Source organism: Papaver somniferum, chromosome 5 (assembly GCF_003573695.1).
Source record: "Papaver somniferum cultivar HN1 chromosome 5, ASM357369v1, whole genome shotgun sequence".
Taxonomy (NCBI): Eukaryota; Viridiplantae; Streptophyta; class Magnoliopsida; order Ranunculales; family Papaveraceae; genus Papaver; species Papaver somniferum.
This window is the reverse complement of record NC_039362.1, coordinates 131,041,392-131,113,480: the sequence shown is the minus strand read 5'-3', so window position 1 is coordinate 131,113,480 and position 72,089 is coordinate 131,041,392. Positions and strand designations below refer to the sequence as shown.

Genomic DNA, 72,089 nt, shown 5'->3' with positions numbered 1-72,089 from the left:
ATCAACTATGATGATCAATCAATCATGAAAGATAATCAAATGAATCTAATTATGTCTCACATAGAGTTGCTCAATTGTTCACTATCTCATAAAAATATATATGAACTAATTGAAACAAAATCGGATTGATTCGTAAGAATCGATTTCTGAACATTAAGCCACGGTTTGCAAAGATTGCATTCCTTAATTCATAAATATATTTGTTCATGAATATGGAAATCATACTTAACCGATTTTAGAACTTTAGCCACTAAGTTTGCAAACATGTACGCAAACTATAGCTTCCGGACTTTGGTCTTGTCCAGCCGTTCGCAAACGGGTATGCAAACAACAGTTACGGACCAAACTCAGGTAGAACCGTTCTCATACTGGTATGCAAACACGGTTCCCGGACTTTAACAGTTAAAACCGTTCGCATACTAGTTATGCAAACAAGTTTCCCAGACCTGAATCATACCAAAACGGTTTGCATATTAGGTACACATACTGTGATGTATCCAGACAAAGGTTTTTGTTCTAAACTCTCATTTCAATCATTGAAACATCCTTAGAAGACGACAATAGATGTCTCACACAAACTATTAGCTTAAAGTAATTTTCAAGTGATCGAATGATCAATACGAAACATTTCGATTCGACATCAAATGATTGTCTCAAACAAATCATATAAGATGTTTAAGGCAATTTCCACATGATCATCTTTTGACTTAATATTTAGTTTCCAACAAATAAATTGTTTCCAACTAAACTCGTCAAGAATATGATGAACGTAGCTAAAACAAAAAGCTTCCAACACATATTTCGAGAAATAGATAGGCGAGATAAACTCGGCTCGAAATATCAAATGTGTATAATATAAAAGTATATATAGCTATATGACTTAGTCCCATTAAAAGATAAAATATAATAGACTTCTGAGTGATAGATAAGTAGATCTATCGATGAACGCCGTGAAGTCTAAAGCTCAACTACGCATTTTATCCTAATCCGACACATACCTATAAGTAGACTAGAAATCAAGACTATAGTTTTGTTGACGAAGTTCCTCCAAGCTCTCCTCAGTAGATCTCCGTCTTCAATCGATGAACGCCGTGAAGTCTAAAGCTCAACTACGCATTTTATCCTAATCCGACACATAGCTATAAGTAGACTAGAAATCAAAACTATAGTTTTGATCAACTAAACTTGACAAACAAATTTGAGATAGCAACACTTGCGAATTCGGCTGAGCAATGCTCTGACAGTTATAACGTGGATTGATATAATCCGGGAAAGAACTTTAAAACTAGAATTTTGAAGAATACAAAATAAGCAAAAATGAACGAGGGGATTTCGTAAGAGATAAAATGCCGGAAACGTTGTATATCAATACAGTATCTACCCATATCGGGAATTATTCCCAAGAATTTTCCGAGAAGCAGCCTTGCGGACCCCACCCATGGAAGTATTGGGGTTTGGAACCCACGACTCGAGTTTGTTTCACTCTGTGAAAAACCTATGTGGGATTCTCCACGAACCACGATAGTGTAGCATTTTTGTAAGGAAGTAAATCCCACGTAGTACTTCTTTTCTAGGGTCTAATGATCCAGCCATGAAAGCTGGCTAGATCCACGTATAATTAGGAAACCGGATATGGCACTACCGTTCTTCTTTTTTTTTCTAGGAGAAAACACTGTATTAAAATGAGAAATGCTTATAAATGTTATGGAAAGAAATTGGGTAGGACTTTCCACCACTCATTACAAATATTGTCTTTTACAACGTTTAACTGTTTTATCAGCGGATGAATTAAAATCTCTACTGAGATAAGTAGTTAACTAGTTTAATAAACGTAAAAGAATTTTACAACACACAATAATCATCTACGATGAAACTACTAAACCAACATAAATTGTTATTTTTATTCTTTTTTTGTAAGATAGAAACCTCAAAGGGAGACCCATTTGTATTTAGACAGCCCTTACTATTATGATAATGGGCAAAGTGAGGCCAGTTGCTTCCGTCGTCGTGGGAATTTGCACTAGAAAATCCATCGGTTACTCGTAAGGCTAGCATTTTCACTTTTTTTTAATGGTGAAAACTCATTTTTTTTTATGGTGAAAAGTTCATACTAATGAGCATGCATATGTGCAGTTGGACTCAAACTAGTCAAGGTTAGAATCTTTTGAAAAAACGCATTTTTACCCGAACTGTTACAAAGCTGGTTTTCTTTGTGTGTGAAAAAACTGTTACGGTAAGTGTAATTTCGGTGTAAAAACAGATAAAAACTAAAGTATGTATCTCAGCGAAGGGACGAGTCCTCGTCTCCAGTCTACAAGGTTTTCGAAAGTTCCCCCTCCGTCTTCCATCTGAGATAGACAGTTTCAGGTTCGAATCTTCTCTTCCTTAAACACCTGTTTTATTATTTACTTTGAGCTTTCAATTTCATTTACTTGGTATATTTGATTAATTCAGACACCTTGAATCTGTTATTTGGTTTAGATTTTAAACAAAAATCTGTTCCAAATATTAGGGTTACAGGTCTAAAATCAGAGTTTCTGCAATAAGATGGGTTTTGAGGAAGTTTTGGTTAGATTTGGAATCATGGGTCTTTGTTAATTTTATGAATTAGATTGATTAGTTGGGTATTTTGAAATTTAGTTCTCAATCAAAACCCTAAAATTCATTTTCGCTTTACTTATTGAATTTGACTTCTCTTGAGCCTAAGTTCCTGGTTCCATTTGAAATTGAATGGGTATGGGATGGGATGATTTTTTTTTCTTTAGCTTTGAATTTTTATACAGAATGAAATCCTACTTCATCTGAAAATTTAAGTACCTGATGGTTTGCCTTCATTGCTTACAACTTCACTGATAGTTTTTTTTCAAAAAATTTGCAGGTTTAGGGTTTTAGGTATTTCTCTTTTAGTTCTTCTTATCACTCAAGATGGCATCAACAGTTGAGATAGAGGAAGATGATGATTATGAAGAATATATACCTGTGAAGAAAAGGAGATTAATGGAAGCTCAGAAAATTCTTCAAAGGAAAGGTGGTAAAACGGCAGTACTCGGAGAGGGAGAGATTGAGGAATCAAAGCTTGCGGAAAATAAGCCAAGTCTTTTAGTTAAGGCATCTCAGCTGAAACGAGATCTTCCAGAGATAACCCCTATTGAACAGAAAGTTCAAGAAGAGAAAGAAATGATTGAACACCTCTCTGATCGTAAAACACTGATGTCAGTTCGGGAATTAGCTAAGGGGATTACATATACGGAGCCGTTGGAGACCGGGTGGAAACCGCCGTTAACCATAAGAAGAATGTCACCAAAAGACTGTGATTTGATTCGAAAGCAGTGGCACATACTTGTTGATGGTGATCAAGTGCCTCCACCACTTAAAACTTTTAAGGACATGAGATTTCCAGAACCTGTTCTAAAGAAATTGAAAGAAAAAGGGATTGTACAACCAACTCCAATTCAGGTTCAAGGGCTTCCTGTTATCTTATCTGGAAGGGATATGATAGGAATTGCTTTTACAGGGTCTGGGAAGACATTAGTTTTTGTGCTTCCGTTGATTATGATTGCTATACAAGAAGAAATCATGATGCCAATTGTACCTGGAGAAGGCCCATTTTGTTTGGTAATTTGCCCCTCAAGAGAACTTGCTAGGCAGACTTTTGACGTGGTGGAAGAGTTTCTAGTCCCATTGAAGGAGCAAGGGTACCCTGAAATAAGGCCGTTGTTGTGTATTGGTGGCATTGATATGAGATCACAGTTGGAGGTGGTAAAAAAGGGAGTGCATATTGTGGTTGCCACTCCTGGGAGATTGAAGGACATGCTGGCAAAGAAGAAAATGAATCTTGACAATTGCAGGTATGGACTTTGAACTTAGACAACCTTTTTTTTTTCTTGAATTATTTTGTTGAACTATATACTTTTTGGCCTGTCCTTTACAACTTTGACGATCTTAATGACTGAATTGGTCAGTAGCTATTTACATATGTTATCGTCTTGTTTATGAGTCATATGGAGAAAAAGGATGGTTTATGGGTAATATTTGTGTGATCAATTTGAAAATTTTGCCATCATTTCTAAGAGGACGGTGCTAAAGTTTAGTGTATTGGACGTTGATTGTAGGATTGGACAAAGGATACTTGGATCTACTTCCTCTGTGTTTTTCATATCAAAGTTAATTGGTAGTCTTATAAGATGGTTTTTAATAACGAGTCTTTGATCAGTTAATCTATAACAATGGGGACAATCTTCTGTCTACTAGGAGCTAACAAGAGTGATAGTTTTCCTTTCTTCCTTGAGCCACCTTAAATTATTTTATTTTTTTTAAATCTGGTCCACTGTCACAGTTTGGTAGAAAGAGGAACTGTATTTGGCATCAGCAAGTTTTCTTACATTATGAACGATAATAACTCCATTTTTCTTATCCTGTGAGTCAAACCCTAGAAGGGCTAAAATGCTGATCACTTGATCAGTCTCTTGGGGAAGATTTTTCATAGTCGAAACCCTCAGTTTATGCGCGAAAATTGTTGAGTTGTTTGAAGGACAATGTTTACATGTTAATGCTTGTTTTTGTAATATTGCCATTCTATGCTAGTTTTTATTTTTGGTCTGATCAATGAATTTAATCTGATCCAGTTTGAAGATGTTTGTGTATATGGTATACCATGTTTATTTATATGTTTTTTTCTTTTTCCTTAGGTACTTGACGTTAGATGAAGCCGATCGATTGGTAGATTTGGGATTCGAAGATGACATAAGAGAAGTGTTTGACCACTTTAAATCACAGAGGCAAACTCTTCTTTTTTCTGCCACCATGCCCACAAAGATCCAGAACTTTGCTAGAAGTGCTCTTGTTAAACCAGTGACAATTAATGTTGGACGAGCTGGAGCTGCAAATCTGGATGTCATACAAGAAGTAGAATATGTGAAGCAGGAGGCTAAGATTGTTTACCTTCTTGAGTGCCTTCAAAAGACCCCACCTCCTGTACTGATTTTCTGTGAGAACAAAGCCGATGTGGATGATATCCACGAATATCTTCTTTTGAAAGGAGTTGAGGCAGTAGCCATTCATGGAGGGAAGGATCAAGAGGAGAGAGAATATGCAATTTCTTCTTTTAAAGCAAGCAAAAAAGATGTGCTGGTGGCTACTGATGTTGCTTCCAAAGGGTTGGACTTTCCTGATATTCAACATGTCATCAACTATGACATGCCTGCGGAAATTGAGAATTATGTCCATAGGATTGGACGTACTGGACGGTGTGGGAAAACAGGTATTGCTACGACTTTCATAAACAAGAACCAAAGTGAAACTACTCTTCTTGATCTGAAGCATCTCTTGCAAGAAGCGAAGCAGAGGATTCCTCCAGTTCTTGCAGAACTTGACGATCCAATGGACAATGGGCCTGACATTACTGATTTAAGCGGAGTTAAGGGTTGTGCTTACTGTGGTGGTCTAGGGCATCGCATCAGTGATTGTCCCAAGTTAGAGCATCAGAAGAGTCAGTCGATTGCAAATTCTAGAAGAGACTACTTTGGCTCTGGCGGCTACCGCGGGGAAGTCTGAAACTTCTGTCATGTTTTTCCACCCCTTTTTTTTACTTAAAAAAGAAGGCAGACCTTGTATCTGGATCGCATTTGGGAATATTCCATGTTCTCAGTTTTATTCAGCTGTTACAGAAATATGTAGTGTTTTACTTTGTTTTAACTTCTAAATGTATAATTTCAAGTATTTTGTCAGAATATCAGCCTATTTACCAGAAACACTGATTAGGAATAACGAGAGTAAATTTTAGGGAAATGTAAGAAATGATCCTACAATTAAGACCCGATCTACAAAAGCATCACACTGCTACAAACCATTTACAAAATGGTCATAAAACCGTTTGGGTCAGAGTTAAGTCGGACTGGGTCCACCACTCAGAGTTAAATGTTTCTGTAAGTTACGTATTTATCCTCGAACTTGGGTTAACTGACGAGATGAAATCTAACAATACCTGGTTCGCCTCTTCCATCTCTTGAACTTATTTTCACCGCCGCACTTCTTTCTCTTTCACTCTTATTAACCTTATTATTTTCTCTGCAACTGGTTGAAGATGGAGATTTAGTGTTCTAATGAAGATGAAAAGTTAGAGATGATGTTGTTATAAGTATTTGTTTCTGTATTCTGAAAAGCGTAAAGGGCAAGCTGGTTGTTAAACTGATGATTGAGACGCAAAAAATCGCATACAATTTCAACAGGTAATGTTCTTTCACCCTTTCTAGCAGTTCGAATCGCTTTTAATTTGGTTTTTAGTTTGGGTATTTTTTCCGAAACCGTAATTAGAATTTGGAGATTTCTTGGAAACCCTAATTTCAGTATTTAATCTCCAATGAAATGTAATTGCATGATACTGATAGTTTTAGTTTGTGTAAAATGGTGTCGAGCATGATAGTCAGGTCTTCTGTTAATGTTTTTTTTTTTTTTTGATACATGAACCTCATGATTTACAGTGTTAAAACTTAAAATGGTTTTTCCCCATAATTGAGTATTAAATCCTTCCATTTTGATCCATGATTTTGCATATGTTTGTTTGTGTTAAAACTTAAGATGGTTAGGAATTGAGTGATTTCTCAATTAAAACTCTGAATTTTCCATGGAGCTAGCATGTATGATAGAATGTCTCACCGAACATTTATAATCACAGCGCGGACAGCCCTTTTAGAGGCTAGTTTCGGTGTGTATTGGTGGGGTTTTATCTAATGGTTTCTTTTCGAGAAATGTTTGTTGTGGTGTCCTCTATAACTTCTCCAAAGGGCATGTCGTTTGGATCTGTAGTTTAGAAGTTACAGCCTAAAATGCACAGGCAGTCGCAACTGATTTCCTTGAAGGACAGCAGGTGGCAGAGTTTTGTTGATTAGTTTTGGAGTAGTTAAACTCTGAACTAGTCCTGAGAGTCTTCTAAGGAGTTGTAGAGGGACATCTCTAGTTTCCGACTAGATATAATTTGCTTATTTTCATTGAAAAATGAAGCTTGTCGAGAATTTTTAATATATGCAGTCAAAGCTGAAAATCCTAAAATGGCAGGTTGTGTCATGGTCTGTTGGTGACTGTTTAAGCGACCATTTGAGTTATTTATCTGTCTATAGTTTTTATGTGATATAATGCATGGTGTGGTTTGTATTGAGATGATTTATGCTTTCATTCGAACTTTGTTGAAGTCTATAAGAATTGTTGAATGTAGGTAGTCAAGAACACCGACTTGAATTACCGTATTGCCCATTTGGTTGATGATGAATTGATGACTTAACGTATATGGTATGGATGTATGAAATCTGTAGCTTCTAGCTTACACTTATAGTGGTCTATATGTTGATTGTGACTACTTGTCAGATAGGTGGTTCTATGAATTCACTTGACATAAAAATGTTTTGAGTGTTAAAGTAAGGATTCGATTGTTAAGTGCTTGATTATAACAAGACTGGAAGGTATGATTTGTGGGTTTATACAAGACTGTATGCAGAACCTCTTTCGTTGTGCCATGATGATTACTAGTGCTTAAATATAGTTTGTTTCCGGGGAATTTTGAGTTATGCTCTATGATGGTTGTCGTGTGGAAATGTATTCTAGGATGATTAGTTTCATTTGAAGAATAGTTGTCCTCGGAAAGATGGTATTTATATAGCCAGTTAGTTTGAAAAACCCTCAACTGCTACTGTATGCGAGTGAGTACTCTAGTCTTCGAGTTTATTAGTGAGTTGTATCACTCCATTTTGTTTTACTGTTGTTGCTGATGGTGGTGACGGAAAGTTATATGGGTTGATGATGGTTAAAATAGCATCTGCTTGTAAGATTTTTGGCTTTTCTTCCTTCTGTTTGCTGATTTAATGTGATGGTTTTGAAGATGTTGATAGAGGTGGTAATGGACCTCCGCTGCTACGGTGGTTTTGGAGATGTTGATGGAGGTGGTAATGGACTGCTGCTGCCGCTGCTTTGGTGGTTTTGAAGATGGGGTGGGAATTGCTGTTGCTGTACTGGTCCACATTCAGCACATGACTGACCATGGCTCCTAAAGGCTCACCATTCCACATCCAGGGGTCTAAATGGTGCCCATCTATCTGATTAACTATGGTTAAGTTACTTGGGTTATAAGTGAAGGGTATATAAGTAAAAAATTGGGACCGTTTTTTTCAAAATTGTTAGATCGGATGGTAGATGACCATTTTGTAAATCAAATTCAAAAGTGTGATCATTTTGTAAACCAAATTACAAAAGTATGACTAATTTGTAATTGGCCCTAAATTTTAGATGATCTTGCTATTTCAAGTGTTTAAAGTGTATTCAATTTATCCGATTTAGTGGTTGGGCACTGAATTGCCTTGATGATTAATTGATTATCCAATTTTCAGCTGCATTCTCTGGTAGATTCCTACGTTGTGCATCAGTGTTACAATTTTCTAGATTGTAGAGACAGAGCATCGCTGACTGAGTGTCCATTTTGGACATAAAACCCAAAGCAAAGAGGACCCTGACTAAGCATTTGCGCCACCCACCTTCATTCATTTGTTGGCTATAATATGCATATCTATCAATTTTACTAAGAGGATACTATTACTCAATCCACCTACCCAACAGGATAGCAGATTAATCGCAAATAAAGCAGGTTATGCGCACACACTAGTCTATGCTCTCTGAAAATCATCTGTAACCTCCTCACCTTCTCAACAAAATAGAGAAAGAAAACAACTAAAAAAATTGAAGTTCAGTCAATCGGACATCTTTGAAAAACGTTTGATTTTGCAGTTCAAGTCGGAAGATTGATCTACCTTGTACCCTCCTCGAGAGAAACAAAAATAAAAAACTTCACACTACGAAGGCAAATAAGATCATGACTACTGAGATATGAGACACCCTGGAAAATTGACGTCTGTTTGAGGATATATGCTGCCACCAGTGACTGCCCTGTCGAAACGACAATCAAACCCCACTAACTGAACACCAGCCTGAATATGGCCATGAGATCTAGAACTAAAATCATGTCAGGTGTGGTATGGTAAGTCCATTACAGGAGAGCTTAATAACACATACATGCCAGAACCCACAATCAGAATCAAATCTAAGGTATTTGTGTCTGTTATGAAGAACAGATCCATTACTTTGTCATATGGTGTGGTAGAACCTTCACACTACTCCATATTGTAAGTTTTGAGTTCACATAACTCTTCAATAACATCTGCAAACAGACCCCAAAAATCAATTACAAGTTCGCAACTATGCAACTATGTACGCAGCAGCATCCGTGCCATAGCTTAAGGCATAAACTGCTTTGCACAAAAATGTAAAACCTTAAGTGCAAAGAAATGAGAAAATACATCCTATATTAACCAGTTTGATCTGTCACAACACTTCAGTGCTAGTAGGCTTTTGAATAGCAGGAATATTGGCTTTACGAACTCTGGTAACAAGAGATGGATTTGTAGCTTGGAGTAGAACTTGCGGCAAACCAGTGGCAGTGCTTTCATCCTGTTCACATAGTAATCAACATAAAAATTCCGATTTGAAGTGAAAGATTAAAAGTGAAGAAAAAAAAAAACGCCAAACTAAGCATGTCAAGGAACCCAACCCCAATAAATACCTCACTGAAGCTGGTGAGTGAACCCGGCAACGATTTCTCATCGGTTGTTTGATGATCCCTTATACGTTGTTGAATAACTTGGAACAATCGATACACCTCACTCACCAATTCACTTCTTTCTTCCACACCGGCAAAAAATGCTTTTCTCATATTATAGTTATCCTCTTCAAGTATTTCCAACAGCTTTTCGATCTCGCAAAATTGAAATCCTAACTTTTGACACTTCCTAGAATCACCATTACTAGTACTCTTAAATTCTGAACTTCCCTCAGACATAACGCCCAAGTCTTCCCCAGATGAGCTTGAGCTGTTTATGGGGTTACTCAACTCTAAAGAAGAGTAAACACTAGTTCTAGCTGCAACCCTCTCATTTTTCTCAAAATTAGCACTAATCCCTTTGATCTTACTGTACAAATCATATGGTCCTAGGATTAAACCCTCTGAAAATCTATCTATTACTCCATAAATCTCTTTATTATCGCACTCTAATCTTAACAAATTATGTTTATAAGAATGGGTTTCAAATTCAAGTTCCATAGTTTTCACTACAAGAAATTTCTTCAACTACTTCTTGAAGAAGACGGAATACATTTCCTAGTCAATTTGTGGTTGTTGTAGTATCCAGCAGCCTCCATTAACAAGCCTACATACAAACTATTCCGAACTAAGGAGGTTGAGGAGTTGAGGCGGTACAATACAGAGAATTAGGGCTTAAACTAGTCAAAATTAGTGATGTGTGGATTGACAGTCCAGAAGAGACAGAGGTGTTAGTTTAGACTGGGAGAGAGGCAGGTCTCAAGGAGTCGGCCATAAATGTGAGCGCCGAGGTGAAGTTTTTGTTGTTATTCTCTGATCTAAGGGAAAACAAGGTTTTGCGGCTGTTATGTCCAACAAAAATCTTCGTTAAACCCCTAAGAAACCATGTCCCACGTATCTTTTAAGGCCTAACCTATATTCGGAAATGGTGGAGCAACTCCAGTGGAGAACCACAAATCTGCACATTTGTTGTACCAGGTGGATGGACAAACTGATTTTTGTGCGGTGGGAAATATGTTTCTAGCTGATCATAGCAAAATGGGACGCTCGGCCCACATTTAGACAAGGCGACAGTCGAATTACAACGGCTATTTTCCCCCCTAAATAATCAATCCTTTCGAACATTCAAATCACACTAAAATTCAATTTTTTCTTGAATTTTTTCCACCAATAATTTTTTTCTTGAAATGTTTCATAAGGCTAATTCTCTTTTTGGTGAAGCCAAACTTGAGACCGTTGTAAATAAGATATGTGGTAATTTTTAAAATAAAATAAAAATGGGAATAAAGGAAAGGGATGTGCAAGTTTTAGAAGTTAATCCAGGACAATGTTCTACTAAAAGGCAAAGAACAGTTCCAGTTCTGAAAGTTGACAACTAAGGTTTCTAAAACAAAGGAAAAACAGTTCACGAGCGCGTTAAATGGAAAATAAGATACGCCAAATGAAGATAATCAGGAGGCCAAAGATTGTACTAGATTTTTATTCAACTCATTATTTAGGTTCTTATTGTTGTCTAAGTTCATATCTTGTAAATATTGTGGCAATAATATTAATTAATGAAAATATTTAGACCTTAAATTAGACCTCCATGTTATATTAAGTGATATTTATTATATTTAGACTTCCATATAAAGTAACTTGATTTCATAACGACAACAATAACATCAAACTATATCAAATTTTGATGTTGAGTTCTCGACAGTAGTTTTCTGAGGTCGGGTTCTCACACGAGATAGAATAGGTCAGAAAGAGACTTGACTTTGTGAATTTGTTGTTAGAGAATAAAGTAGTGATCTCTTGGTACATATTCACATGACACTAAAATTACTTCGTCAGGTGTTGATGCAATTATTTTCAGTATGCTACATTAGATGAATGTTAAGGCAGTATACTTAAATGGTTAGTCAAAGGTGGACAAACCTTAAGGGTTCGTTTAGCGCTAGGGATAATGGTAGAACTGATTACACATATATATACTTGACTTGAACCAAGCAGTTTCGTTTATGAAAATCTACATGCTATGAGAGAGCTTCAAGAAAAGAATATATCAAGCAAACTCAAAATTAAGCTGAACTTACTTTCTTTAAAACTTATAGAGATACCTAACCAATTCTGCCTCACAAGAACAATTTAAAAAAATCAAACCGGGAGTGATTTAGATATCTATCTTGTGGTCTCACAAAGTCTGAGACGAAAAGTACTTTGTGATATCTATATATCACTAATTAAAGTTTCGAAAACTTAAAATATCAATAAAAACAAAACTGGATAACAAGAAGTATCAGATAAAAGATAGTCTGACTGGACTTCACTAATCCCTTAGTGAAGTCTTTCAAAGTCGTAACCTAATATAATTTCTCATAGAGAACCTGTTTTTAGAGGACGACTTTAGTTTTCAACTAGGACACATAAGTGTCAGAATTGAGTTTCTAGTGTGCGGGGAGTCCTATGTTTATACTGATGAACAACCTTGATAGCTTACAAACAAAGCTAAGTTTGTAAACTATTGTCTTGTATGGAACTGCCAAGTAAGCGATTTTTTTAATATAGATTGTGCATGAAAGCATCCGAGAAGTTTGCTTTGAATTACAAAGAAGATGTGCAATATTAATGCACCAAGTGATTTTCCAGAGATCCATAGCTAAATGGTTCTGGAACCGTCAATCATAAGTAGAGTGATTATCACAAGATTGAATCAGTTAGTGAGCTGTCAAAACAATTTGTGAACTAAAGATCGTCTCGTAACTCGAGAACCTTTTGATTTGAGCAATTTCGTGAACTGTCAAAACAATTTGTGTACTCGGAAACAAAAGGTGTACATGAAACATTCAAAATCAGCTAGTTCGTGAATGTCAAAACAGTTCGTGTACCTTTGAATTAAATAGCGTCAAGTACCATCTCAAATCGACTAGTTCGTGAACTGATCAGTTCAACTCGTGTACGCGAGTTAATTGAGATAAAATATCAAGTTTTTATATCTAAATGTTCAAGTATGTGAACTGGTAAAACCATTGGTGAACTATAAGAACTTAACTCGACTTACTCCTTGGATTGTATTTTTCTTTGCAAATGTCCATCATTATGCTAAAGTCATACAACATGTCTCAGTAGATAGAATGGTAGAAAATATGAGTAAATAGTATACTCAGTCTTCTGAAAAGGAAAAGGTACCAAGTACACTACCAACCTTTTTCGATCCGCAACCTGTATATAAGCAAAACCTAATATGCATAATGTAGTTGCAGGAAATCCTACACTATACCCCTCACAAGATTGCATTAACATTCAACTCATTTTTGGATTAACAATCTTAATTTTATTGATGAATCTTTGAAAAATCTTACAAGAAAAGATAAAGGAATCAAGAATAACCACTGCTCTATATTTTCTCTCTCCTATTTACTTGCTTCTCATTCAAAAAAGATCTCTCCCTTTCCTTTACAACCGATTGACTATTTATAGGGAAATACATAGTGGATGAAAGCTAATCTGTCCTTTATTTTCGGATATGGCTTGCGACATTCTCGCAACCTCACAAATTTTAATCTCGCAAACTCCCTAATTTTCGCAGGACCATCATATTTTTCTCATGATTTAGCTGACGTCGTTTATTATGTCATTTCTGAAGCTGTTCTGCGACATTGTCGTGTTGTGTTGTTAATAATTTCGCTGAAGCATTATTGCTGCGAGATTCCGATCATACATCTTTCCTCTTCTCATATCTTCTCTGCGAAGTAGATAATGATGTGAGAAATGCCGCAGTTATCCATCACTTCATATTCTGCATTTATCACACGTATCTTTTTTCCCATCTGTTTCTTAACACGTCTTTTGTAACTGCTCTTTTTAACCGCTCACTTCTTTTCGCATTAATCGTGTTTATCTTCTCGAGAAAAAATTTCCTCTATATATACTCTTTCTTACTCTCTTTTTCTCTCTTTTTATTTTCTCTGCAACTTCATCGTTCTTCTGCAAATTCCGCTATTGTAAGTTTTTCTTCTTTCTTCTTCTTTCAATCTTTTTAATTTCTTCTTAATCTTCATACTGTTCCCTCTGTAGATCTTCATCATTCGTAATTTTCTTCTTTTTTAATTTTTACGAATTAATCTTCCTGTTGGTATTTTCCATGGATTCATCGAGGTTAGTTTTCTTTTTTCTTTCTTATGGGTTTTGCTGACATTGATCTTCTTTACTTCCTTATTTGATGTTGTTTATGTGATTCCCATATTGTTGTTATTTCAGCAAAAACGCCTCTAACACCAAATTTACGGTTCAGAACCCTAATATTTCCAAATCGCAGCATAAGGTTGTTGTAAACAAAAGAAAGTCTGCGGATCAGAAGGTGGTAAGAAACATTATTCTTTTTTAATAACAATATTGTTGCCTCTGTTTCTTATCTGGATTGTGATTCGCAGGGTGATAAGGATGCCAATAAACCTCTCAAGAAATCTCGCCACTTCAAAACCGTTGAAACCTCTGTTCTATTTCACTTACTTATCCCTTCAAAATCTCCTGCGACATCTTCACAAGTTAAACCATTATCTCCAATTCGCGAAAAGGTTGTCTCAGATTTCATCCCTTCAACTGACCTTTCAATGATTGAAACCCCCCTTATTAATCCTTCTGTGAATGAAACTTCTTCTCCTTATATTGATAATGTTTCCCAATCCTCTATCATTGCCAGTTTTTTGCATGAGCCTCTTCCTTTAAATATTGCTTTCAAAGTTTTGCCTGAGGTTCTTGATGATGTTAAGAAGTCTCCCATTGATCCTGTCAAGTCTGGTGTTTGCGAAATTCTGAGTAACTATTTTGGTTCTGACAGAGCTGCTTCGCAAATAGATTTTGAAAAAGAGATTGAAACCTTGAATAAGAATCTCCAAATGATGACTTTAGAGTGTAATGCTCTTCGTCTCGAAAATCAAAAGCTCCAGAATGTTTCGCTGGATCGCGACAATCTTTGCAAGAAGAATGATGAACTGAGAGGTATGATTTCCTTACTTGTGTCTTCCATTTGCCTTTCTGATGATTTTATCCTTTCCATATTTAATTATCCTTGAAATCCCTTTTTCGCATGTTAAGCCTTAAACCATAAACGAATAATGGAGAGATATCAATTTGAATCTGCTGTTGAAGAAGCCCGTGTTGATAAAGAGATTTTGACGGATCAATATAACCAATTAGATAACCTCTATTCATATTTTGTTGATCATATAAATAATCTTACCAATGAAAATACCCAATTAGTTCAGAGGCAAAATTTATTAAGTAATGAAATATCTCGCCTCTCTTATTCTTTAACTAAAGCTAATCTGGGATGGAAACTTTATCATATGAGAATAAAATTCTATCTCAAGAGAAGCGAACTTGTTTAAACAAGATGGTGATATCTTCCCAACAACTTAGCATCCTTCAGAAAGTATGTGATGACCAAGAACAATCTCTTTGCTCTTTGAGAAATGAACTTAAAGGAGTAACAGAGTTATCCATCGTTGAAAGAGATACACTCATTCAAGGTAGAATAGTTTTAAGTGTAAAGGCGAACCAACTTAAAGAATAATATTCCAAATTAGAAGAATCTTATTCTTCACTTGCGAAGAAAAATGCCTTTCTTATTTCTAAAGACAAAAATCTTCGATCCCGACTTAAAGGTTTAGTTGTTGATAAATTTGATGATGCGATGAGCCGTTGGGAGAATAGTTGTCTGACCTTGATTCAACATCTTATTTCGCAAAAGGAAGGTAGTCATAACAGTTTGACTGCCTTAGATATCTTTTCTTTGTCATACCTTTTTGAGTTCTTCATCTTACTGAAATTTTGTATTCTACTTTTCGCAGAGTCTGGGAAAAATATTCATTCCTCCATTTCTGTTTTGGAGGCTAAATATGCCAAAATTCGCAAAGAAAATGCACTACTCGTCTCTGTCCTTACTGGTTCTCGCGACCGAGCAGAAAGAAGACTTGATTATCTTGCTTACTTTAAGGATATTAAAGATAGGAATCATCCGAGAGCACTTCTTCGTCAAGTTCATCTATGGGATGAAGTTCTTGTGAATGATATGTTATTCTCCAGATCTCTTCCTCCTACATCAATCTAACCTTTGGAAGTAGATGATGATGAAATTCCTCGTCCTGCTGACAGTGATTATGATTATGAAAGTGGTGAAGAGAATAATCTTTTGGAAGATGAAGAAGAGATCCCTTCTAAGGAAACAACTGTTGTTGCTAATCAAGATGGAAGCGAAAAAGAAATCCCGTCTAAAGAAGTAATTGCTGGCGATAATCAAGATGGCGGCGAAAAAGAAGTCCCTCTCAAAGAAATTATTGTTGGCGATAATGAGAACATTGGCGAAGAGTTTCTTATCTAGTTATATCTTCTTGAACTGTTTCATCTTTATTATTTCTTGCGAATAATATTCTTCAACCAAATTTGGAATTAATTTTCTCTTTTAATATTTTGCTGGCGAGAAAGATAATGCCTCTTGTTTACTGATTCCCGTACTTGCCTCTCATTATCTTTCTTGCGAGAAATGATCTGTTATGAATATTTATAAATATCTTGTTTTGTCATGTGGTCTTATTTTTCCTTCCTAATTAAAGGTCTTATTATGTCACCTCTTGTTATTGCGACAAAATCGCAGGACGTCCTTGCATTTTCATGTAAAAACCCATTGATCTTGCCTTAACTTTTTTATTTTGTATTATTGCCTCTTCAGGATTGTTGCGACAATATGACAGGCCTAAATATTCTTGCAAAAATAAAGCCCCATGACATTGTCGTCGTGCGACAAAATCGCAGGACGTCTTCGCACTTTCATGCGAAAACCCATTGTTCTCGTCTTATCTTTCTCTTTAGTATTATTTCCTCTTCAGGATTGTCGCACAAATATGAAAAGCCTTTATACCCTTGCGAGTAAAAATCCTCATGACATTTACGTCTTAAGACACTTATCAGCTCCCTAATGGAGGGTGCCGCCCTTATCTTCCCCCTGGTTGCCCCTTCAAGGAGGCGTACCTCTACCATACAAGGTTGGCTCCTCCCATCCGGTCTTAACAACAAGCAGTTGTTTTTGCAGCCTCTTATCCCTTTTACCTATAGGGATTATGGTTACGAGACTGCACCCTAAGTGGGGTTTTTTCTTCGGTATGAGTGCAGTATAAGCCAAGACTTGTCAAAAATGGCAAGGTACGCTCCAGACGCCCCTGGCACTCTTGACTCAACCGTGTACCTCGGCGCCTTGGTCAGATTCTGCACTCCTTGGGAGAGTCCTTATTACCTTAGTCGCCCAACCTAAGTCATATGCTTAAGTTGAGAATCCAAGGTGCCTCTCCCGGATGGGCTTTATTGACCCCAAATCTCCATGACTCAGGTTCCGGGGGCGGTGTAGCCTTTCCCTGAGCCATGCAACAGGTACCCCCTTATATGACGTACTTTAGGTCTTACATTTGCCTCTTGCGAAATTGTATTCGCGAACTAGGGTGTACGCCATAAAGGTTCGCCCCTTTCTCTTTTGTCATTGTTCTCTAATTATCGCTGCGAAAGTTTCGCATATCATGATCTTGTTTTGATATGAATAATCTCGCAACTAGTCTTTTGTTGAATGTTTTATTCGCAATCATTTTGTTGCGTCATACATAACTTCTCAAAGCTTCTTATGGATAATACCTCTTTAAGTACAATCTGTTCCATGGTCTGACAAGTCTATGACCAACATCTCTACCTTCTGGATCCATTAATTTATAAGCTCCTGTCCCAACTATCTCCTTAATTATGTAAGGTCCATCCCATTTTTTCGCTAACTTTCCACCATTTTCTCGCTGATATATTGGTGTCTCTCGCAGAACTAAATCTCCTGGTTGAAATTCGCGTACTTTGACACGTTTATTATATTCTCGGGCTAATCTTCGCTGATAATTCTCCATATGTTGTAAATCTCTTTCACTTTTTTCTTCTAACACATCAAGTTTGCTTAAGATCAAACCCGCACTAAGATTTTTCTCCCAAGCTTCTCTCTTTGTCGTCGGAATAACAACTTCTGTTGGTAACACCGCTTCAACTCCGTATGTTAAACAAAAAGGTGACATTCCAGTAGCTTCTCTCCTAGTTGTGTTATAAGCCCATACTGCATTATGTACTTGTTCACACCATGCTCTATGATGTCCTTCTAATTTCTTCTTTAATATATCTGCAATTGTTTTGTTTGTTGCCTCTGCCTTCCCATTAGCTTGTGGATACAGAGGAGTAGACTTTCCATATTTTATCTTAAATGCATTAAGTAACATTTCTATGTTCTGTCCTTCAAACTGTTTCCCATTATCAGATACCAACTGCGCGGGAATTCCGAATCTGCAAATGATATTTTCAATATGAATGTAAAGATATCTTTGTCGCGAATATGATGTACTGCCTTTACTTCTGTCCATTTTGTGAAATAATCTGTTGCGACTATTAAGTATCTTCTTTGTCCATATCCTGGTAAAAATGGCCCCACAATATCTAAGCCCCACTTTCCAAAAGGCCATACACTGGTTGAAGATGACAATGGTGCTCCAGGTGCATGTATTTTCTTTCCGTGTCGCTGACAATCTTCGCAACGTCTTGATATTTGTTTTGCATCTTCGTGCATGTATGGCCATTAATAGCCTTGAATTTTTGCTCTATGTGCCAAAGATCTTCCCCCGCTATGATTGCCAGCATCTCCAGTGTGTAACATTTTTAGCACCTTTTCTCCTTCTTCTCGTGTCAAACATCTGAGTGATGGCCCATTAAAGGATTTTCGGTATGGCAGCCCATCTCTTAATTCATAATTTGTTGCGCGGCTTTTTACCTTGTGTGCTTCCAATCTGTTTCTTGGTGTTTCTTCTTTCGCCAAATATGCATGAAGTTCTGTTCTTCAATCTGCGATATTGTTCGTTTGTTCTTCTTCTCCACATTCTATCATCATTACGTTCTCTTCTTCTTCTTCTTTATTGGTTGATGGTGACAGAAGTGTCTGTATTTTTATGCATCTCGCAGTTGGATCTGTCATCATGCTTGAGATGAAAGCAAAAGCGTCTGCGAGTCTGTTATCCTTCCTTGAAATGTGCCTCCATTTTATCTTTGGGATTTTCGCTGACAATTCTTCAACGAGCTTCTTGTATTTCTTCAAGGATGGTTCATTTGTAGTATACTCTCCCTTTATTTGGCGAATAACTAGCTGCGAATCACTAGTGATCCTGGCATTTTCTAGTTTCATTTCTATTGCGAACTTTAAGGCATGTACCACAGCTTCATATTCCGTTTCGTTATTAGTGGATGTGAATTCCAATATGAATGAAAAAGCCATCTTAGTACCTTCTAGCGAAATTAAAACAATTCCAACTCCATTGCCTTCCCCATTTGATGATCCATCTACCAATATCTCCCATCTATTTGGTTTTGTTAATAAGTCTTTTGGATCTCCGTGTTCTTCTTCTATATCCATCATCTCCTCCACCGCTTCATCATCTTCTAAAGGAAATTCTGCTAAGAAATTTGCGACAACTTGTGATTTTGGTGAATATAATATTTTATACTTGATTTCGAAATGTCCTACTTGTGCATTCCATCTCTCCACCCTACCTGATCTTTTTGAATTCTTCATCACTGAATCAATTGGTACTTTTGTTAGCACCCTTATCTTGTGTGCTTGAAAATATATGCGAAGCTTAAATGCAGCGTATACTAATGCTAAAATTAGCTTTTCAATTTTTGAATAATTCCTCTCTGCAGCATTAAACGTTTTTTTGATGTAATAAATGGGATTTTCCACTCCTGCATCCGTTCGCAATAACACAACACTTAAAGCATGTGATGTTGTCGCAAGATAGATCAATAGTTCTTCTCCTTGTTCTGCCTTTTGTAAAATTGATGTATTCATAAGGTGTTCTTTGATCCCTTGAAAAGCTTTTTCACATTCATCAGTCCATTTGAATTTCACCCCTTTCTTGAGTATATTGAAAAATGTTTACATTTGTCTGATGATCGCGAAATGAATCTTCCTAGTGAAGCTAAAAGTCCATTAATTTTTGTACATCCTTTATCGTTGCTGGTGTTGGCATGTCACGAACTGCTTGTAACTTTTCTAGATCAACTTGTATTCCTTCTTTTGATACAATGTAGCCTAAAATTTTTCCCGATGCAACCCCAAAAATGCATTTTTCAGGGTTCAATTTAATGTTATGATGCCGCATCTGTTCAAAAATCTCCCTCAAATCTTGTACATGATCTTTGTATTCTTTACTCTTCACCAACATGTCATCCACGTACACCTCTAATGTTTTGTGTATCCATTTCGCGAACACCTTCTCTACCATTCTTTGATATGTTGCTCCTGCATTTCGCAGACCAAACGACATTTTTGTATAACAGTATAAACCTCTTGGAGCGAAAAAAGCAGTATGTTATTGATCTTCTTCAGCGAGAGGGATTTGGTTATAACCTTTGTATCCATCTAAAGAAGACACTCTATCATTTCCCGCTGCTGATTCAACCATTTGAGGAATATCCGACAATGGAAAACTATCTTTAGGGCAAGCCTTGTTTAAATCAGTGAAATCTATGCAAATTCTTATTCCTTTATTCTTCTTTGGAACAACAACCATGTTTGCTATCCACTCTGGGTATTTAGCTTCTCTTATAATTCCCGCCTCATGCATTTTATGTAATTCTTCTTCTATTTGAGGATGGTAGGTCGTTGCGATTTTTCTTATTCTCTGTTTAAATGGTCTCACATTCTTGTTAATCTCCAACTTATGACATGCAATTGACGGATCTATTCCAGGTATCTCATACATGTTTCCCGCGTAAATACCTTTATATTCCCGCAAAAGATTGACAGTTCACTCTTCCTCCGAAATTTCACTGGGTATTCCTTTACCTTCTTTTGCCCTTATCATGTACACTCTAAATTCTTCTTCTTTCTTTTCCTCCTTTGCTATTTTTCTGCGAAATTGTCGCTTTTTTGCTCGTCCTTCATAATGCTTTACTTCAATTTGATAACATAATTTCGCATTGTCAATATCTCCTCTAATTTCACCTACTCCATTTGGCATGGGGAATCTGATGCATTGATGCAACGTTGATGCTACAGCTTTAATTGCGTGTATCCATGGCCTCCCCAACAACATGTTATATGGTGATTCCCTATCCACTACGCATAGTGTCACTTGTGTTTCGATCTCTCCTAGTGGAATTCGCACCACTATTTCTCCTTTAGGTTTTGTTGTGGATTTTCCAAACCATGAACAAGATAAGTTCAACAAGACATTTCTTCATCTTTTAATCCCATTCCTTTGAACGCATGATAGAATATTATATCCACTGAACTTCCTGTATCAACTAAAGTTCTATTCAATATCCATTCTTTCATGGATTTTGTTGTTGTCCCCTTCTCTTTTCGCGTAATAGGTACTATAATAACCAATGGAGATGTGTGGCTCAAATTTTCTTTTGGTATTTCTGCTGCCATGAATGTGATTTTTTGCTTTTCCCAATCTTTCAAGGGTGATGTTTTTTCTACCGCCATAACCTTTCTTCCTTCAAAATCTTGTTTATGTATCCTTCCTTTGATGTTTTCATGGAATTCATTAACCATTGTTTTTCTTATCATATTACACTCCAATATTTTGTCAACTTCATTGACTCTAATCATTTTTCTTTTAACTGGTTCACTGATTTATTTAATCGCTTTCTTGATTTGAACAATCTCAACAACAATCTTCAACTTTCAATCTTCAGTTCCCTGTTTCTAGCGCCATTATGTAATTGCAGGAAATCCTACACTACACCCCTCACAAGATTTCATTAACATTCAACTCATTTTTGGATTAACAATCTTAATTTTATTGATGAATCTTTGAACAATCTTACAAGAAAAGATAAAGGAATCAAGAGTAACCACTGCTCTAGATTTTCTCTCTCCTATTTACTTGCTTCTCATTCAAAAAAGATCTCTCCCTTTCCTTTACAACCTAATGACTTTTTATAGGGAAATACATAGTGGATGATAGCTAATCTGTCCTTTATTTTCGGATATGGCTTGCGACATTCTCGCAACCTTACAAATGTTAATCTCACAAACTCCCTAATTTTCGCAGGACCATCATATTTTTCTCATGATTTAGCTGACATCGTTTATTATGTCATTTCTGAAGCTGTTCTGCGACATTGTCGTGTTGTGTTATTAATAATTTCGCTGAAGCATTATTGCTGCGAGATTCTGATCCTACACATAAGTAGGTCAAATCAAATACCCTTGAATAAGATTGTATATAGAGTTTTTCTCTTTCTCATTCCCTTGAATAAGTATGTCAAATCAATATGTATAGACCAAAGGTCAGTGTACCTAATTGTGTAAAAGATTTCTTGGACGATCTCAAAAATCAATATCCAAGACCAATCTAGTCATATCTGAATTAAGAGGAAACGAATTCTAACAAGTATGAAACTTGCAATCTATCTTTCGAGATATGAAATCAACAAGAACAAGTCTTGTTTTTTATCTCAAATAATAAGATTTTAAATTGTATATATTAATTTATGTACTACTTGTGATGTTCCTACTATAAATACAAATAATTATCTGCGGAAAATGAAAAACACAAAATACCAGAAATTTTGTTAACGACGAAAAATGCACCTGTAGAAAAACCTCTGGACCTATTTCATCTTTAAACACCATACTGTATTAAACCGCTACAGACGCTAGCCTACTATCATACTTCGGATTGGAATGTAGTTGTGACCGAATTAACCCTCCAAGCAATGCAGTTTCATTGTTCCTTGTTTCTCTTTCATCTTGCAAGATTTTAAACACTTGATTGCCTTAACTGATATTCTTTACATCCTAAAAGTTGTTTCGACCTCAGTGAAGACTTTTTGATGCCTATCTGAATCTAACATAAAATCCTATTTGATATGTTTTAATTTAGGTTTGGAATTCTGTTTGTTGTAGAAAAAGTCCATCAAACCTCACGAATCTGGAACACTTACATTCTGTTAACATAGAAGCCTGGATTACTAGCCACTTCTCAAGAAAAATCCAAAAAAATAAAAGAAGTGTTTAGATATCTAACTTATGGAATCTTAAGTTCTAAGAAGCAGAAAAATTTGTGATTACTCTCTATCTTTTTACTGATCTAAAGTCTGTGAACTTTGATAATCAGTAGAACAAGATCTGCATATAAGATCTATCAGGTAAAAGATAGTCTGACCGGGCTTCACGAATCCCTAAGTGAGGTATTCAAAGTCGTAACATAGAATACAGTTATATAAACTAAAGGACGACTCTAGCTTTGCAACTAGGACACAAGAGTCTCAGGGTTTGGAAAATCATGTTGCAGTAGTCTTTCTACTTATATATTTTCAAGGCTTCAGGTAACTTTGAATTCAAGGTAGGTTTGCTTGGAATTCAAGCAAAAACTTTCAGGTTTAGATGAAATTCTTATTAGGAATTCATGTAAGCATGTGATATGTTTTCCTTGAAATTACACAACGAATATACACTATGGTCCAGAATTCTTGAACCATGCACAATAATAGTTCATAGGGGCCAATATGCCTTTGGTCTTACAAGCACCAGAGATATTCAATAACACTCAGGACTAAATAATAATACACAATCCCAAAGTAATTTTATGAATAAAGTTGTCTTAGAAGTGTTTACGAGAGCTTTAACAAAAGATAACATAGTCATATATATAGTTCGTGACCTTCTGCTGATACTGAACCTGTATAGGTTTGAAATCGGGTTTGCAAACCCTTGGAAGTTCGCGAAGTTATGCCATAATGGTTTGCAAACCGGATGTGTAGACCTTGGAAGTTCAGGAAGTCATATTTAAAGGGTTCGAACACCACTACAGTCTGTGATATTAAGTCTGACTTAGATAATACATACAACTATGTGTACGTTACGGCAAGCCGTTTTAAATTTTTCATAATTCAATTTGAAGCATTCCCAATAGCTATAGGAAGTATGCATTGTTACTTGGGAAATTTCCAAATGATCAACTTGAAACAATAATAGTTTGTGAACAATAAATTTTTCTAACTAAGATTGCTAAGAATCTACGAACATCCATTTCTTGAATCGTATTTCGAGAGTTTAACCAAGACATGCTTGGACTCAAATATTCTTCTTTGGAATATTCTACCGAAATCATATGACATAGTCTCATAAGATAAAATGGTATATGTCATGAGTAAATAGGATATGTCAGTCTTCAAATACCTCTTCGCTGATGAAGTCTCGCAAAAGTCTTCGTTTTGTTCTTCAGTATTCAACCTTAATAAGAATTCATTGATTTATGATACTCAACTACCATGCTTTAATCCTAGTCCGAGACTTTACTTTAGTAGACCAAAAATAAAGATATAGTTTTGAACATCTAACATTGACAACAAGCTTGAGATAACAAAACTTGCGAGTTCGACCATCCAATGCTCTAATAATCTCCTCATTTGTCAATTTTAGTGACAAAACTGTCAATACATATGGATTCAATAAAATAAACCTTTCAGCTCAATTTTTATAATGTTTGATTTCTTGAATTTTCAACATCTGTTTAAATTCTTCGTACTTCAAGTTTTCCCATGATTCTGCATATGCTCGTGTCGGCACCTTTGTTGTTGAAGATCCATATAGAATAAGAACTTGTTAGAATACTCAATTGGAACTTTTCTAGAATGACAAGTCAATCTACTCAATAGTTGTTACGCCGGTGTGTAGTATTTTACCTACCTCTTTGTCAAAACTTTGAAGTAATACTACAATGATATGTTCTCCCCCTTACATGATTGCTCTGATAAGCCATATGTTATAGTATGATACTTAATAATTCTCTCATTTTTTGTCAAAAAAATGGCAAAGGTGCAAGAAAAAGAAACTTAATGAACTACACAAAAGAGTTATCGATAAAAAAAATAACATACCAACTTTTAAGACAATTTCATTACGTTTTGCAGCTTAGCATCCTCATCAAGGAGAGATAAAAGTTCAATTGGACTCTCCCACATTTGATGTCATTCACAAGAAAAAACACATGAGCGACCTTTCTCTAACTACAAAAGAATGATTTCTTAGACACTAATAAATTTACAAGTGAATTTGTATCTCAAAATATTGATTTCTCTTCATGCTAGTTACGAAAAAAATAAGTTAAGTATAATGGTCTTAATGTTAGAGGCATCAAGAAACATCATTTCGTAAAAAAGTATTATCGACAAAAATTATGGCCAGTTACGAGCAAAAAGTATAATTTAAGCGATATGACTCACATAACAACTATCTTCCCTAGCCATGTATAGACGTAGATATTAGAGTTCTCGAACTTATTCCCTGCCATTTATGGACTCAGAGAGGTAAGAAGACAACTAAGATAATATTATGGAATCCCTGCAATCTATTCACAAAGTAATCGTGGGAAGACCAACATGCACAAGATTACGTCTTAACATGTCCTATCAGTAGGCTTAACCAAAGAATTGGACTGTGCCAGCTTAGTTCCTTCCTCTGCTACCGTATAGGTATCCCTCTCTTCGAAACTGGTACTTTATGTTCAAGTTGCAACAGTGAGATCGATGTCTTCGATGATCATGCTTTACACTGTGCCAACGACGTGGGCCTTAAATTTTGACATGATCTTGTTCGTGATACTTTAGTGGATGTTTGTTTTATATCAGGGGTCCCATCCAGAAAAGATATTGCCTTAGGTCTCTTTGCTGATAACGGTACTGAACTGAGTCCCCCTGACATCCTTATTTAAAATTGGGAGAATGGCAATGATACTTGTTTCAACGTTACTGAAAAGACGAGGGTACCCAAATACACCACAATCTTTGGAAAAAAGAAGAGGGTGATTTTGTCAAGGACGAGTTTTTCTAGATCAGCTATATATGTTAATGGAGCTCTTTACTGGAGGGTACTTACTAGAGATGAGTTCAGAAGAAGAATTGGTGACAACGAAAAAGAGGATCAGGAGACGGAAATGCTGCTATGTTTTGGCATTCACCATGAACAATTTCAACTCATTTCTCTTCCTCTTAACCTATAAGTCCTCTACCGAATGTGATCGTCTATGGACAGAGTCAAGACAATACAACAAATTCGGTTCACACTTTGTGTGATCGTCTATGGATAAGAGATCGAGACAATACAACAACAAGGTCACTTGTGTTATTGACTATGGATACAAGATAGAGACGATACGACAAAAAAGTGTGCACTTGATAATAACCGAAACTCTATAAGATCACTATCAAGTGTTACAAAATTAACGTACAAGTTCAATTTACTTTAAATTATATAAATCAAATATAATTGTGGAATAATAAAGTAAATGGCACAACAAGATTTTGTTAACGAGGAAACTGCAAATGCAGAAAAACCCCGGGACCTTGTCCAGTTATGAATACTCTCATAATTAAGCCACTATACAAAATATAATACCAACTTCATATAGTTGAGACCAAGCAGACTACCCCTAACTACTTAGTTTCGTTAGTATCCCTGCGCCTTATATTTCTAGAGTCACGCACGTGAATAACAAGTCCTTTGGATCATATTCCAAACAGCAATGGAAGAATCTGTTTGGTACCCACTCTAATCAATATTGCTAAAAGATGTTAATGAGTTGTTGACCAATGCTCTTATGTTTAATCTAATAAACTCCTTTGTCTGGTTAGATCAATCTAAATGTTGATTACCAAAATAATCAGTTTCTAGATTCGCAATCGATCAATATAGATCTCAAAGAAAAACTATAAAGTGATGGTGATCTCACGCAACAAATCAATCAAGTCTATCAATGATAAACCATTCTAATTGGATCCCAGCTGATCAAGGTTTGTGCACTAAATCCACAAGATACAAAAACTAATAAGAATTCTTCTTTGTATTCAAATCTTTTATTGCCTTCAATAACCTGCACAACAACACTTGAAACCTCTTGTAATCAATCACGCACAGAATGAAATCTGTTAACAATGGATTATCACAAGATGTCTTTAGATCCGAAGATGGTTCTAAATATCCCGTCAATACTTTGATCTAGTTTGAGTGAGCCTTATATCATAAGAGAAGGTTCTCAAGAATAAATAAACTAGGTGCAATCAAAGTTTCAACAACCATTAGTCAATCAAATCAATAATCGAAAACTAATAACACTGCAATTATCTAGTTTCCCACCAACGGTACTCGTAGAGCTTCTTGATCCCACAAAAATCTTTAAATGAGCAGTCGTAAGAGATTTCTCCTAATTAGGGTACTTTCCTCTCCGGATTGGCGGCTCCACCAGAAACAACAAGAAATGAAGTTTGCATGGCTCTTAGGATAGTTTGCAATAAATGCAAACTCAAGTATTTATAGACCAAGGTTGTTTGGACAACAAGGAAACTCCAAAACCGAAAATATTCTCAAGATATGCATTAAAGTACCTAAATTCGGTTTTCCTAATTAGTGTTAACCATTATTTCCGAAAACCTTAATAAAAAACTTCTATTATTGGTCTAGCACATTAACTTATAATATTTTCCAGAGGATATGCTTTAATTGCTGGTAATTAAAACATATATGATGAAAATCATAATTAAATGCTTTTCACTTTTTCGGACCAGGGATCACTGCGAGTATCAAGGAATATCTTTGAAAAATAAATGATAAGAGTTATGTACATGTTCAAATATGTCCACATCTGGAAGCTTCTCATCTTGACAAACCCAAAACCCTAATTCACACACGCCGTGAAGAAATATGTGAACCATTGATATTGGTTTTGTACATGGAACCGATTAAACCATCACTCCAAAGTATGTTGTGAATGATTATAACATGATTCCTAATATAGGATGTAATCGTTACACCTTGTTCCATAAAGTAGCTTGTTACCGTTTACACCTTGACTCCCAAGTTAGCTTGTGATCGTTTACACCTTGCTTCCCAAAGGTAGCTTGTGATAAACTAACTTCCAAATTCATCTTGTGACCGATTATACCTTGGTTCCCAAAGTAACTTGTTACCGGTTATAACTTGTATTCCAATATAGCTTGTGATCGGTTACACCTTGATTTACAATGTAGCTCATGAACGATTACAACTAGATATATTATATAGGCAATGACCGGTTATACCTCAAGTCTCAACAAAGTTAAGATAGGATCCAGCATAGTCATCTTCCATTGGTCATCCAAAAGATATTCAATGAATATAAGGACCAATCATGATTTCCCTTTCGATTATGAAAACAAGTTCATGCATTTACTTCCTTAAACTAATGTAAAGACACATAGTTTTCTTGGATGAAATCATACCTAAATAATGCAAACATAATCAAATAACTATATACAATAAATTATGTTGATGTCGTATTTACGAAGTTCCAAAAGATAAGCGTTTATACTTCGTAATATGTTTTCCTTGATACTTTGATCATATTGTTATGACCAAGTCTCATCACTAAAGTACTATATACAATATGTACAGCTTCACATGTTGTGTTTTCAATATAGCACGACTTGAAAGATACGTTATGAATGGAAACAAGATCAAGTCAATATTACTAACCTCAAGTGGAAGGATGATGTCGTCGTTGTAGTCGTTACTTATTTACATTCTTCGGGTATTCGGAGTAATACTTGTACGTCTCAACATTCCTAGACTTTCTACTCTAACCTAAACGAAGTTGACTCTAGTACTTAATCAAGCGACTCTAGATGAGTTTTGATACTAAAATATGAAAACCAAACTTGACATACCAACGTTTGGTAGTTCAACCGAGCTATGCTCTAACAGTTACTGGTGTCTCACCTTTCACTGGTTCGATTTTTCCAACCAGGCCATGCCATCTCCAACGCGGTATCTCGTAAGTGTAACAAATACCTGAAAAAATGCAACAATTATTGTTACCGTTTCAACATCTTAGATTTCTCTACCCTCAGTGAACTCAGACACGATATGGTGGCCTTTTTGAAAAGATTAAAGAACTGCATCACCGTCCATGATTTCAATATACAATTGGCAACTATTTATTCCATAGGATAGGCCTTGTCATTCAGAAAGGCGTTGGGGCCCATCTTGTTGCTAGGCTCCCAACTAACTCATTGTAAACCTTTTATTAGTTATCAATAATAATAATAAAAAAACAATACAAGTAAAAAAAAAATCTCAAAATAGTTTACTCCTCCTTTAGCCAATTACAAACAAAAAAGTTAAGAGCTTAGCCTATGGGAACATATGAGATATTCGTTCTGGTCACCAGAAATATGGTAGAAAAAAATAAATCTGACAAAATAAGCAATACACAAAATAATCGATAAAGATTAGTATTGGAATCATCTGCAAAATAAAACTTAACTAAATAAACCTCAATAATTGATATATGATAATATTTGAAGTATCTAATGTAGAACACATAAATAAACTACTTCAATAGCTAGTTTTTTCTCCTTAAGACAATACGAATAAATTCATTTAAGGAGTTTACTATAAACAAAGAAGGAGATATCGAAGGACTTAAGCATCATTTTGACTTTCAGAGTCATCCCATATAGTCTGAATCTTTTTTATATATTCCTTGATCTCAGGAAATTTTGTTGCAAGAAAGCCCAATTGTTGTTGCACACACGTTGTTGTCTACCTTTTGAACACTCTTGAGAATTTTATGAAATAAACTCAAAGAGGTAGGATCAGAGGCGAAGCAAAGTTTTTTGCTATGGGTGCAAAATAAAAATAAAATAGGGGGTGCAAAGAAGCAAAAATAGGCTTAGTATATAGAAAAAGATTTCTTATTGGGCCTAATATAGGCTTTGGAGCTAGCTGGGCAGGGGGTGCAAGTGCACGCCCTTGCAATGGGCTGGGGACGCCCCTAGGTAGGATCACAAGAACTGATAGATGAAGGGGAATGACTTCTCTTTCGTCGAAATGTAAACTTTAAAATAGGAGTGAGAGCAAAGTAGTCGAAATCGTTCCTCGGTCCTACTCGGTTGGGGAGCTTGGAGCGAGGAGCAATAAGTTCGGACTTGGAAATCGCCAAAACTCGGTCTAATACTCGGAAACTATTTGTAAGAGAATTATATCTTGCTGCTCATAAGTCATGATTCGTACCTAATTGAAATTAAAATTTTAACACTATCATGTAAATAAGTATGTAATATTGTTATATTGAACGTATTTATCATGTATCTAGAGGTTTTTCTATTTGATAACTCACACCTGAGGAGTAAAAAAAATCTTTTCTTATTTTAGTGCATACAAGGCCAACTCAGAAAAATCGTTACCTCGTTTCGTTCAAAAATCGGTCCAAATCGGCCGCCTTAATCACTAAAAATCGGAGATGGCTTGGAATCGGAAATCGTCTCGGTCATATAGCCTGTAGCGATTACTCGGCGAGTAATCGGCCTTGGAGAGCGATTTTTACTACACTGAGTGAGAGTACCAATTTGAGCAATTTTGAACGTTCTACAAATTCTCCCAGTTAAATTTGAAGAATAATGAAACCCCGAGTATTCAAATCGAGATAATAAATCAATTTTGCGAAGTCTCGCCTCCAACAAAAATTTGTCATAGTAGAAGGACAAATATTTAGAATTCAAATTTTCAAAAAAAAACCCATCAAGGACAGGTATATTTTTCGGTTTGAAATTTTTATCCTTCCATCGAAAGCTTCGCCCAACCAATTTCAAGGAGATGGTTTCACAAGGTGGTCTATCTCCTTTTGGTCTAGAAAGAGAGAAGTTTCCCATAGGCTGATTTGTAAGACTAGCCAACCATTCCCTATTAACTTCTATAACTTTCTCCATAATTTTGGTTTAAAATCTTAGTTATTCAAGATTGCATCATGGATGTTGGCATAAAATACCTTTATAATAACATCAACATGATATTTCACCACCATCCACATACTCCCTCGCAAATTTCTTCTATTTAATAAAACCTCTAAGAAGAATTTTGTCATAAATCATAGAGAATTCCTCATTAATAAAAGCAATCTTACAAGATGTTTGATTACTTGATTCTACTTTTTCCTTAATTTCCTTTTGTGAAGAAACCTCATCCGTTCTTAGGTTTCTCATGATCCCCTTTGATTCTAACCATACTTTACCAAAAATAGTTAGTTGAGAAGGAGATCTATGAAGAACTTACTTGAATCAAGCCTTTTAAAGAGTAATCGCCTCAATTGATACAATCCTTGTTGAATAGTTCTGACTTCGATCAAAACGGAACCGAGATTATATAAGATAGACTCCAAAATCATGAGAAATACATTCGATTCCAGAACCTAGGGTATTTCCTTATCACGATACGTGAATTGTTGAGGAATAAGAAGGTTAAGGATATTCACGAGTCCGTGAAGCTTGTAAAGGACTTAACGAGCCTAGCTGGTTGAACGAGCCTAGCTGGTTACGATACAATAACTATTTTGAAGAAAATAACTATTTCATCTAATAATTTCAAAAAAGTCCTTCTTATGGGATCTTTTCTAGAAATTTTATTGATGAGAATTTTTTTAGATGTTATGACTGAGACTTACAGAAAAGTCTTAACTGATAAGCGAGAAATCAACAAAATTACGATATAAAATTGGTTAATTGATTGCATGATACCTCCACATAATGTATTACACCAAAATGAACAATGTTTCTTAAAATATTTTTGATATTCCACAGAGATAACATTAAGGTGGTTGGTTTTCTTTTAAACATAAACCTAAGTTTAAATATCAGCGTGACGATTAGATAAAATAGCTAAATGCATGTTTAATCTTAGATAGTTAACAAAAATTCATATGAGTCGTGTTCTCCTCTCTTGCAGGAGTCAAATAAGCAGGGATTTCTTTTTTTATTAAGAGGATAAGACCTGTCGATACCCACATCGAATCATTATGTTTTAGACTCACTATTAGCGATGTGGTAGCATCCAAGCCAAAATTAACTTTCTAAAGTAGATACAAGTGCGTAGGAGACATCCATGACACCTCATACGGATTTATTTTGTACAATCATGTCTTTATGGAGCAAGGCTCAACATGAAAATAAGGATATTTCAACGTCTTCACTACTTGAAATTTTTTAGACTCGGATCCCACCAGAAATACCTGATAAAACATAAACGAGGATTGATCACAACAAACCAAAAATAAGCAGAAAGATAAATAAGAACTACGTATATGTTACTTTCCCCATCTTAAGATATATACATGATGGGGTGGGCCAAACTCTTGTGACCAAAAAGTTGGGTGATCATGAAGATGCTCACGAACCATATCAGAATGGTAATCTTTGTTTGTAGCTAGCATGATCAATTGGGTGAGATATCTTGACGAGGCTTGATATTCTCTGCTAAGTCACCCTTTGTTGGATATGTGATCAAACGATTGAGTTTCATATCTTATCGGAGTAGTCGTCATCTTTGTAGTTTTGTTATCAGGGATTGTGCAAGAAATCCCATTATGTCCAAATGACAACATAATTTATCAGTGTCGGTTTTGCAAGGAATTCGCGTTGCAAGAATTCAAGAGTACTGTTAATGGAATTGAAGATATCTTCATATGTTGACCATCCTTTACCACATTCCTTATGTAGATTTGTGACGACCCTTTGAGACAAAAAAGCCTAATACTCTTGACTTTTTCCCCCTTTTAAGAGAACTTTTCTTTTTCCTCCTTTAGATTCTTTTTCATCAACTATTAGATCACAAACCTTAGTTGAGTTGAGATCATCTACAATGACTAAACAATCATTTGGTCTCCTAGATAAAAGACTCTGAAGAATCCTTAAGGAATTTTGTGTAACGTTACAGGTGAAAAAAACAAGCCTCCAGTTACTGTTACCCATCAGGATAGTACTTTTAGAAACAATACAAGCACAAACTTATTAGGTCTAACGGTGTTTGTCGGCTCTGATACCAATTGAAAATGAGAGGGTACCAACTACCAAGTACATCAAATTTTTCGTTCGGCATGTATGGACAAAATCTAATACAATCACAGGTAGGTCAAGTCAAAGTTCCTTATATAAGATTATATATAAAGTTTTCTATTTCTTTTCTAAAATCAATCAATATATATAGCCCAAAGGTCTGTATAACTGATTGTGTATAAAAGTTCTTGGAAGACCTCAAAAATCATAATGGTATGGGGACCTTGGCAGTTTGCGAAGTCAGATTCAAGGGTTTTGCAAACCCTAACTCTATTTCAGAATTCAGATGTAAAAGGTTCACAAACCAGGTTCGCAGATGTCTGCGGAATTTTAGACTGAATTAGGTAATACATACAAGTATGTGAACCATGCGCCAAGCAGTTCTCAGTCTCTCATAATTAGTTTGAAATATTCTCAATAGTCATAAACAATATGCACTATTACTTGGAAATTTCCAATGATCAAGTTAAAACAAAAATAGTTTGTGACCAATATATTTTTCTAACTAAGATTGTTAAGGATATATGAACATCCATTGCTTGAATCATATTTCGAGAGTTTAACCAAGACCAACTTAAACTCGAAATTTCTTCTTCTTTGCAATATTAAATCTACTAAAATAGTATGACATAGTCTCATAAGGTAAAATGGTATATTCCATGAGTAAATAAGATATATAGGTCAGTTTTCACATACATCTTTATTGATGAATTTCTCGCAGATGTCTTCATTTGTTCGTCGGTATTCAATCTTCGAGGGTTATTCAGTGTGTCTGATACTCATCTACCATACTCTAATTTTAGTACGATACTTAACTATAATAGACTATAAATCAATATATATATTTGTACATCTAACATCAACGACAAACTTGAGATAACAAAACCTGTGAGTTCAAAAATACCTTCACGTAACTTTGTTAATGAAGTTCTCGTTGAAGCCGTCTTCAATCTTCAATCTTAAAGATCGATTGGTAAATTCTAATACTCAACAACCATGCTTTAATCCTAGTCTGAGACTGACTTAAGTAAATTGTAAATAAAGACACAGTCTTGACCAACTAAAATTGACAACAAATTTGACATACCATATCTTGCGGGTTTCATCGAGCAATGCTCTAACAGTTATCACCACAAAATAAGTTGACATCGGAAGTGAATGAACAAATCTCAACATATCCCACTAGGGATCGTAATACTCCTTTATATCTAAAAATCGAAATTAATAACTGTAAGTGTTTTACTTTCTTTGGCTGCAATTCGTGGATGAAACTTAGATGAACTTGATGTAAGTAATGATTTTATTTGAGGAGATTCGAAGAAGAGGTAGACATGAAACTTCCACCAGAATTTCAAAGTAAAAATGACACACAAGTATATATATATATATTGTTTAAAAAAGGCATCCCGATAATTGTTTGCATATTTTCATTTGTACATATCAGTGAAGGTTTTCACCAATCTAAGTCAGATTAGTCACTCTTTATCTATAATCGTGGATCCACACCCACACACACACCCACACCCACACACACACACAAACATATAAATATATATATTTATTACGGGTAATGACGAAACCTATATATCAAAATTCAACGCGCCTCTAAAATAACGTTATTCCACTTAAAATTCTGGGACACCTAAAATATTTTTTGAGGATTAAAGTTTCTCGTTCAACTCAAGGTATATTTCAATGTGAAAGAAATATATCTTGATCTCTTGAAAGATACGGGCTAATCGTATACAAATTGGTTTCTTTTTCCATCGAGCAAAATCTTCGCCTCAAACCTACATATGGTTAACCTTTATATAATCCTACATCATATTGTAGACTTATTAGTCGGTTGTTGTATTTAACGGTTACTCAATCAAACATCACCCATGTATTGAATACTACAAGTCAATTTATGCAAAATCCTAGAACTGCTCGTCATGATGCAACTTTATATGCTTTCCGTTATCTCAAGGGAATTATATTGGACATGGAATTCTTTTGCCTACCGAAAGTTTCTTCATATACGGGGTTATAATGATTCAGACCGGGCTGGTTTTCCAAACAATCGCCACTCAGCCATGGTTAGTTCACCATGTTGGGAGATAGTTTGATTTATGAAACTTTAAAAAACAATTGTTTCTCAATCTTCCGCCGAAGCCGAATATAGGACCATGGATAATTTAATTGTAGCATTACAATGGTTAAAATGTCTTTCAGGACATACATATTCCAATTTAAAAATATTAATTTCACATTTCACTGTGATAGTCAATTCATATCGTTGAAAATTCAGTATTTCATGAGCGAACCAAACATATCGGAATGGATTGACATTTCATTCGTTCTTCAGGGTAATCTCCGCACTCCACATTATATCAAATCAGCTAACATGGAGATTCAGGGTAATCTCATTACTCCACATTATATCAAATCAACAACCAAATCGCTGAATATTATCCAAACCTGTAGGTGCTAAGTTATAAACTCGGTTAACTAGTAAATAGGGTCTAGTCGATATTTCTCTTCTATCTCCGACTTGAGGGAGATTTTAAACGTTGGCAGACGTCTTTATTGGGCCCAGTATCGAGACTTGCACTTAAAGATTAGAAGAGAATAATAAAGATCATTTGCTCACCAAAATTAGAAGATATCCAAAATGTGCACACCAAAATTACAAGATATCGCAATATATTTTGTGCTTAGCAAATCTCGTTGTATTTTGGTTAATTCTTGAAGAATAATTATTCTCTTTTATACAAATATAAATATATCCTTGTAATCCAATAATGTAATTCTATATATACACGTAAATACAATCCAAATGTAACCAAGTTGGTAAAACAAACAAAAGATACATCAATAATCTAGACTAGATTTTGTGCCCGTGCTACGCACCGGGTGGATCTGAAAACCAACCATCATTTTTTTTAGAGTTATTTTGTAAAAGGGTCGTATCTTTTTGCTTATATTAGGGTCTAGGTCGTAGAACATGCCGTTGATGCGTTTGGGTTGTTGACTAACCAAAGACCGTTAGAAAACCGTTAGCTGACTTTTTCAATTTTTACAAACGCCTTGACCATTAGTTGACTATGCTGACCGGTAAAGGGGTTTTGTATTACCCCCGAAATCATCACCAGCTGACTTTCCCATCAAACTGCTCATCTCATTTCCAATCATCAAAATCATCCCAGCTGGAAAACATCTTGAAAGAACTGGATTATTAGTGGGCATGAACTACACCTACTTGAATACGCAGCAAGCTGCCCCTTTTGCTGACCCAACGAGCCTTATTCCCCACACAAACATAAAACATCTTATCTAAGAACTAAAACCAAATACATTATGTGCATCTGTGAAGCTTTTATCAATTTTCAAAAATTTGGACATCTCCCTTATCAATTTATCAGTTTCCTAACAAGATTAGATCAACCTGAACCGAATCTTTTCAAATTACAGATATAGAAGTAAAAATCAAAAGTAGAAATCAACTGCCTAACAAAATTACAAAGTATCACAAATTCATTATCCATCTAATTCCAAAAGTATCACAAATTCATTCATATCAACTGCAAGCAACAGACAAGAAAGTTCTTACCCACTTTTTTAAAGAAGTTGACCTCTCAATTTTCTTCATGAACTCTTGCGAAAAAAAAATTAATGTCCCCGTTCCATTGATTCTAGCTTCAAGTATTTTGAGTAATATAAAACCTCTTTAAATTAGTTGGGTTTGGAGCAACCTGGTTCTTGAAATTCATCGGTGAGGTTATTAACAGTATAGGTTGAGAATCTTTAGATTTAATCCAAGCTAACTGTAATCGTAAGTAACCCACTGCATTCATAAAGAAGAGACCAATTAAAAATATATCGGGTCATGTATTAAATGGTTTCGTAGGTTAAACCCGGTTATGTGATAACTGAAGTTAGGATAGCATGTCCTTTAACTATTTTATAAGGGTATTTTAGTAAAAAATACACAGTTAAAGTGAGTCAACGACCCAAACGCATCAACGGCATGTTCTACGATCCAGACCCTAATATGACCAAAAAGATATGACCCTTTTACAAAATAACTCTTTTTTTATAACCATATTTTCGATTAGTTATGGCTCGGCTTCGCCTCGCCCCATCGCTTAGGATTTCTGATTTCGATTAGGTGTGGCTCGGCTTCGCCTCGCCCCGTCACTTAGGATTTCTGATTTTGGTGTGGCTCGGCTTCGCCTCGTCCCATCCCAATACATGCCTTGGATTTTTGAAGTGTTTAAAATGAACCCGTCAAAACAACACCTTGATCTTGTCATTCTTGCCAGCACCAACACCTTTTGTCATTCTGGCCAGCAACAACACCTTGATTTGGTCCATCCGAGTATCAATCTATCTAGTATCATTCTTGCCAGAAACATTATGTTTTCAACAGACTAAAGAAACAACATTACGATGACCAACACATGAATGGTCAAAAAAGCAGTCCAAATAAACGTACCACGCCTTTCTCAAGGTCTTCTAGATTGGTAAACATCCATGATCACTATTTTAGAAGAACAAACATTAAACTTAAAAGAATGGGAAAACTAAAAAATTGTGATTCATGTCTTTGTTAACAATGCCAACAGTATTGTCCGTAGAAACGTAGAGTTGAGGGTCATGGTCTTAAATGAAGATACAATCAAAATGATACAATTTCAAATCATTAACACATCCACTGCCACTGCACCTGATCAAATAAGTTGAAGCACTTAACACGCCCCGCCTCGTCGCGATCCACTAAATCTTGAATTTGATGGAAGCTCTATCCATCATGATATACTAAACCTTTATTGTAGACTGCAGCTTCAACTGGTCTTTCAGGCCTTCCTCAAACATTTTGTGTGCATGATCTGATGTTACCACAACCGAGTTTAGTGTGTTCTCCTAATCCCTTGTTTCATCTTCTTCCCACCATACCTGTCTACTTCTTTGTTCGTCCATATCCCACAAACTCTTGGTTCCTTAAATGACTCTCTAATATCATAATATGTTGATATAGTTATAATTCAAAAGTAGGTGCTTTAAGTGCTTTTTAGTAATGGTTTTCAGGGAGCAACGTATAGCTTCATTAAGTTTACTTGCGAACAGACGCGGCTAAGAAAAATGTTCACTTTAGCGCCTATCCACTAAACCTTGAATTTGATGGAAGCTTCCCAACAAAAATTACAGATAGTCATAACCACTCAGCAATATATAATTCTTGAAACTTAAATTTCAAATCAAAAATATTTGGTAGTTGAATCTGGGTAGGCACAATGTGTGTATTAACTATTAACTAAAAATCAGGGTTATCCAGCAGCATAATTACCAAGGAAAAAGATATAATCTATAGATTAGCTAGTAATTCATAATTCAATTACTCAAGCAATTTTTATCAATTTCCAAAATTGCATCAAACTTCACCCATGGGATCAAACTATATCTATCCAGAATTACTCAAAAGAATTGTGGGCTTTACAAAGGGCAAGAAAATACTATAGATAATGATGCAATAATATCCAGAATTTTATTAATGATGCAATAGATCTCGGCCCGTTCAGGACCAATCAAAAAAAATTTACTTCAGATTTTTTTTTGACAAGTCTTGAAAAAATGTAGTGCAACAAATCAAAACTATTGGGGACAGTAAATGCTATGAAGATAGTAGAAGATCACCAATGAAGATATCATCAAAGCTCTTTTGATTGCTGCCAAGTCTTAATCCAGGGAACCCAATGAGTCCATCAATACCACTTGGTTCAGTCTCTGATTTTATGAGAGTCATTTTTCATTTTTCAAATACCCATATACTAAAAAGAGAGAACCCAATGTTAGAATGAACTCAATATGTAAAACACCCATTCAAAGAAAAAAAAAGAAGAAGTAAACCGATGCACTTAGTTGGACTAACACTTACATTGTTAAAATCAACAATCTGCAAGTTTATCAGCAGCACCTGCAATATGATGAGCATCAGAAAACAATAAAATGCACACAATCAAATAACTCATAAGTGATGAGTGAAACCAACTAAACTTGAATCTCATCTTAATTTCCTTTTTTCTTATAATGAAAAGAGAAACTGGCTAACCTCAAGCTCATGGTTCCATTTGTACCTGCATTCTAAAAAAAATTAAACCAATCAACTGAACAACTGATGCAGAGAGTTCCATATTTGGAACAACATAAGCTCTCTGAATTTTTACGAATCAAAACATAAATCAGAATCTTAAAAAAGAATAAGGGAATTAGGGGTTTGTCGTTAAGAACCTGGGGATAAGGAGATATGAAACCACAATTAAATAACAAAATAATTGAATGAACTCAATATGTAAAACACCCATTCAAAGAAAAAAGAAGAAGAAGTAAACCGATGCACTTAGTTGGACTAACACTTACATTGTTAAAATCAACTATCAGCAAGTTTATCAGCAGCACCTGCAATATGATGAGCATAAGAAACCAATAAAATGCACACAATCAAATAACTCATGAGTGATGAGTGAAACCAACTAAACCTGAATCTCACCTTAATTTCCTTTTTTCTTATAATGAAAAGAGAAACTGGCTAACCTCAAGCTCATGGTTCCATTTGTACCTGCATTCTAAAAAAAACTAAACCAATCAACTGAACAACTGATGCAGAGAATTCCATATTTGGAATAGCAGAAGCTCTCTGAATTTTTACGAATCAAAACATAAATCGGAATCTTAAAAAAGAATAAGGGAATTAGGGGTTTGTCGTTAAGAACCTGGGGATAAGGAGATATGAAACCACAATTAAATAACAACATAATTGAGAAATAATTGACTGCAAAAAAAGAACCTGAACAACTGATGCAGGCTAAATAGAGAACCTTCTATGAAGCTTTGAACTGCTGTAAAACAGCATGGATCATCTCTTTCTTTCTATTCAATAAAGTTTTACAAAAGAAAGTATCACATGTAACATTCCAGTACCGTGGAAGGTAAACTGGAAAAAAAAACATAACGAAAGGCCTTTTACCTTTCTGTGATTATGGTCTCTGCTATGTCCAAAGTTTGATAATTACCCTTTTGTTTTTATATGTAAAGTTGAAATCCCATCACGAAACTATCTCGTCTCGTGACCTCTTCCTTTTGTTATTGATCGTAGCTATCCTACGAAGCGAAAGAAATAAATGGGATGAGAATAGGTAGAAGAAAAACATTCGGGATATACAAAAGGGTTAGGATTCAAAGAAAAAAAAAGAACTTACGAGATATACAAAACAAATCCAAGAACAGATTAGTAACATCAAACGGATAAATCACTGAAGAGATTCAACATTAATAGCTTCATATCCCTGCTTCTTCTCTAATTCAGGCCCTTAACTCCATCTTCCACGGTACTATCATAACTGTTAGCACCATCACTTGTAGCTCCTAATCAACACCATCACCTGTAGCTCCTAAATAGAGATGTGTAGGTGGTGGAGAGGCAGATGCAGAGTTTGCTCCACCAGTGGAAGAAAATAGCGAAGAGAGGCGGAGGCGAGTTATAGGTTTAACTGAGTTATTGTGTTTGTTTAGGTTTTTACGCATATTAGAGCATCTCCAAATAGAGTTTGGGTCTCTAAAAATATTGGTTCCACATAGGATTTTAGATACTCTAACATAAAAAACTCTCTCCAATAGTAGTTGGATAGTCAAATATTAGCATGAATTGGCGGTTTGAGTTTGGATGAGAATATCTAAATTTAGACACTCCAATCCATACCCACGTCATACATTTTTCTGTTTAAAATTATTTTGACCCACACTTTAGATTAAGTAACCTATAACTAAATGACACTTGTATTAAAATAGATATACATATATCTACCACTGGAGATGCTTATCAAAATAGGATTCTATTCATACATAATGTTTATTAAATGCCTAACTTTTAGGTTTCCACATAGGATATATACCGAGACACCATTGGAGATGCTCTTAGAGCATCTCCAACAGTAGGTCAAAAAAATCCTACATGGATGTCATTGTTAGACCCCCATTTATTTGGATTTTATCCCTAGATTTTAATAGGACCTTTTATACTAAAACTCATCTCCAGTAGTTAAGGTTATACAATGTATTTTAAAATTAGATAAACATTAAAAAAATAATATTTAGCTGATTCCATATTAAAAATTATTTTTTTTTAAAATAAAATTGATGACATGGAATTAGTTAAGGGTCATCCCGAAGGTGTAGTTAAGGCTTTCTATAACACCTTCGTATTTAGTATTTGATCCCTCTTAGTTTGTAGGACCTAACCATTGAAGATGCTTTTACACTAAATGGGGGTCTAAAATCCTATGTGTCATTCAAAAAAGATATTTTCACCCTCTGTTGAAGATGCTCTTAGGTTTTGCAAACTTTGGATGACATTGCGATTGTTAATGAGAATTATCAGGGATGACATGGCACAAAAAGAGAGAATTTCTAAACGATTTGAGAAGAGGAGGGCCACCCTGCGACGCATGGCCTCGCATGGCTTAGGATTTTAAATAGGGCTGTCAACGGGTCCGGTTCCGGGTCCCCACGGTTCTGGGTCCGGTTCCTAAATTAGTTGGCCCAGAACCGGACCCTATTAAACAGCCGGGTACCCACTGGTTCCGGGTATTAAACGGGTACTTCAAGTTCAGTTCTATTACACATCAGGTCATAGAAATGTAAGTGGTTTACGAAGTCAATAAATTGTATCGAATTTTAATTCCGAACTGTTCACAATCCAAGCTTTAGTACAACAGCTCCTACATAACCAATTTAATCCCCACCATTTATCTTCGCAGTTCTAATCTATAAAGAACTGCCGCCATCGTCCATGACCAGTAGAAGTTTACATCTACAATCTCAGACCATCATAGCAATTTGCAGCACAATCTCAGATAACACACAAACTTCCTTGTATCTCCAGTTCCACCACAGCCTTGGCTTGCACGACTGTAACTCTAGTGCTTTGACCTCGGCTCTCAGCTCTATTGCGCCAATTCAGTCCCTCTGAGCATCGCCTTCATGCTATACTACTGACCCATTCATTCCATTTCCTTAACCAGTTCATGAGCTATTGCTTCTGTAATAGCGAGCCGACAAGCAATCCACATAAGCTTCATTAGTAACCCACTACTCTCCTCTGCAACTGTAGCTGCAACTTCATTTCGCATGCTTCAGTTCGGCACCAATGTATTCAGCCAAACTTCACCTGCAACGCCGAGCTCAGACCATTCATACAACACTTACAGACCACCCTTCCCCACGCCATCCAATACCAACACAACACCATATTTTTCTTGTTCTCACGACCACTACCAGAAATTCCACCAACATCATCAATACCATCTTTATCTCCATCATCTCAGGCTCAGGCCACTAACCCATGAACATCATCAATACAAAACCCATTTCAATCTCTGCATTCACGGAAATTCCAACAAAGCAAACCCCAGTTCAGAAGCTCCTTCTCAGTACAAGCTTTAATCAAACAACCATTACCAACCTCAGCTGTTGCTTCAATTTCTCTTAAACCCATTGCAGTAGCAATAATTCTGCACTCAATCCAACAGCTTCTTGATCACCAATTTCTGTTTCATATCACCACTACAACTCCCATGTACAGCTCAACTACAACAAGTCAGCTGTACCAATTCTTCTCGGACAGTTTCTTGGCTCCTGCAACAGCTGCTTGCACTCTACCAACATCATCACACCTGCAATGCATAATTAATCGCAGTTTCATTCGAACACAGACCAACACATACCACTTCAGTTGCTGCATCTCATTCTGTAGCTCTAACATCATTACAACTGCAGCTGCAACACCATGGCCAGCTTCAATTCATGACAGCATCTTCTTCTAGATGTGAATAGCTTCAAACCCTCTCAGACCACCACAACTGGCGTTCAACTTAGAAACCCTGATTCCATTTCATGAACACCACCATCAACAGCTGAATCAAAACTTAATCTCAGCATCGAGAAAAACCCCAAAACTGACAAACCCTAACTCTTCAATTTCAATTTCAATTTCAACTTCTCTTCACAGCAGCCGTCATGACTTGCCTCGGCTCTCTGAAATTGAGGTGGAGTGAAATGAAGAGGTGAAAATTGTAGAACCACCTCCATCTATCCTCAAATACCCACACTTGAAAACAGATCAAATACAACAGCATCACCATCGTTATCAAGATCTAGCCACTAATTAAAAAGAACTGCCGATTGAGTATGAATAAAAGTTATTTAATCAATAAGCAGATAATCATCTACAACTTCAAAAGCTAAACAAAGGAATTTTAAACAAACAAATTTTATTATTATCAGTCAATCCTCTAATTGATAAAGAGATTCGAGATATACGTTTGACAAAAACAAATTTGCAGTAAACATTTACAACTTACGAAATTAACAACTTTGAATTTTAACTTTTAGCTACAACCCATCATTAAACGTTACTAAGATAGCAGATCTGAAACAGTGTCTCCTCATTATAACACATGAAAAGATGAAAATTTCATCAGGACAAGAAATTATTACATAGATGGAGAGAATGAAAGGCCAATTTTGAGCGGAGCTTGGAACGGAGGGTGAAAGCAGAAGAGTCAGATGCGGAAATTTTAGGTTATGTTTGTCTATAATTGTTAACGACGTATATATATAACCTTTCACATGACCGAATTAACCCCAGAAAAACAAATACTTACAATACCCGACTACCCGCCGGGTAGGAACCGTATGGAACCATTTATTAACGGGTCTATTCGGGTAATTATCCGTCGGGTCCTAACTTGTTAATGGATCCTATTTTAGGACCCGAAACCGGACCCTATTCTCCCGGGTCCGGTTGCGGGTAATGAGTACCCATTGACAGCCCTAATTTTAAAGGATTAGATGATAAACATCCATTAAGTTAATTAATCAGCTAGTTTGCATAATTAAAAAATTTAATACCATACTTATATTTTACTCCACGTGTTCTCATTGGGCACAACAAAAGGAAACAAAAAGAAGTCATTTTTCCACACACGAGGACCCACACTCGTCCCCTTCCTTATCCAGAAAAACACTCAACAAAATATCCATGATTCCAAAGCATTCAAATCCCGAACCTTTCGCCAGTTTCTCTTTATTACGCCAAATGTCAATCATCTAACACCTCTGGATTTTGGTTCGGTATTCCATTTTCCATAACACTTAGTTTTCTGATCCTTCTTCTTCTTCACAACTAAATTCCATTTTCCTAAAATAAAAAATCCTTCATAATAGTTCTTCGATTCATCTTATGGGTTGATTGATTCTAAAAACTTCTCTGTCTTTTAATCATCTTCATCTAGTTTTTATTTTTATTTTTATGATCTGTTTCCTCCGATAAAAAGACCTTCAAAAACAGTTCAGTAATAAGTAAGTAATTAACTGAGCTCTACTTATCGATTGATCAATCGATTGTTTAAATTCTGAACTAGTTTTTTCTTTTTTGTTGGTTTTGATTATGTTATTTGTTACCGTAGTTCGGTGATCGGATTATTTGTTACTGTAGTTCGGTGATCGGAAGAAGAAAAGGAGATGGGTGGAGCTTGTTCGAGGAAGAGTGGTGGTGGAAGTAGTTCAAGTACTGAAGACGGTATACAAAGAGGAAGGTATTGTAAGAGTGGAAGCTCTAAATGGCTACGGACATCATCATTTACGCGGCTTAGTCTTGATAATAATCAGCAGGGGAATATCAACTCACCATCTTTGTTGGAATTATGTATTCAGAATATATGTCAGGTAGTACCAGTAGTTAATTTGCATTTATTTTTGTGATTTTTTAACTTTTTTGGACATCTTAATTTGATGATTCAGTTTTAATAACAGGATATTGATGTGTATGTTGAAAAGTATGGTACCTTTGATAAGCTCCCTAGGGATATAACTCAGCAATTATTTGATGAATTAGTGGTTTCGTGTAAATTGAATGATGTTATTCTTGAAGCTTTTCGAGATTGTGCTATTGAGGTACTATCTTTGTTGCCCAATCTGTAAATTGATTAGTTGAATTTTTCTCATAGTTGTGTATGTTGCAGTTATTATTGTTGGGAATGTTAATTTGGATGATTTTCTTATACAGGAAATCTGCTTGGCAGAGTGCCCAGGAGTTGAGGATAGTTGGATGGATATCATTTCATCTCAGGGAGCAGCTTTGTTATCTGTTGATCTTTCTGGTTCTGATGTAACAGATTCTGGGTTGAATACACTTAGAAAGTGCAGAAACCTTAGACAATTAGCTTTCAATTGTTGTGACCAAATATCAGAAAATGGAATACAGCATATTAAGGGTACTCTCTCTACTCATTTGGTGTGTCCATGTATGTGTTAACATTTTATCAAGTGGGTTTTATGTGTCCTTGTACGTATTATGAGCCCCGAAGCATTTTTACGTACTGCAAGTCCATTGCTTTATTAGCAATCTTTGGTTTTGTTTGCTCTCTTTATTTTTTTTTCCTGCGTCCACCTGGATAGTGTTTACATCTATGTTCCTTTTTCTTACATTTTCATGATTGATGGTTGAGTTTACAGGCCTATCAAACTTGACATCTTTGAGTTTTAAAAGGAGCAACACCATCACAGCTCAAGGATTGAGCGCTTTTACTGGTTTAGTGAATTTGATGAAGCTGGATTTAGAGAGATGTTCAGGGATTCATGGCGGACTTGTTCATCTTAAAGGTTTTTTCATGCTATGCTATTCCAATTTTTAAAATGGATTTCTCACTTCTTTTCTCTATCGTCAAGCAGCATTTTTTTTTTTTGGTTTTTTGATCATGGTTCTACTCTCTTCTTACATCTGCTTTTGTGGCAGGTCTGACGAAGCTTGAATCACTTAATATTAGGTGTTGCAATAGCATAACAGATGAAGATATGCAACCTCTTTCAGGTTACTTTCTAACATTCATACTCATTTTTTTTGACTTCCAATTTATGGGACATTTCTTTTTAGCCGTTTGTATCTTAAACCTCTTTCATGCATTTAGTGGTACTGCTAAACAAGTTGAGACTCGACATATTTTTTAGGTTTCTTTCTTTTTTTCTTGTTTACATCGAGTGTGCTATGGTATACCATCTTCTCTAATTATGTGGCTTATATTAATTCCAGGAAGTGGAATGTTGTTTCTGCTGCACAATTACGTTCTTACAGCCTTGGTATCTTCTAATTTCATTAACTTTTCAGGGCTTACGAACCTGAAGGAATTGCAGCTTTCCTGCAACAAGGTCACAGATGCAGGTGTTGATTATTTGAAAGGTACATCGATTTCATCTTTCTTTGTTTATCATTCGTTATGCATTGCACTTGATTAGCACATTGGTTATTCTACACAAGAAAGTTGCTTTTTCAAATCTTCATTTTGTAGTAGTTATTTCACAGTGTTCTTTGGGATGGTTCTTTCATTTTGTTTTCTGTGTCTGTCTGTGCCATGTGCTTTGGCGCTTCACTTTTTGAAAGTATGTATTTTGGAACTCGAGTTACTGGAATAATTATGCTTCCATTGCAGGTTTGCATAAACTACTGTTACTGAATGTTGAGGGATGCCCAGTTACCGGGGCATGCTTGGGGGCCATTTCAGGTCGATATCATTTTCTATACCTTCCATATTCTTGAGCTTATTTTCTTTTCACTAACCACCATATTTTATTGAAGATATAAGAAGCAAACCTGCTGTTTATTATTCTCTCGACCTTTGATAGGAGATGAGAAGCAAAATTATTTGCTTACGTCTTGCCACTACAAGAGTAGTTCGAGTCTTCTATATCTTTTTAGGCATTAAGTTCTGCTTCCACTTTTGACAATTAGCTTTTTGTTTTGGTTTAAGCAGATCTTTTGGCTCTATCTTATCTGAATCTCAACAGATGTTCATTTTCTGACAATGGGTGCGAGAAGTTTGCTGGTGAGTTTTTGTGCTGACTTTGACAGTTGTGTTGGGTGTAAAAGTAGGCGTTCTGGTCGCTGAAAATCATGAGATAACAGTTTATATAGAAAAGAACTCTGAGCCGTTGTATCTTTTAGGTGCAACAATGAACATCTGAATCTTGTCTGCATTTTTCTTTCTTTGCAGGGCTTCTTAACTTAAAGGTGTTGAACTTGGGATTTAACAACATCACAGATACAAGTTTGGTGAGCCTTAAAGGTAGGGGTTAGCAGCACTTTTGCAACTACTTCTTTATCTTTGTAAGAGGACAAAAGGAAAGCCAAAAATTCTAGCTATCACTTGGTGCCAAGTAGCCAATAAGACATGTAAATAAATATATTGTTTAAGTAGTCAATGAGGATTTATTGGAGATTCTGAATGGTTCTCAAATACATTGTTTAAGTAGTCTGACATCTTTGCTCGTGTTACCTTGTGTAGTGTGTGTGTAGTGTCATTAAATTTGAAGTTTGTGGCTTTTTTCACTTTGTTTTTCCTGAGAACTCTCAGAAACTTTTATTCATGAGATAGGAACCTTAGGGTGGTGCTGGAATAGGAACCTCTCCAATTATCTTGGCTGCACAATAAGTCTTCTAGAGATTATTGTGAATTTGTAGTGTTGTTGTTGGGGTGATTTTGCTATGTAATTATTGTGGTGGGTCCAGATCTTGTCAGTTACCTTTGACATAATATGAAAACCTGATGGGATACTTTGCAGCTGTGGTTGATTATACACAGGGCCAGCCTTTTTGTTTAAAGGTTCTGTAAAAACCTAGCTGGGCATGGAAATTTAAACAATTTGGTAATGTTTCATGAATTGTGGCTTGCTAATTCTGTTATATTTCTTGAAGGTTTAACAAAGTTGGAGAGTTTGAATTTGGATTCGTGTAGGATCGGTGATGAAGGCCTGCGGAACTTGACAGGTTGGTTTGTCAGATACAGTTGCTCTATTTTACCCTTTCTACGGATTGTTCCTGTTGAGTCTTTTATTTTATGTTTTGAAATCAACCAGGAAGGTAGAACTTCATACTTGAATTATCCTATCATTTGAGTTGATGGGTGTCAGGTTGCACACCTAAGCTTGAATCACCATAGGTGCCCATACTCCTCTTTATATTGTCTCTATTAGCCTAGGTCTAATGTCAAACGATCTACTTGGATGATCACGGTAAGCTAGATGGCTACTGATACTTCCCCTTGTTTCGTTGGGAGGACGAGTCCGTCCTTTTTTGCATATTATCCAAATGAAATTACCCATACCTTGGATTAAGCATGTGATAGTATGTTGTTTCTTTGAATAAGTGTACTTTGAGTTCGAAAAATGTGTCCGAGCTTGGGTAAGTGGGGTAATGGATATATTTTGCTGCTAATTTTCCACTTATTTGAATAACCATACTCTCATTTTATGTTTATTAATTTTTCAAAAATTAACAACAATTAGCACACAGAATCCAGGACACACTCTTAATGGATATATAAGTTAAAGGTTGGTAAACTAAATAATTTATTCCTACTCATTTTAACTTATACATCCTTTAAGATTGTGTCCCGGTTTCTGTGTGCTAATTTTTTTTGTTAATTTTTGGAAAAATTAATAAAAATAAAATGAGAGTACGGTTAGTGGGATAAGTGGAATACTGGCAGCAAAATATTCCCAGTATCCCACTTTCCCAAGCTCATACACATCTTTCGAATTAAAAGCACACTCATTCAAGGAAACAACGTACTATCACATGCTCAATCCCCAAGGTATGGGTAATTTCATTTGGATATATATGCAAAAGAGGACGGACTTGTCCCTTCCTCCCAACAAAACAAGGGAAAGAACCAGTAAAATGTCTCTCTAACACTCAACTTTGTTGTAAGAACTACGATTCCACATTGCTTCTCTAAGATGTGAGGATACAAATTTATGTTTTTCTTAATGGTTCTTTTTCTCAGGTCTACTGAATTTGAAGAATTTGGAATTATCCGATACAGCAGTTGGAAGCACTGGGCTAAAACATATTTCTGGTTCGGCCCTTGTCCTCTTTTTATTTGTTTTTCTAGTTTGGAAGGGCAATAAACCTGGTTTTCGAGTCTATATTAGGATGGACACAAATGCTACCATCTGGTTTGTTTTTCTCCAATTGTTCTAATCTGGAAGTGTCAAACTTGCCATTTTATACTGAATTTTTCCGCAAGCAGTAGCGATCGTATAGTCCATGGGAACGTATGTTTATTAAAACTTAGTGGCTAAAGATTGTTATTTGGAGAGCAAGTGGATAATGAAGAGTTGTGGCTTGCTAGTTGCAAGACTAATGAATTTATTTATCCAAGACTAGCCTACTTGTTAATGAATTTTGAATATCCCCCGGCAGCTCTCTTCTCTACTAAATTAGACAAGATCTTCTCCTACATTTATTGTTTCTTAAGATGCAGCTGACTGGTCTTCCATCATTTTTTCTTTTTTCCATTAATCAAGTCACTCGCTGTTGTGTAGGGTTGGCTAGACTGGAGAATTTGAACCTATCATTCACTGTTGTTAGTGATGGTAGCTTAAGAAAGCTATCTGGATTGACATCTCTAAAGTCACTTAATCTGGATTCTCGCCAAATTACGGATGCTGGCCTTGAAGGTCTTACTGGTAAGAAATTGTCTTACAAGTGTTCTTCCCAGCACATGCATTGATAATTCCGTATAACATGTAACTGATCTATATGCTTTGTTATATGCCTTGTTGATGTAGGTTTAACTGGGTTGACTCATCTAGATCTGTTTGGTGCTCGCATTACTGACAGAGGCACAAACTGGTTGCGATGTGAGTTCCATAAAATACAATTCTTATACTTGTGATCCTTCGTACTTATTCTTTAACTTTCTCGAAGGTTTTGAATCTGATCCTGTAACTCGTCGTGCACTTGCTCTTGCATGAATGTCATTTCATTCATTAGAGCATGCTGGTACTGCTCAAATTTCAACAGAATACCAGTAGTTCATGGTTTCACTTCAGGAGTCATTGTCGAACTTCGTATTGTATTAGGAAACTACAAATCTTATGCATTCCGACTCTATTTAAATGTTTTCAAACGATGTAGCATAAGTGGTTACATGCAAACATACCGATAGCTTATTTAGTGCTACCTCCTTCACACAAAAAGTGGGTCTTTCACTTGTCTGATTTTGCCTGTTTTTAGGCAAAAATAAAAAACTGAAAGACCCACTTTTTGTGAGGAGGGAGTCATTTGCATGTCTTTGATATATTATAGTCGTAATCTTTTTGGAACCGTAAATTGCTATGATAATCCATTCTTACATTTGATGCATTGCAGACTTCAAGAGCCTCCGATCTCTAGAGATATGTGGTGGAGGAATCACAGATGCTGGAGTTAAAAATATTAAAGAGCTTGTTACCTTGACGCTATTAAATTTATCGCAAAATGCCAATTTAACAGACAAAGCCTTGGAAATGATTTCCGGTATGTTTATCTTTTTTGACATTCTCTTGGGCTTTTATCCTTTCTGTCGTCTTAAAGGCATCTTGAATGTTGAGTTTTAGTCAAGTTACATTCTGCTTCACGAATCCGAATTGTGGAATTGGATTATTGACCACTCATATGTTGGAATATATATGCCGACGCACTGCTTAATTGTTGACTTGGTTTTGCTGCTATGAAATTTCTCTACTATAAATGTGCAGGTTTGACTGCATTGGTTTCGTTAAATGTTTCAAATTCACGTATAACAAATGCGGGATTGCACCATTTGAAGCCGTTGAAGAATTTAAGATCTCTCTCCTTGGAATCATGTAAAGTTTCAGCAAGCGAAATTAGGAAGTTACAATCCACTGAACTCCCAAATCTGGTGAACTTTCGACCCGAGTAAAGTCCACTCCTGATAGCAGCACTGAGCATTCTCAAAGTTCCAAGGGTATGTTAAAGAAGTCTGAAGATACAATGTTCAACAATATTCATTGTAAATTTTCTCATTGTTTAAAGTTTATTTTCCTGACTTGGTGCTTGGTTGCTTAATTGAGACGCACTTTTCTTTTGGCAATCTCCTTGAACATAAATTTTTCTTGCCTCATTTTTCTTAACTCAATTTGCTTTGTACATATTTGTGGATTACCTCACTGGTTTGCTAGTGTTGTTACTCTACTCTGCCTTTTGTATATATATCCTTCTTCGTAATACAATCTCCCTATTTAAACTAAATAAATAAATAAGTATGAAGTTCCCTCGTTATTATTAAGAAGTCAAGATTACAGAGTTTAAGATAGGAAACGAGTTCCTTCTTAGTTTATCAAAAAACAGAGTTTAAGATAGGAACTTAGTTTATCAAACTTTATCAAAAAAAAGAGTTTAAGATAAGAAAAGAGTTCCTTCTTAGTTTATCAAAAACCAGTGTCTTCGCCTCGCGAACTAAAGATTCAGTCTAGAAACATGGTACACTCAAAGATATTGCTTATTTTACTAGCTTATTTTCAAACTCAAAACACACATTACTAGTAGAATTAAACAGAGAAATGCACTTCTTGATATTATTTTGTTCTCTCCAGTGAGGTTGGTAAGAGTTGTCTCCAGATATAGCAGATACAAGATTTCTGCGGTCATTGAAAATACAATGGGAATCCAACTTTAGTTTCCTCTATCTATTTGAAAACTTGTAGAATGCTTTAGCTTCAGCGTCTAAGGGGCTGGGCTGGCTGCCCATCCTGGCCCTGCTCGGAACTCATGGTAGTCTCCTGAAAAGTTATTAATAGGGGTGAGCAACGGACGGACGGTTGCGGATTAGGGGTCACCCGCAACCAAACCGTCAAAGTTGCGGATTTGGGAATTCAAACCGTGACCGGCCCAATCACCCGCGGATTTGCCCTCTGCGGATCAGCGGATTTTGCGGGCCGGTTGCGGATTAACCGGGGATTTGATCACAAGAATCATCAAAAAAAAACTAAGTATAGAAACTAGAAAGTTACAAACTAGAGTACGGCGTTTTTTTTAACACAAAAGAGTTCTAATTCAGTAATTCAAAAGCAACAATAGACATAAGATAGTTAACAGCTAACACAAAAGAGTACTAATTCAAATGCAACAAGTCTGGTGCCAAGCCATATGAATCTCTGATGCCAAAAACTGAAAAAGAGACCTTGGATTCGAGTACTAGTTTATTCAATCCATGATAGATATGTCTGGAATTTCCTGCAAGATTTCTGCCGCATCTGTAAAATGAGGAGGAGTTATAGATAATCAGTAAACACTAAATTTGGGCATCATTCTGATCATAAGTTCCTAATTTAATCTGATATATCATAAGCCGAAGGAACCAATGTCACAAACAGCAAAAATCTTAAGGGGAGCAAAAATAAGCAATTCTCGAACAAAAATAAGCAATTCAGTTCAATATCTAATCGCTTATTCTCATATCAAAAACATTCAAACAGGATCACTTCAATTCTGCCATGCCAATCAACATTCAGATAGACATAAGACAAACAAGAACTCCACCACAATCAGCAACTAATATACAAAGCAAGCTGTAATTTCAATTTCTAACCACACATTTCTAAGTTCCTTAAATGCCAGATATGACATAAAATGTAAAACACTCAAAGCACATCAGTTCATTTCTGCCATGTAAATGAGCACTGAGATCATAGACAAAACCCAAAACACAACTCCACAGCGAGCCAGTAACTAAATTCAGAACTGTAATCTTAAATTTCTAACCATTGTTATTAGAAGAATACAAACCTTTCTTAGCAACGCTTCCTCGTCTATATTCCTTCGTCTTCAGCCGACTAAAATTATACTTCTTTTCTTCCTGGATGTGAAGGAAAAGCTATCAACATTAATAACCCCTTTTCCAAATATGATTTATTCACAAAAAAATGGTACCCATTGATTGAACCAATGAAAATCAAAAAATTAATTAGAAATTGAAAATGAATACAATTTAACCTTAATTCCCAAAACAAATATACACCAATTAGAATTCCCTGTACCCAATTGAATTCAAAGTTACTTAACCCTATTTCCCAAAACAAAATAAGAACTCAAAAATGAATACAATTAAATGAGAATGAATCCCCTGTTCCCAATTGAATTGATAATTGAAAGTTAACCCTAATTCCTAAAACAAAAATCTGAACTAAAATTAAAATTATCTAAATTTAATTGATAATGGAAACCACTAAATCATACAAATGATCTAACAAATATCAATCTCAAATTCTCAATTTTCAGTTCCATATAATCTTAGATGAAAAATCAAACTTTACACCAAATTAAAGTAAACCTAAAAGTAATTACCTTTTATGAAAGAGTCAAAGAATATTGAATACATGAACAGAAAGTGGTATTTGCTTGAGGTTGCGAGAAAATCAAATAACTATCGCCAACGATAGTGATTAGTGAACAAAGAGCTTGGCTATTAACCTAGAAACTTAAAGAAACGAAAGAGAAAGAAGAGAAACTTCTCTGCAAATCGAAGATGAGACGATGAACTCGAAGAAAAAAAGATGAGACGATGAACTCGAAGAAAAAAAAAGGCTATTAGGGTTTAGAAATATAAGATCCTTATATATAAAACCCCAACTTCCCATATTATCCTTAATACTTTTAATAAATTCCCTAAATGTCCTACGGTGCGGGTAATCCGCGGTTATCAAATCCCAACCGCAACCGTAACCGCACCGCGTGCGGATTTGAAAATGCACCCGTTTCCAGTCCATAACTCTTGCGGATTAGTTTTTACCCGCAAATTTGCGGACGGATACGGATGAAAACCGCGGTTACGGTTTTTCTGCTCATCCCTAGTTATTAATAGAGATGAGATGGCAAAACCCATTAAGTGATTAATATCCTTATAAGAAGCATCGAATCTGACAGTCCAGAGAATCACGTAGGTTTCTAGCAAAAATGAACCGATACACTTTTGGGAGTGCTCATAAACGAGTGCGAATTCGTGCACACTCCTTAACGAGTGTATATTTCACATTTCAATCTCTACCCTTGATTTAATTTAGGGAGTTATGTAACGAGGGTCGTGATTCTAAACATGGAGGGTAATGGGGCCATCAGTTAAATAATCAACCAATCAGAAGTTAACGTGAAATATACACTCGTTAGAGGAGTGTGAACAGATTTGGACTCCTCATAAACTCATATTGTATTTTGGAAATAAAAAAATATGATTAGGAATAACATGGTTAAAAAAAACACCGTTCCTATAATTCAAGATCGGCCAAATAGTGGAAGCAATTTTAGTTTAATAGCACCATCAGTCATGCAAAAATGAAACTAATTCTTTATATTATCACAACGATTCATATTAACCATGTTCATGGAGTATAAAGCATGCCAGATGTGCTTAGTAAATGCAGTTAAAAAATAAGTGATTTTCATCTTCAAGTTGACTATCAAAACAAAGACTACAACAAGGATAAACATGCTTATTGTATTGAACTAATCTTTTTCCAAGGGGTAAAACCTTGGAGACTAACTTCCAACAAAACATCTTAATTCTAGGAATACTATCTATTTTCCAAAGTGATTTCCAAAAGAGTTTTTCAGCATTATTAGTATCAGTACTTGAGAGGAAGTGGTACACTGATTTTGTGGTGCACTCCCTCGAAGCATTAGATTTTCATCTTATTCTATCAGGCATATCAATGCAGAGAGATATAGATTTTATTTTGTTATGCATTGAAGGGTCGATATACTTTTCAATCGTTTTATCATTCTAATTTTCCTGACCGTCAGTTAGTTGGTCGACAGTTTGGGGAGTGCCATTATCATGGAGAGTGGGTTTAAGGTCAGATTCTTGGTTTGAAAGCCAAAAATCAGACCAAATGCTAACATGGGAGCAGTTAACCTGACGTTCATAATTATAACTAATTATAGCTAAATCTTTCTTTATACTTCTCCAAATCCAGGAAACGTTATGTTTTCTATAATGAAACAGAGGATTAGTTCTAGGAAAATATTTATGATATAAATTTTGCACCCAAAGATGATCAGGATTATTTAACAGACGCCAAGCTAATCTAGTAATCATATAAAGGTTTTGTTTATGGGGATTTATAATTCTTAGACGCCCAGACTCAAAACTTTAACAAATACTAATCCAAGATTTCTTGTAGATCCCTTTAGCAACATCTTTTTTGTCCCACGATAAGTCCTTCTGCGTTTTCTCAATGTTGTCCAAAGCAGATTTAGTGAAAGCAAAACATTGCATTTCACAGCCAGGGTAAGCATTAAGAACTGACTTAATAAGGATAGTTCTGCCCGCCTGAGAGAGAATCTTGGCCTTCTGTTAGAGCACTGCTCGTTTGAATTCGCAAGTGTTGCTATCTCAAGCTTGTTTGTCAAGTTTAGTTGCCAAAACTATAAGTCTTGATTTCTAGTCTACTTATAGCTAAGTCTCGGATTTGGATAGAAAGTTCAGTTGAGATTTAGACTTCACGGAGTTCATCGATTGAAGACGAAGAACTACTTAGGAGAGCTTGTGGAACTTCATCAACAAAAGTTATGTGGAGACTTGAACTCATCTATCACTCAAAAGTATATCTACTTTATCTCTTATTTGAGACAAAAGTCGTATAGCTATATAGACTTGAATTATACACATTTGATATTTCGAGTTAAGTTTAACTCGCTTACATATTTCTCGAAATATGTGTTGGTAAGCTTTCGCTTTAACTAAGTTCATCTTATATTCTTGACGAAAGTCAAAAGATGATCATGTGAAAATCGCCTGGTAACATCTTATATGATTTGTGTGAGACAGTCATTTGGTGTAAACTCGGAATGTTTCGTATTGATCACTCGATCACCTGAAAATTGCTTTGAAGCTAATAGTTTGTGTGAGACAGCTATTCCCGTCTTCTAAGAATGTTTCAATGATTGAAATGGGAGTTTATAACAATTAACCATTAATTGGATATAGCACAATATGCTAACTGTTGCAAGTTATTCCAAGTCCGGGAACCATAGTATGCATAGCCGTATGCACTGCTTTGTTAGTTGAAATCCGAGAACTTAGTATGCATACCCGTATACGTACTGGCGTAAGTTCAAGTCTGGTTTGTTAGTTGAAATCCGAGAACTTAGTATGCATACCCGTATACGTACTGGCGTAAGTTCAAGTCCGAAAATTCAACTGAGTTTGGTGGTGTACGACAATATGCATACCCGTTCGCATACTGGCGAACCTAGACCGAATTCGGCTACTTAGGTATGCGTACTCGTTTGCATACTTGAGTGGGTTATGTTCTAAAATCGGTTTGTTCATGAACTAATACATTTATAGATTAAGGAATGCAATCTTTTGCAAACCGTGACTATAATGTTCATGAATTGATTCGAGTGAATCAAAATCGATTTGGCTTCAACTGTGTCTTGTATACTTCTATGAGAATATAAACAATTGAACAACTCTATAACTAGTTTCATTTGAGTCATTTGAACTAGTTGGTTAAGATGAACAATGTTGATATAAAAGTGTTCATATGGATAACTTCGGTTAACTATTGTTGAGCCAACAAGGTGTACATGTTTAGGTACAATTACTCATATCTAAATGAAGTCACTTTTCATTCGTGTGTAACAAGCTAAGTTCGATCTAACGTTTGAAAGATATTAGCTTGAGTCTAATCAGGTTTTCATCTAACGGTGAATATTGAATGCTTTGTTACCAAGGTAGCATTGATTGCAAACCATGATTTGAATACTATATAAGGGAGAACTCTAGCAACTGGGAAACCTAATCCCCACACCTGTTGTGTGATACTAGTTGCGCCTAGAGTCGATTCTCCTTTAATCTAGGTTTTTCCTAAAACCATTATAGGTTAACGACTTAAAGACTTCATTCGGATTGTGAAGCCAGACCCAACTATTTTCTCTATAGTTGCGTGTTCTGATCTTGCTTTATTCTATCGTATTGAGTACTATCTTCTCCAACATTTGCTCGAGATTTAATCTCCGATAGGAAAGATAAAAGTAGTCACAAACATCTTCGTCTCATCGTTTGTGATTCCATAATATCTTGTTTCACTACCATACGATTAAGATTATTGTGAGGTGATTGATATTACTAGGTTGTTCTTCGGGAATATAAGTCTGGTGTATCAATTGGTTCCTGTTCACCTTGATTTATCAAAAGACGGAACAAAACTCATAGGTATTTCTGTGGGAGACAAATTTATCTATTCAATATATTTTTCTATGTGATACAGATTTGTTTATCAAGTCTTTGACTTTGGGTCGTAGCAACTCTTAGTTGTGGGTGAGATCAACTAAGGGAATCAAGTGTATAGAGTCCTGCTGGGATTCAGAGGCGTAAGGAACGCGACTGTACCTTGATCAGTGTGAGATTGGTTAGAGCTTAACTACATTCCAGTCCGAAGTTAACTTGCAGTAGGCTAGTGTCTGTAGTGGCTTAATACAACGTGGTATTCAAATCTGGACTAGGTCCATGGGTTTTTCTGCATTTGCGGTTTCTTCGTTAAAAAAATTTCTGGTGTGTGTGTTTTTTCTTTTCCGCATTATATTTGTTTATATAATTGAAATATCATAGGTTGTGCGTAGTTCAATCAATTGGATAATCCAACCTTTGGTGGTTGACATAAATTGATTGACACTTGAACATTGGTCTTTGGGACCGTTCAAGTTATCTTCTTTTATAATAAGGGACCCCCAAAGTGCCAAATGGCGGAATTACAATCACTCTGCTACGTAATGAAGCCATGTCAGCATTACTAGACATGTCATCCCATGTCATTTGCACACCCTTGCATAATAGGTAAGAATGAATCACTGCCTAAACTTAACACCCTAAGTACCACACTGTTTGTAAGAACAAGGAGGAATGAAGTCTTTCTTTGCAAAACAACGTATAAAAATTAATTCTCACTTATTGTCGCTTCTTATAATTTTAGAGATCCATCCACTTAGTCTGCTATGATGAGGATGCCAGAATGTTACTCCTATCAACTTACAGATATGAAAAGATTCATTTCGTTGACAAAGACACTAACATTTTAAACATGAAAAGGTACAAGTTAAAACTAGAGGGACACACCATTTCACCAACGGGTACAACGTTTTGGTTATGAACGTAACAACACCATTTCAAGGCCCCTTTTGGGAGAGTATATTATATAAGTACGGAAACTCATCTTTGGTAGTATCTAAAAATAATGGCCGAGAATTACTTCCCGAGAAAAGGGAATGATAATTCGATCATTGTGCACATGCGCAGTTTACCTTAATTGGGTTCTTATCGCTCATGAATTTCAATTTGACAACTGGGGATCATCAAAGGGAAGAACATTCTTTTTGAAGAGATGAACCATACAAATAAAGGAAAGAGGATTGACTTATATATATATAACCCTTTACATTCGCTCATCATTGTGTGCCATACAAACGCAAAAATCAGTACTTGCATCAATGCCTACTTATGTTAACAGTGGTTTCTCTATATCTGGTAAATTTCTACGATCAATTATTGCTTGATTTGTCAAAATCTGATGTCGATGAAATAAAAGAGGGTAGATAAAAAATCCGTTGGCCAGTTATAAACTTATCACAGAAAAAAAAAAAGTTCTTCAGGCACAAGGTTACAGATTCCGAAGCAAAAATAATCATTACGAGTTGTATGAGGATATAATCTCCGCGACTTACCGATGAAGAGAGCGTACAACCAAAATTTGGTACAAGATGACTTGCACAGTCCAATGAGCAACGCTTTATTATGCTCAATCCATTGCCAGAATAAAAATTAAAAGGTACAAAATACTAATTCTACAATCTCAATTCCATATATATATCGTTGTTCATTAAAAGAAAAAAGATCGACTATTGTGAGAATATATAATAAAGTACGTTAATATCCAATATTGAATGTTTTCCTTTTCTGAATGTGCACCTTCGAAATTATTGGTAAGTTAGGACATCGTCACATGACAAATCTTCATTTATTAGCTAATAACGACTTATTTTAAGATTAGTTTTGTTAAGAATAATGTTGTCTTTGGTAGTAATAATAAAAGTTCTGACAATCACATTGATAGAAAAGGAAAATACAAGATCGCTGATGTGCAATGCATATGTGATTATATATGACTAAACAGGAAATTGGTAGTTGATACCAAAAAACAATTACTTCAATACAGGAAAAAACAATTGTGCAAACATGAAGTGGAAAATACTTAGTGGTAAAGATGAACCAGCTGGGTGCCTGGCCTTGGTTAGCACCAATATATAGGTAAACTGAAAGAACGTTCGACTGTAGTAATCACTCAAAATAAGGAATAGATGCATTATCAGTGTAATATTTTAATTGATGGAGTAACTATTAATTAACAATGGATGAATGAATACCAATTTGGCCTAAAGTTAATAACTAATGAAATATTGTCTTACCAGAGAATTGTTTAACAAAATAGGATTAACCTCAAAATCCACAAGGATCGTGCCGGTGCATATGCACCGGGTTAAAGGCTTGTTTCTCATAATAATCAGGCTCACGGATTCTATCTGTTTGATTTGCTGATTACATTGAAAAATAGAAATATAACTCTTAGATATATTTCCATTGATTGAGTCTGACTGTCTAGTTGATTCTCCTGGAATTGTATTGGAGTTTGTCCATACAGATTGCCTAAACAAAATATTGGGTGTGGTTGTTAGACCCCGCTTTTTCACCTTCCATCCCTGAAGAGAAGAATAACACTTGCTAAGAAGCGGCTCAAAATTAGTTCATTTATTTCTGTTGAAGAAAAGAGGTATTCCCAAATATTTATCATTTTTAGCAATCTGTTTAAATTTTAGAAATCTACTAATGATTTTACAATTTTTATTATGAAATTTAGGAGACAAATAAAATCCATATTTTTTAACGTTAATAACTTGACCAGACACATCATCAAACAAGTTAAGAATATCCATTAAATTTCTAGCTTCATGTATTTCATCTTTAGAGAACACAAAACAACTGTCTGCGAAAAAGATAGGAAATAAGAGAGGCTTTTTTAGAGACTTTTATTCCCGTTATTTTCTTATCCAGCTTAGCCTTAAAAAGAAGTTTCGATAGGAATTCCATACAGATTATAAACAGATAGGAAGACAAAGGATCTCACTGTCTCAAGCCCATCTCAGCCGTAAAAACTTGACCAAGAATTCCATTAAGAAGCACAACAAAAACGTGGTAGTAACACACTGCATAATAAGCTGACACCAATCCTTATTGAACCAAAAGCAGAAAAAAAATCAATAAAGACCCACTCTACTCTGTCAAACGCTTTTGAAAGATCAAGCTTTAAAGAAAAATGACCTTTCTTGTTTTCTGAAGATTTCATAGTGTGTAGAATTTCATGCGCAATAATAATGTTATCATTTAGTTGACGACCTAGTATAAAGGTCGATTGGTTTTGAGAAATCGTTTTCCTCGAGTAGGGATTAAGCCTATTAGCCAGGATTTTAGAGATAAGTTTGTAAATTTTATTACTCAGACCAATAGGCCTAAAATAACCAGGATTAAAAGGATTTTGAATTTTAGGAATTAAACTAAAGTAAGTAAGTTTAATTGTTTAAGCATATATTTGGATTCGAAAAAGTCTTTAACAAGTTTTATAATATCATGACCAGAAATAATCCAGTGAGCTTTGAAGAATCCAAGTGGGAAACCATTTGGACTCGGCGCACCCCACTGATTCATGCAAAAGAGAGTATCTTTTATTTCATCATGATTAGGAATTATAGTAAGATGTATATTTTCTTCATCGGTTACAACTGGAGGAATAAGATCGTTAATAATATTATCCTGAGAAATTCCTTTAGAGTGTCCTATATCCTTAAATTGATTTATAAGTACAGTGTCAAGTTGTTTAGGTTCTTCAATCCACAATCCAGTGGAATCTCTAAGAGTGTGAATATGATTAATGTTTCTCCTGTTAGAATCTACTTGATGAAAGTAGGCAGTGGTTTTGTCATAATCATTTAAAAAATTGTCTTTCGCCAATTGATTTCAATAGTATTTTCCTTATCATGCCAACATTCAAGCTGACACTGAAGATTCTTAATATCTTCAACATGTAAAAGGTTAAAAATGTAAAATTCTTCAATTTTCATGTTTAAATCACTAATATTCTTAGAAATGTTTCCAAACACTTTTTTATTCCAGATGGAAAAAAAGACAGATAGGTGTTTTAAGTCATTAGTGAATTTGTAAGCATTTGATCCTCTCTTAGTGTGATTCCAATTATATATTTTCAATTAAGTTAGGGAGACTATCATGACTACCAAGATCTGATTATTCTAAAAGGTCAAGCATTTTGTAACTTTTTCAAAGGAGTAGTTTCTAAAAGAATCGGAGTATGACTAGAACCTACTCTAACTAGATGTTTAACTATTGTATTAGGAAATAAGCTAATCCATTTAGTAGATGCTAGCACTCTATCGATTCTTTTTTTTATATTTTCTTGACCCTTTTTATTATTAGACCGAATGCCATGGTATCTAAGATCAATCAGTCCTAAGTCCTGGATAGTATTATGAATGAACCTAGTTGCTTTAGTAGTACTACCAACTCCACCCAATTTTTCATCTATATGCAAAATAAAATTAAGATCACCGATTATTATTCATGGATAGCAATTAGCGGCACCAAAATTATTAATGTGATTACATTGATTGTATTTTTCAGTATCAGATAAAGCATAATATATACATGCAGACAAGGTTCCAAAAGTTTTCAAAATTATCGTTAACAGAAAAAATATATTTACTATGCTTAAAACTGATGAAATCTATTTTTAAGTTATTATGCCAGGCTATGAGCGTTCCACCTTTTAATCCAATTCTAGGCACTAAAAACCAATCAACAAACCCGGACTTCTTGACCAATTTTTTTATCCTACTTGGCCCCCCTAGTTTCCGAGAGAAAGATCATACCTGGGTTAGATTGTTTTAGTAAATAGTTTAAGTGATTTCTTGTAGATGGGGGGCCAATGCCTTGCACATTCCACGCAAGTAGTTTCCTGTTATGTGAAAATAAAGATACAATTTATACTGAGGGTAAAACAAATTGAAAAGTAGAATATAGTGAAAACCAAAAGGAAAAAATCATCTAGACACCAAACAAAAAGGATAATAGGGGTAACAAATTGAATAAAATTAGAAGCAAAATGATCAGAGTAGGAAATATGCACAGGATTATTCAAGAAAGATATAGTGAAGCAAAGAGATAAAGAAAGAAACAACAAGTTGTAAAACCTATTTAACAATAGAGGAAAACTAACATGATTGATGAAGTTGTCTAGACTTTTAGCTGTTATCTCCACAAAATTGGTAGCAGTATGTTGGCTATAGTCTCTATGTATATCATCATTACAAATCAAAGCAACAGACTCCGAACTTTCACCCTTTTCCAGAGGCTTTCCAGCAACATAATCATCAATAGAATTAGCCCAACACCATTTTTTTCAGAAGTATCTTCATTATCTTTTATTATTGCCATAACTAGCATGGCCAAAGCAGAATCGATATCATTACTCATTACTCAAAGCCTCAAAATCCACCTGCTCAGCAGCTATATCCTCAAGCCTTCTTCTTTTAACTTCTCTTTCACCTTCAGTTGATCCATACATGGTGTTGTAATATGATTAGGTAGCCACTAAAGAATTAGGTTGATCATTCTCAGTATTAGCATCCTCCAGAGTAGTATTCCCAATATCAACTTGGATTACTTGTGCATTATCCTCCATCAAAACATCATTCCCTGCTTCAACAAGATTAACCTCAACATTATCTTGAATGATCTCAACCCCTTGGTTATTTTGTCCACCTTGATTGTTTCCACAGATAATTCAACTTGATTGTTCCATTTTTGTTCATTGAAAGGATCAACACCTTGCAGAGAAATAACTGGTTCATTCATCCAAGCAAGATTTGTAATAATTCCACAATACAATTTACTGTGATTAAAGACATAACATGTTCTGCACGTGGCTGAAGGAAATTCCAGATAGAAAATATCAAACTTAACAACCTCACCATCTTCAAGAGTAAGCTTGACTTTCCTGCATAAAGGTATATTTACATCCACTCTTATTCTAGCTTTAACAACACCAGTTCTATCTCTACTGAAAACAATAATCACTTCACCAGCTTGAGAAGTCACCAAGTATGAGATGTTATCTCTGTCTAAATCATCTCTCAATTTAAAGATATTTGTTAAAGGGAGAGCAAAAAGAGATCCGAAGAGAGAAAAAAATCGTAATTAACTCGTTAACTAGGTCCAGTTTTATTTTTTACGCGAGGTGGACAAAGATACCCTTAACGGAACACAAATTCTTCCCACGATTTATGTATAATGAATCAACCTAACTTCACCTGCGACACCCACCTGTTTCCTAATCCTAAGCCTCCACAACCTTGATTTGCGGTTTCATGGAAAATAAAAATGTTTCACCGTTTAAAAATGATTCGTAGTATTTTAAAATCATCAACTAATTAAAACCACTAATTATCGTTTGAGAACGAATTCAAGTACTGGATTCTGTGACCAGATTGGCTAAGATAAGGAGAGAGCGAGTGTTTGCTAAAGAAGATTGTGCGAGTAAGAGAATTCATCCACTTGACTTTTAAGCAAATCAATCATATTGTTCATTCTCTGTTCGTTAAAGGAATTGGAAGAATTTTTAAAACTGAAAATTAATTCGAGTTGGAAATAATATTTGCTACTAATTGGGAGGATTTAGTTACTATAAATATTCAATTTGACCTCTTTGTTCTTTAGCTTCAAATATGATCAAGATGATATCATAATGGTTCCAAACCTAGCTTTTTTTATTAATATTAATGAAAATAGAATAGCCATAGATTTACAGGGTTTCGTCTGTTTGATGAACCTCAGTATAGTTATTACAAATTAAACCAGGTTCAGTGATAGTTTGGGTGAGGATTGAGGATACAGATAAGCATTTCCTGGAAGAAGAGACCAACAAGGCGAGTGAGTTAGGTTAATTTATGGTGATGTCGTGTGTGTGGAAATTATGTGCGGTTAATAAGGATAATTTTGTCCGACTCGCGTAAAAATATAAAACTGAACCTAGTTCACGAGTTGATTACGATTTTTGCTCTCCTTAGATCTCTTTTTGCTCTCCCTTTAGCAAAAATCAATTTAAACCCAATGTAGAAAAGTTCAAACTGAAATATCACATTCTGCACATTCATATGAATTTCTCATGGCATCAACATCATAGGATATCCCTGAACCGAGTGAGGTCTTCCCCTAAGGATTCTCTGATAAACTTGTCTATTCTGAATTCTGAATATAAAGACATTTCTTCTATGAGTATTAATAATAACTACTTCACGATCAGTTTCCCAAATAGCTCTAAGGCCATAATTCAAAGCCCCTCTTGTAACCACACTATCGTTTCTACAGATGCAACCCACAAGATCAAAAGATTCAATAAATCTTCCTTTTCTTCCATAAAAACATGTTTAACGATTTGTTGAGAAACAAAACATTTTTTCGCAAGCTGATCAGAAAGGTTTACAACACTTAAACTGCTAGAAGCCATTAAGACAGAAGAATTTGATGAACAGAGAATATAGTAACATGTAATAGAGTTATATTTGTTTTATATCTCTTATGAAGAATGTTTGTATTTAGGAATGATATTTATACTTCTGATATGGAGAACATGCATAGAATTGAAACTATTGTCAAGTGTTTAAAATGCGAGATTGTTGATTAAACTTGTGTTTAAGGGTATGACCATATTTGGACTGGTCTTGAAAGAGGATTGAATTCAACGTGATGATTATTACTTGGGTGATAAGAGAGTTAACTTGATTAATCTTCTGCTTCATTCTCGGAAAGAGGGATGCTTGTTTGAATAGAAATTCACCAGGAAATATTACAAGAAATCTTCTGACAAAATCTGCTCTTCACTTCCAAAGACCAAGATATAGCTGCTGCCGTCGTCGATCAGTGTCAAAAACCCTAGAACCTACCAATCAGGTTTTGGAGACGAGAAGGGATAAAACCTGAAAATAGGAAAAACAATATTATTCTGACCGAAAGGGATTAACATAGCATGCGGGGAATTAAAATAGCAAGCAAGGGGAAATACGATTAATTTAAAAAAAAATGAGAGAAAGATTAATCACTTGATTTGAGATAGGGGGACGAGAAATCAAACAAAGATATTGTGATTAGAAACATCGAAAGGGATTAAATCTCAAAGAATTAAAAAGCCCCAATATTGACAGAAGAAAATCATTAGATCTACTCTAGGGATTGCATCAAAAACGGAAAAATAAAATAAATAAAAGATTTGTAAACATGTAAGGAGAAAACAATATGAAATAATCCTGAATATATTAGAAAAGAAGAGGAATCGACATGAAGGAAGCTCTGAGAATTGAGTTAAGATCGACTTGATCGCCGAGTCGCAGAGCACCGAGTTGGCCCTCTCCACAAAATTGTTCCCTCTCAAGGTCCCTCATAAAATGGATAGGAATTCTCTGGTGGTCGATACCCAAATTTCTACTTTCGAATGCCATTATCATCTATTGCAATGTAGATTAAGTATGTTTCGTATTTTTGGTGTGCCATTCTTCTGCAGATAAATAAGAGTGAGTCTTTCAATAGGGTCCTTGAAAAGTTTGATTCAATACTTGATAATTTGCAAGCTAAATTTCGAAATCAAGCTAAAAAGAACTGTGCTACTTCAGTCTATTTTTGGGTTTTGATGTCTGTTTTTCAAATGCCAAAATATCTTGCTGAGAATTATGGTGGGACAAAAATCTGCTACCAAAATGTGTTACTGATAGAATTGACTATATCAAAGAAAATTCTGGTATGACAAAAACCAATCAAGCACTGGAGTTCACACTGCAAAGGATGATATTTAATCCATATTCTTTAGATTTGGATGGTTAAATTACCAAAACAATCATAGTTCCGAATTCTAAGAGCTTGTTTGGTACTAAATATAGTTTTGGTAAGTCAATGTGCAACAAAACCATGAATGAGAATTCCAATTCTTTTGGACCAATTTATCGCAACTAGCATCTCTAAATTATATTCTGTTAAATCTAAAGGGCTTGTGAGTTAAAAGTTGAAACTTCTTTTCTAAAGGTGGCTAGCCGCCAGCATAACACAAACACAATAATCCAGATAAAGTCTTTCTCCACATATCTATCGAGATGTTTAGAATTGAATATTGTAACTCTTTTTGTAATTCCTTCTCACTATTTGCGAGTTAGGAAAATCATAATGTGACTCATTTGCTACTTAAGGCTACTTAAGTTTGGGAGTAAGTAGCCCCGAGACCTAATATGTTTATCACCAATTACCCAAATTGATTATCTATATATGCAAGAATTTAAGATATACATTTATAATCAACTCTGCTGGAATCAGTGCTATCAGGAGCTAGCCATTTCAGATAATCGTTATTTTACATCCAAATGTCTTTTAACTTCTTATTTTCTTTTCTTTGTCAGATGTTAGACACAAATACTATTCTATACCCTCAGAAAAGACCTGGTTATCTTGCAGGTTTGGTTTCACTCACACACTCTCAGACACACACACCATTCCTTTGTGTTGATGGATATACGTATTGACTGTAATACATTTATGTCTCCAGTTCTATTCAAAGGATCCTAAAACTATGTTTTAGAAACAATGCAAACAACAATTATATCTGCTTGTTTAGTTGGTAATAAAATTTCTTTTTATCAAAAAAAAAAAAAAAAAAAAAAAAGGAGGACTCAAATGGTTGTTGTGGGCCTTCACAGTCATTGGTTAAATGGAATGATTTTATGGGTGCAAAATTCAAAAAGATGGTAATGCATTTCAAAATTTAGTTAGTAACTTTTCATGTTCTTTAATGTCCATTATTCGATATTCTAGCAGTTTATTCAGATTTGCTTTTCAATTGATGCAGGCATAGTATAAGAACTATACCTTCCCTATTGTAGTTTTAATTGTTTTTCCAGGACAATATGAAGATGATCCAGATAATTCTGATGATGTTATACATACAGGACAAGCGGGAAATGATTTACTTGGAAATAAATGTCATATTGCTAACCAAGAAATGAAACTCGCCAATTTGGCACTCAAGGTTAGTGATTCTTTTTTTTTTTTTTTTACAAAATTCAAATTTTATTTCATAGTTTCCTTGTTTTTTTTTAATTTATTTATATTGGTCTTAAATACTCTGACTATAATCAGAACTAAAGTTATTACTACTGTAATTGCCTCTTTTCATGCAGAATAGTATAGAGCAGAAAGCTCCAGCAGAGTCATTCGTGGACTGAAATGTCGTTGTAGTTACTGTGGAAAGGTGTATACATATGATGGTTTATACAGTGTGCGTACTTAAGGCTTAACATTGAATCCCAGATGTTCATGAATGATTTTAGTATCCGTCAGTTTTGGTTTGATGTTGCTTTGACCAATATATTGGTCTAGGACTGTTGACTTAATGTGACAGAAACCCACTTGGTTTTGATGAATCTGATTTACTGGAAACAACTTGTTATTTCCTATCTAGTGTTGTTCAAAACTTAAGATCGAAAACTCCCATAAACATATATTAGGTTCTTTTTCTTAAACTGATATGTCTTTGCTGCTTTAGTCTGCAATTAAGTTTTTTTTTTTTACCAGTAACTAAATTGTTAATATATAGCAATTATGTCCAGGGGTCAGAGCTAAATCTAAAATTTTGCTTTCATACGGTGTATATACAATTTGCTATTATAACTGTTGGAAAAGTTTATTGGGCAATGGATATATGTATCACAAATTATTTTAGTGCCCCACCTAGCTCTGCCACTGCCTATGGCATTGAAAAATTTTCCTTTAGTAAATTATTCACAGCCTAGGAGATATACAACTAGATCGAAAGAGTATGAGCTAACTGAATTTTATTGATTAAATCTTGTAATGAACTATGTTTTAGGGTGTACTTTAAATTTATCTGGGATGTTATTGTAGCTACGTGGCCGACTTTTATTTCTTCATGTCCTTGTTACATGTACCTGTTTTTTCTTAAGGATCACAAGTGACGAAATAGTAACCTCGCACTTTCGTTTGATTTTGAATTGTAATTTAGTGGTTGTTCAGTATTGGGCCGAAAAAGGTGTTTCCAGATTCACAATATATAAGTATCGTCTCAAGCGCCTTGAGGGGAAGCCGATACTAACAACCAACCAGGTATCTTCTCTTGACATATCTACATGCAAAGTCTATTGTGTAATTTTAGTATTTAACCATACTAAAATTCACGCTTGTTTATTGATACTATGATGTACATGTTCAATTTACTAGAGCACAAGCTCCTAAGTTCACAGATGATATACGTGTGTATAAACTTGTAATTTCAGACTTTAATTTTACTCTAGCGTATCTAAAACAGTCTTGTAACATGAGTTTATTGTTCATTTTAATTGATAAAGGTTGGTCTATAAAGACATTAGTGGGGTCCAAGAAAATATTCCTATTCCAGCAACCAATTTGGTTAATGACCCACCTATTGTTCCTGCAGGTAAGATCTGAGCACAACCACCTATTTAGATACGATCTTTGTATTTCAGTTTTTTCGTGGATGGTTATTAGAGCATAATGGTGTATGTGTATGATACTGAACAACCATTAGCTACTTCCAAATTAACTCCAGTGAGTTCTAATTATACAGGGCTGACGTACATCACTACTGCCCAAGTTTCTGCAAGTCTGAAAATTCCTAAAAATACATTTGGGTGTAAGTGAAACGGAACTTGTATTGATCCGAGGATATGTGCATGTGCGAAGCCTAATGGTTCAGAATTTCCATATGTTTCTAAAGACGGTGATAAGTAAAAAAAACTCACTTTCTCCCAGTAGATCAAGATTACCTATTTCAGTCATTTGCTTATAAATGTTTGACTTGTATTGTCTTCTTATGTAGTGCACCTTGTACCGATACATGTTGAAATATATAGCTGAATTTGTTCTCTTATTATTGTTTTTGGATGGTATTGTCAATCTTTTGGGCATGTTTAAAATGTGAACCGTAAAAATAGTTGGCTTTTGATGGTATTGTCCACATATTGATGGTATTATCCACTCATAGTGCAGTTAGTTGGCTTCACCAACTGATTTTCTTACCAACAAGAGTTTACGTTTGTTTTATCTTTACTTATATTTCGAGAGTAGTCTTTTTTTTCTTCAGATTGATCGAAGCGAAGGATGTTGTGTATGAATGTGGACCACATTGTGGATGTGGACCTAGTTTTGTAAACAAAACATATCAGCGTGGATTATATACCGTCTTGAGGTAGCCTCGTAACTGTAGTGTATTTGATGCAATGTTCTCGTAATCTTCCGCATTGTCTTACTTTTATGATATTACGAAATTATGAATAAACCTTACAATAGTGTTATCTGATGCCTCTTTAAAGGTCAATCGAACCTCCAAGAAAGGATGAGGGGTAAGGTCGTGGGATTTCATTCCTTCCCGGGCTTTTGTGTGTGAATACATTAGAGTAATCAAGAGGACTGATGAGGTGCATGATCCAGGGAATTTCTTTATTTTTGGTGTTGATTGCTTGCAAACAATGAAGGGGCTCGATGGAAGAGAGGTATTATATAAGAGATTTTGGCCATATAGAAATCATTGTAGATCATGATTGATTGAATCTACTTGTTCTGGCTCTTTTAGCTAAGGAGTTTGCTACTTCATTCGAGTCTCTGTGCACAAAGGTGCACTTCCAAGACTAAAAACTAAGAATTAAATTCCTACAATGTTTGTCCATGTAACACTAGTGGTGCTATCATTGATTTCCTTTACTACATTAAGGTAGTCTCCTTCCAAATAAATATTTTCTACTGTAGATTCTAGTATGTTCTAGGTAATGGACTCCGACGTGGATCATTTTCCTCCATTTTTATTTTAAGCACATACGACAAGATTTAATAATAACATTAAATCCTATTATTTACTTGGAAACTTTAAACTTTTTTTAGTTGTTTTTGTTGTTTTTGTATGCCACAAAAGCAAAACAAGGTGATAGATAGTTTGATACATTTTAACTATTAAATTATTTTAAAAGTTGAAATGTTCATATATATATTCGATTATAAAACGATTGATTTATTACATTTCAAATGTATCATTACAAATTATAATTTTAAATCTATATATTCAATATAGATTCAAATAAAATTACGACACCGATCTTTAAATTCTTCTTTCTTTGGTAAGTTATTGGCCTGCAATACTAGTTCTGTTTACATGATTATTTTATTATTATTTTTTGTCTTAAAAGGGGCAGATTGGATAGAAAAAATAGTTAATATAAACGAGAAGAGCGCATTAAGAAGAGATAAGACACTAAAAGTTTTGACAGGTAAGGTGCATTTAACTACCTCTATAAGTTGTTTGTAATTTCTCTATTTTTTATTGAAACATGTGTTATTTCGTTCTTGCCAAATGATCCGCGAAGTAGCCAAATACAACGCAAACCAAAACTTTTATTTTCTAAACTCCAATGATCAATTGCAGCTTTTGATCACTAACTTCCCTTTACTATGGTATTTTTTTTCTTCTTCTTCGTACATGTGTTTACAATTACATTAATAATTCAATTCGAAATTGTTAACATTAAAAGATATGAAATGTAAAGATATCATCTGGCGTAACTTTGGTACTGCATGTTGTTAAATGGTTTTTATTTTGTGTAAATTAACTGTTAAAAGATAACATTTTATAAAAGTTAAAAAAACAAGTAAAAGAAAATAGCATCATCGTATGCACGTGGATCACTTTTATAAATGAGAATGAATGACATTTTTTATAATATTTTTGAACTATTATCATAAGTTGATTAGAAAACAAGAAGTTCCAAGATAAATTAACTAAAATAAAATGAAACTAATAAAATAATACGATGTAATAAGAGGTTAAAGTGGTAAAGTATTTATTGATTATTATAGGAAAAATATATCTAATAATATTATATCTAATAATATTTTGTTCAATAGTAATGTATAATACTTTACTTTTATGTTGGCCTCATTTTCTACCTCCTACTTTTGCTTATTTCTTAACTTACTTATTTCTGTTACACCTTGATTCTACTCTTCTTGATTTGTGTTTTAAAAATAAAAGGTTAAACCTTAGTTTCCTTCTTTTAATCAACTTTTTTTTTAGATTGCAAGGTTAAACCTTAGTTTCCTTCTTTTAATCAACTTTTTTCTTAGATTGAAAGGGATCACGTTTCAATACTTTCTACATTCTCCACACATGACAACGTAAGTCATGTAAAATATTAAGCCTTGAGTAGTTAGCCGATTCTACTGTAATACATTATTAAAGTCATTGGTGATGATACCAGTGACATAAGTTCGAAACTCGTCAGCACCAAATTTCCTACCGATCAAAATAAAAGAAAAATAAAAAGGAACAATAAGTATGCAAGGTACAACTACATGTTAATGGCATTTGAACTTTCGACATAAGTTGCATAACCATCAAAATTTGTCTAAAGAATATAAAAAGCAACTTCGAAATTTACAAGTCATATTTCGAAATTGTTCTCGAAGTACATCTTAAATTGGAGATCGTACTCGAAAATACTTTCAAATTTTTTTTTCGAACAATCTTTCAAATCCATTCGAAATTCACTTTCAAGCATGCATTTAAAATTCATTCCGAGATTACTTTCAAAATGCATTCGAAGTTATTTTCGAACATGCCATTTAAAATTGCCTCCAAAGTGTAACACTAAGGAGTTATGAGTACATCCCTAAGTATTCTGCATAATTTCTGAAAGTATAGTAAGCTATGACGATGTTTAGTCTACACATAATTGTTACCTCGATAGAATATGCACATGTAATACTACTCACAACATGATACTTTTCTCCCCCTTAATATGTAGTTACTCACTTTTCTGTTAGATATATCTTTATCTACACATGCAATTCTTTTCCTTTAAGTCAATGTTACTCGAGTCTTACATGTCACTAGTAGAGAAGCTACTACCTAGTGATTAAAACCATTAATATTTCCCACCCTTTGCCATAAACGCTGGTAAAGGTGCGAAATACAACTAGGGTATTCTGAAGGAACTCGATCAACCATAAAATATGAAGTCACATTCAAATGTAAAACATAATGGATGTCTTCTTTGATGCCAATCTGGGGAGTATGTTCCTCGCCTTTTTTTCCATTGCATGTTTGCATGTAAAACATAACGGATGTCTTCTTTGCTGCCAATTTGGGGAATATGTTCCTCACCTACTTTTCCACTGCAAGTTTGCTTCTCAGGTTTGGATTTACTTCAGGGATGTTACCGGAGCTTTTTGGAAAATGGCTAACTGGATTGATACAATCATTAAAAGTTGGAAATTCAGGCGGATGCACCCCATTGGAAAAAAGCTATGTCCCTTGATCCCAACAACAATATGCTGGAGCATTTGGAAGTCCAGAAACCCAATTATTTTCGACAATGCTTCAATCTCTATTGATACAATCCGCAAATGAGTCAAGAAGAAAGTGTACTTTTGGTGCAACAATTCCGTGGAACTCAAAGGGTCATGTT

The 72,089-nt window shown here is 35.1% G+C and overlaps 3 protein-coding genes, 1 long non-coding RNA gene and 1 pseudogene across 5 annotated transcripts; 4 read left to right on the top strand and 1 right to left on the bottom strand.

Annotated features, from left to right (window-relative positions):
- Positions 1-2,280: 2,280 nt before the first annotated feature.
- On the top strand, positions 2,281-5,729 carry LOC113282721 (DEAD-box ATP-dependent RNA helicase 35-like). Its single transcript, XM_026531780.1, has 3 exons — positions 2,281-2,367; positions 2,879-3,848; positions 4,689-5,729. The coding sequence occupies exons 2-3, from the start codon at positions 2,926-2,928 to the stop codon at positions 5,551-5,553; spliced, it is 1,788 nt and encodes a 595-aa protein (XP_026387565.1). The 5' UTR covers positions 2,281-2,367; positions 2,879-2,925; the 3' UTR covers positions 5,554-5,729.
- Positions 5,730-5,966: 237 nt separating this feature from the next.
- On the top strand, positions 5,967-8,356 carry LOC113277814. The gene is made up of 2 exons (XR_003325149.1): positions 5,967-6,227; positions 7,871-8,356. It is a non-coding gene; the product is annotated as an uncharacterized LOC113277814 (long non-coding RNA).
- A 994-nt stretch (positions 8,357-9,350) lies between these two features.
- Positions 9,351-10,398, bottom strand: LOC113277813. The gene is made up of 2 exons (XM_026526805.1): positions 9,602-10,398; positions 9,351-9,489 (listed from the first exon to the last, which is right to left on the bottom strand). The coding sequence occupies exons 1-2, from the start codon at positions 10,136-10,138 to the stop codon at positions 9,364-9,366; spliced, it is 663 nt and encodes a 220-aa protein (XP_026382590.1). The 5' UTR covers positions 10,139-10,398; the 3' UTR covers positions 9,351-9,363.
- Positions 10,399-43,679: 33,281 nt separating this feature from the next.
- On the top strand, positions 43,680-50,666 carry LOC113282720 (dynein regulatory complex subunit 6-like). Of its 2 annotated transcripts, none has more exons than XM_026531777.1 (16): positions 43,680-43,960; positions 44,097-44,326; positions 44,414-44,554; positions 44,667-44,874; positions 45,116-45,262; positions 45,396-45,470; positions 45,765-45,836; positions 46,087-46,158; positions 46,408-46,479; positions 46,648-46,719; positions 47,349-47,420; positions 48,439-48,510; positions 48,980-49,123; positions 49,226-49,297; positions 49,809-49,955; positions 50,177-50,666. In XM_026531777.1, the coding sequence occupies exons 2-16, from the start codon at positions 44,123-44,125 to the stop codon at positions 50,359-50,361; spliced, it is 1,755 nt and encodes a 584-aa protein (XP_026387562.1). In that variant the 5' UTR covers positions 43,680-43,960; positions 44,097-44,122; the 3' UTR covers positions 50,362-50,666. The 2 variants fall into 2 exon arrangements, with proteins under 2 accessions (XP_026387562.1, XP_026387564.1); XM_026531779.1 differs by having other exon boundaries at positions 44,068-44,326.
- Positions 50,667-65,000: 14,334 nt separating this feature from the next.
- Positions 65,001-69,827, top strand: LOC113279603 (annotated as a pseudogene).
- The last annotated feature ends 2,262 nt before the right edge of the window (positions 69,828-72,089 follow it).

What these genes read in the sequence shown, in the direction of transcription:
- LOC113277813 (XM_026526805.1), bottom strand. Translation starts at nt 10,138, where the DNA reads ATGGAACTTGAATTTGAAACCCATTCTTATAAACATAATTTGTTAAGA. An exon ending in CACTCACCAGCTTCAGTGAG is followed by an intron (nt 9,490 to 9,601) that starts GTATTTATTGGG and finishes CTATGTGAACAG; the next exon opens with GATGAAAGCACTGCCACTGG.
- LOC113282720 (XM_026531777.1), top strand. Translation starts at nt 44,123, where the DNA reads ATGGGTGGAGCTTGTTCGAGGAAGAGTGGTGGTGGAAGTAGTTCAAGT. An exon ending in TGGAATACAGCATATTAAGG is followed by an intron (nt 44,875 to 45,115) that starts GTACTCTCTCTA and finishes TTGAGTTTACAG; the next exon opens with GCCTATCAAACTTGACATCT. An exon ending in AGGCCTGCGGAACTTGACAG is followed by an intron (nt 47,421 to 48,438) that starts GTTGGTTTGTCA and finishes TCTTTTTCTCAG; the next exon opens with GTCTACTGAATTTGAAGAAT.
- LOC113282721 (XM_026531780.1), top strand. Translation starts at nt 2,926, where the DNA reads ATGGCATCAACAGTTGAGATAGAGGAAGATGATGATTATGAAGAATAT. An exon ending in ATGAATCTTGACAATTGCAG is followed by an intron (nt 3,849 to 4,688) that starts GTATGGACTTTG and finishes CTTTTTCCTTAG; the next exon opens with GTACTTGACGTTAGATGAAG.